This window comes from Aquarana catesbeiana, linkage group LG03 (assembly GCF_042186555.1).
Source record: "Aquarana catesbeiana isolate 2022-GZ linkage group LG03, ASM4218655v1, whole genome shotgun sequence".
In the NCBI taxonomy this organism is placed as follows: Eukaryota; Metazoa; Chordata; class Amphibia; order Anura; family Ranidae; genus Aquarana; species Aquarana catesbeiana.
In genome coordinates, this window is record NC_133326.1 from 325,720,131 (window position 1) to 325,792,219 (window position 72,089).

Consider the following 72,089-nt stretch of genomic DNA (forward strand, 5'->3'; position numbering starts at 1 on the left):
TACGCTTGAGACATATGTTGCAAATAGCAGCGGTGCGATCTGATGCACTCGTCTCAAAAAAGGCCCACACCAAAGAACTTTTTGAATAACGCGCAGAGACTGCAGCGCCCTGCACATGTGGAGCTTTGGGGTGTGATGCAGTCAATGTGCTGCCCTTAGGCTGGCCCCTGGAGGGCATCCTGCCTCGTTGGTGATGTGCTGCCGCCTCCTCCTCCTCCTCCTCCTCCTCTCTCCTATCAGGCACCCACGTTGAGTCAGTGACCTCATCATCCCCTCCCTCCTCATCACTGGAGCAAACCTGGCAGTATGCTGCAGCAGGGGGAGCATGACTGCCAGATTGCTGTCCTTCTTGGGCACCCCCTCTGTCCGCGCTCATGTTACTGCCTTCATCGAGCTCAGTATCGTCATCAGAGCCTTCCAAACGCTGGGCATCCTCCTGGAGCATGTACCCAACACTGTGGTCAAACAGTTCCAGGGAATCCTCATGAGGACATAGTGGAGCTAGGGAAGGAGTCACTGATGACATTGAGCTGAGGGAAGAGGCCGCTGCTTTGCCAGACAAAGCACCCTGGGCATGGGTGAGAGAGGATGAGGAGGATGAGGACGGCTTGGTCATCCACTCGACCAAGTCTTCCGCATGTTGCGGCTCAACACGGCCAGCTGCCGAAAAAAAGGCCAAGCGTGTCCCATGGCCACGTGCTGATTAAGGAAGCACCGTCTCCACGACCAGCACTAGACACAGAGCCTGCTTGCCCTCTCTTATTGGCTTGTGACTGTCTGCCTCTCCTTCTTGGCCTTCCAGACATACTAATGGCCTGTAGCTGCACTAAGCTGGGATAGAACACCTGTAATTTTCTTCAAGTAGCTTTATATACTGTAACCAGACAAGCCTGCCTGTCAGTAGGAAGATAACAGGAACGGATCTAGCTGAACACTGTGAGCAGGACGCACTGTACTAAATGTAAATAGTCTAGCTGCCTGACCGTGGTACTAATAGGATCAAATAGAACACCTGTAATTTTCTTCAGGTAGCTTTATATACTGTAACCAGACAAGCCTGCCTGTCAGTAGGAAGATAACAGGAACGGATCTAGCTGTACACTGTGAGCAGGACGCACTGTACTAAATGTAAATAGTCTAGCTGCCTGACCGTGGTACTAATAGGATCAAATAGAACACCTGTAATTTTCTTCAGGTAGCTTTATATACTGTAACCAGACAAGCCTGCCTGTCAGTAGGAAGATAACAGGAACGGATCTAGCTGAACACTGTGAGCAGGACGCACTGTACTAAATGTAAATAGTCTAGCTGCCTGACCGTGGTACTAATAGGATCAAATAGAACACCTGTAATTTTCTTCAGGTAGCTTTATATACTGTAACCAGACAAGCCTGCCTGTCAGTAGGAATTTAACAGGAACGGATCTAGCTGAACACTGTGAGCAGGACGCACTGCACTAAATGTAAATAGTCTAGAAGATAACAGGAACGGATCTAGCTGAACACTGTGAGCAGGACGCACTGCACTAAATGTAAATAGTCTAGAAGATAACAGGAACGGATCTAGCTGAACACTGTGAGCAGGACGCACTGCACTAAATGTAAATAGTCTAGAAGATAACAGGAACGGATCTAGCTGAACACTGTGAGCAGGACGCACTGCACTAAATGTAAATAGCAGGAACGGATCTAGCTGAACACTGTGAGCAGGACGCACTGCACTAAATGTAAATAGTCTAGAAGATAACAGGAACGGATCTAGCTGAACACTGTGAGCAGGACGCACTGCACTAAATGTAAATAGTCTAGAAGATAACAGGAACGGATCTAGCTGAACACTGTGAGCAGGACGCACTGCACTAAATGTAAATAGCAGGAACGGATCTAGCTGAACACTGTGAGCAGGACGCACTGCACTAAATGTAAATAGTCTAGAAGATAACAGGAACGGATCTAGCTGAACACTGTGAGCAGGACGCACTGCACTAAATGTAAATAGCAGGAACGGCTCTAGCTGAACACTGTGCGCAGGACGCACTGCACTAAATGTAAATAGCAGGAACGGATCTAGCTGAACACTGTGAGCAGGACGCACTGCACTAAATGTAAATAGCAGGAACGGATCTAGCTGAACACTGTGAGCAGGACGCACTGCACTAAATGTAAATAGCAGGAACGGATCTAGCTGAACACTGTGAGCAGGACGCACTGCACTAAATGTAAATAGCAGGAACGGATCTAGCTGAACACTGTGAGCAGGACGCACTGCACTAAATGTAAATAGCAGGAACGGATCTAGCTGAACACTGTGAGCAGGACGCACTGCACTAAATGTAAATAGCAGGAACGGATCTAGCTGAACACTGTGAGCAGGACGCACTGCACTAAATGTAAATTGCAGGAACGGATCTAGCTGAACACTGTGAGCAGGACGCACTGCACTAAATGTAAATAGTCTAGAAGATAACAGGAACGGATCTAGCTGAACACTGTGAGCAGGACGCACTGCACTAAATGTAAATAGCAGGAACGGATCTAGCTGAACACTGTGAGCAGGACGCACTGCATTAAATGTAAATAGTCTAGATAGAAGATAACAGGAACGGATCTAGCTAAACTGAATACAGTGTATATATATATATATGCAACACCTGGGATGCATATATATACACAATACACTGTAAGTGCAGCTAACTGACTGACTGTTCTGCCTAATCTATCTAACTCAAATCAAATGACACTGTCTCTCTCTCTCTCTATCTCTCAGCACACCGGAACACACACTACACAGGGCCGCCGTGCAGGCGGCCTTATATAGTGTGGGGTGTGTACTAAATCCCCTGAGCCATAATTGGCCAAAGCCACCCTGGCTTTGGCCAATTACAGCTCTCTCTACTGACGGCGCTGTGATTGGCCAAGCATGCGGGTCATAGTGCATGCTTGGCCAATCATCAGCCAGCAATGCACTGCGATGCCGCAGTGAATTATGGGCCGTGACGCGCCACACGAATTTAGCGCGAACGGCCCATAACGTTCGCAATTCGGCGAACGATCGAACAGCCGATGTTCGAGTCGAACATGGGTTCGACTCGAACACGAAGCTCATCCCTACTGTTCACACCCTCATCTTCAAACAATTCCACATTCAACTACCACACACCTTTACCATACATTACCTCCGATTCCATACTCACAATACACTCGATCCGACCATGGTCCGAGAAAGGCTCCTGTTGGATGGTAAAGGATTCTGACTGTAAATTTTTTGAAAGAAAACAAAAATCAATCCTAGATTGCACAATACCCCTATCACTAAAATAAGAAAAACCACCACCTTCACCCACATCCCTTAACCCAAACAACCGCAAAATCTCACCCAACTCCTTCCCAGACTTATCAACCTCCCCACCACCACCTCCACCCCCACACCTATCCCCATTACGCAAAATCCAATTAAAATCCCCCAACACAATAATAGGATCCCTCCCCCCAAAAAAAACATCTCAAACAGATCCAATCTCCCCTTTTTATCCATAGGTGCATACACACAAAATAACTTAAAACAAATACCCCCATACTCCAAAGTAACAAATAAACATCGTCCCACCTCCACCTTCCTTAAAATCTTTATTTTATTGTTTTTAATAAGCACTCCCACGCCACTATTCCTGCTCCGACCCAAAGACCACACCGCATCCCCCTGGGTCCATCTTGCAGTATGTAGTTCCTCCCTCATGCTGCAGTCCTGCAAACAAAAGATATCATCAGCATATCCAGCCAAGATTTTAAAAACAGCTGCCCGCCTACATGCCATCCCAATACCTCTGCAATTGAGGGAAGATATCCGTAAGAGCATAAAAAATTAAGAAGGGATCACATTCCCATTTTTTCTTTTTTCCACTTTTATCCCTGGCCCTAGTCCTCGGTCCCACCCCTGACCCAAGGCTCACCCCCCCTGTTTTTTTCTTTGCCTTCCCCTTTGGTACCCTGCAGTACCCTATCACCTCCTGCAGCTCGGACACCTGACTAGTGCTCACATAAGATGGTGCCTGCGAGGAGTCCGAGTCAATCATCACATCCGATGCTTCAGGGTCCGGAGAGTCTGTGAAGGAGTCTATGACCTGGGAGGACTCAGCCATCTTTCTTTTTCGGGAGAGCTGCCCCACCTCCATCTCCTCCTCCTCCTCTGAGCCCTCCGATTCCTCACCACTCCCCTCCGACTCCCCCTCGGCCAAGAGGTGCCCAGGGACACTCTCCTCTGGTACAGGAGAGGCCCCCTCCTCCTTCACGGTGTCAACAGGGGAGGGACCTGGCTCACCCTCCATAGGTGGGCAGACATCAGCCCGCACCACCACTTCCTCAGGCAGCACTATGACCTGCTCTATGGAGTTCACCACGGTAGCTGGAACGGAACCCAGTCTGGCCACATCCGTGAAGGACAACACCTGCTTGCCCACAACCACCTCAGCCTCCACAGCTTCTCCCGCCACAGCTACTGGAGTGGGCTCAGACGCTCTGTTAACCTTTAGGCATTGTTTTGCAAGGTGCGTCCTACTACCGCAGATGTGGCAGCTCTTCTTCTCCGGACACTGACCGGCTCTGTGACCCTGCTTAAAGCAATTGCGGCATGTTAACCCGGCCTCGCACTGGTCTTTGGTGTGTCCGAAAGCAAAACACTGTCTGCAGAAGAGGGGCTGGCCAGGGTACCACAGATAGCCACGGTTCCTTCCAATGGAGAAGGACTGAGGAGGGTGCCTGACGCCAAAAATGCCCTTCTGATCCACCCTAAAAGTCAAAATGTACGCTGCCCGTTAAAGGTACCTAGCACATTCATCAGCTTCACGCATGCTGAAACTGACTCGCAGTACCTAAATAAAAAGTCAGCGATCTCCCCATCCTGTACAAAAGGATTGTACATATGCACAGTGAAAGGGACCCGCACTGTCGTCTCACCCGACAGGAATGTGATCCCTTCCAGCATCTCATCGCCCTCTTTCTCGCTCTTCCGTAGCATACATGTCTGCAGATCTTCCTTTTTCCAGAAAGTAACGTCATACATTCCAGTGGTAGGAAAACACTGCATGCAAAAAATGGTTTCTCTCGGCATCCCAAAAAAGTCTTCAATCAACTGCTTCTGAATGAAGTACAAACCGACATCGTTCCTTCTAGGCTCGGCCACGACCAGCCTCAAAGTGTTTGGTACGCTCGGCGGCCCCACCATACCTACGCCCACCAATCCCACAGCCAACTCATGGATAGTAGGGAAAGGCGATCACTCTCGTACACTCACAATGGCGTCCCCCCAATAGCAGCATGGGATGCACCCGAAGGAAACACCCCAAGGCCGAGAGGGACTGGCACCAGTCGTTACCTAATGACCAGAACAAGGCAGAAACTACACTTGATCTTAGCCAAAAGGCCGAGAATGATCACGCTGATAGCTTGTAAGAACATATTTGGTTCTGGGTGCCGTCACCAGTGCCTTAGGCCCAATTTTTCAGCCCTTGTTTAACAGGGGCGTGTAATTACAATTTTTGGTGCAATACTTTGCAGCAGGGCTCATTCCTGCGTTCCAACTAGAGTATCTGTGAGGGGTTGCAGTGTTGTGGCACCAGTGCCTAAGGCCCAATTTGTCTGCCCCTGTTCAACAGGGACATGTAATTACAATTCTTGATCTAATATTTCACAGCAGGGCCCATTTCTGCACCCACCAAGAGTAACTGTGAGGACATACAGTGTTGTGGCACCAGCATCACCACCACCAAAGGCCCAATTTTTCTGCCCCTGTTCAACCGGTGCATGTAATTACAATTCTTGATCTAATTTTTCACAGCAGGGCCCGTTCCAGTGCCCACCAAGAGTAACTGTGAGGACTTACAGTGTTGTGGCACCAGCACCACCACCACCATCACTAAAGGCCCAATTTTTCTGACCCTGTTCAACAGGGGCATGTAATTACAATTCTTGATCTAATATTTGACAGCAGGGCCCTGTGAGGGCTTACAGTGTTGTGGCAACACCAAAACCTAAGGCCCCAATTTCTGAAGAGTATATAGGGCAGGCCCCTACTTTAAACATCCAACTTACAAATGACTCCTACTTGCAAACGGAAGGAGACAACAGGAAGTGAGATGAAATCTACCCTTAGGAAGGGAAATTCTCTCCTGTAAGAGTTAATATTGGAAAAACATTTCTCCTTTCCACTGATGCTTTATCACCAATCATTGTTTAACTAAAAACCCCAAATTTTCAAAAAACATTTGTCATTGGGACAGAAAGTGAGGTGAAATCTTCTGAAGAGGAGCACAGACAGCAAAACAAATGTCACAGGGGTGATAACCCTTTCCTATGTTTTCCAAAAAGCTTAAAATAGATTTTTTGGCTGGAGCTAAACACTTTAAAAATGTACCAGTTCAAAATTACAAACAGATTCTACTTAACAACAAACCTACAGTCCCTGTCTTGTTTGCACCGCCTGTATACTGCTGTTCAGAGGGCTTGGGGCCCCACGCCTTTCCTCTTTTTAATTTGGGTGTGGGGTTCCCCTTAATATCCATACAAGACCCAAAGGGCCTGGTAATGGACTGGGGGGGTACCCATGCCGTTTGTCTCGCTGATTTTCATCCATATTACCGGGACTCGACATTACAATAAAGCCGTAAGCAGGTTTAAATGACTGTTATTCCTTTTAAAATGTCATTTTATGCAGGGACTGTTCTAAGCACAGGAAACACATGCCGCTTTACAGGCATACTATAGACACCCCACAGGTATGATATTTAAAGGAATACTTCACCTTTTTTTCACTTTAAGCATCATTAAATTCACTGCTCCCGAAAAAATGGCCATTTTTAAAACTTTTTTTGCATTGATACATGTCTCCTGGGGCAGGACCCGGGTCCCCAAACCCTTTTTAGGAAAGTACCATGCAAATTAGCCTTTAAAATGAGCACTTTTGATTTCAAACGTTTGAGTCCCATAGACTTCAATGGGGTTCTAACGTTCGTGCGAAGTTTCGGTCCGTTTGCAGGTTCTGGTGCGAACCGAACTGGGGGGTGTTCAGCTCATCCCTACTTATATGCATGGTATTGTCTTAAAAAAGTGTTTGGGGACCTGGGTCCTGCCCCATAGGACATGTACCAATGCAAAAAAATTGACAACATGGGAAAGCCATAGGGAAGTACCCGTGCGTCAGAGGGGGTGGGGTCACCGGGTGATAGAGGAAGAAGCGGGGGAAGAACAAGAAGAAGGAAGAAAAAGAACACTGAAGGAAGACCAGAAGACGATGGAAGAAGTGGGGAACGAAGAAGACATTAATAAAGGAATTGTCAAAAACCATCTATTGTCTTTTTTTAACATTTTTTACACTTATTTTGTGAAATGGTAGGGATACATTTGTACCCCATTGCCAATTCACAGGAGATGGGGGTCCCTTTGTTAAAGGGGGCTTCCAGATTCCGATAAGCCCCCCGCCCGCAGACCCCCACAACCACCGGCAAGGGTTGTGGGGTTGAGGCCCTTCTCCCCATCAACATGGGGACAAGGTGCTTTGGGGGGCTACCCCAAAGCACCCTCCCAATGTTGAGGGCATGTGGCCTGGTATGGTTCTTTTCCTGCGGCCTGCCAGGTTTCGTGTTCGGGTAAGGGTCTGGTATGGATTTTTGGGGGGACCCCACGCCATTTTTTTTAAGTTTTGGCGTGGGGTTCCCCTTAAAATCCATACCAGATCTGAAGGGCCTGGAAGCCTACTTTAACAAGGGGACCCCCAGATCCTGCCCCCCCTGTGTGAATTGGTAATGGGGTACAAGTACCCCTACCAATTCACAAAAAAGTGTCAAAATGGTAAAAAAGACAATAGCCGGTTTTTGACAATTCCTTTATTAATAATGTCTTCTTCTTTCTCCTGCTTCTTCCTCCATCCTCTTCTGGTCTTCCTTTGGTTTTCTCCTTCTTCCTCCATCTTCTTCTTCCTCCATCTTCCTCTGCTTCTTCGTCTGGTCCTCTGCTTCTTCCTCCGGTTAGGAGGAAGGGAAAAATGTGCCACTTTACAGGCATACTATAGACACCCCCCAGGCACGATATTTAAAGGAAACTTTTATTTTTATTGTTTCACTTTAAGCATTAAAAAAATCACTGCTCCCAAAAAAAGTCAGTTTTTAAAAAAAGTTTGCATTGATACATGTCCCCTGGGGCAGGATCCGGGTCCCCAAACACTTTTTATGACAATAACTTGCATATAAGCCTTTAAAATGAGCATTTTTGATTATTCATGTTCATGTCCCATAGACTTTAATGGTGTTCGTGTGTTCTGCTGAATTTTTTGCCTGTTCGGTATGTTCTGGTGCGAACCAAACCTGGGGGTGTTCGGCCCATCCCTAGAGATGAACACTACACAAGCTATGTGCTTGACAAACAAAGTTAAATGATGACAGTCACGAATGGTTTTATTAGTTTAATAGTTTAATTAGTTTTAATTACCATAAACAATGCAAAGAAGTAGAAACTATTTTTAGAAAGTAATGGCCAATTTTAAGTATGGATATTTTAAGAAACTCAGTACCTAAAGACCCAAGTTTTATCTATAGAAAGGGACCTTCATTTGGTGACAAAATAGTGAAAAAGATATCAGATCCTCCAAGCAAACCCTTAATGTTTTGAGATAGAGCGTGTTTTTATTCCTGTTGTCACGACTATACTCACCGAGGCAAAGATGCCGAGAGCGGCTCGCCCTTACGACCACGCGCACTCGAACCCCTGGAAGTGATACAGGGAGTTGGGGGCACGCGGAGGCACGGGCTTCCGGTAGTATCAGGATTCCTGGAAGGCCTGATGGAAGTTTAATCAAGCAGGCAGAGTAATCCGTGGTACAGGCAGAGGTCAGGGGTATCAGGCAGGCAGAGTAATCCGTGGTACAGGCAGAGGTCAGGGGTATCAGGCAGGCAGAGTAATCCGTGGTACAGGCAGAGGTCAGGGGTATCAGGCAGACAGAGTAATCCGTGGTACAGGCAGAGGTTCAGCACAGGGTTAACAGGATTTTACAGAAATTGCAGAGGTACAGGGGACAGGACACAGCTGACGACAAACCAGCAACCCGACTGGGTGCTGGAGCCGTCAGATGTAGCGCTCCGGCGAGCGTGTCAGCGTGACGCACTACCGGGCACCCGCACGGGCCACGGCGCGCACACGGGGACCGCCGTGCACCCGCGCGCGCCGCACCATCGGGCCACGAACGGGTGTATGGCGTAGCGCGAGTCCACCGCACATGCGCCCTGAAGCCCGGCGGACGGAGGCGACCTGCGCCTCCTGGCACCTGTTGTAGGTGTTTATCGTGTAGGCAGGTGAACACACATGTAAGAGGTTTGACTGAATTTTGCTCAACTGCCCATGGCAAAACATTTTAGAGCTTATTACATGTAACTCGACCCATCTGGTATATGCATTACAGTGCCCGTGTGACCTGATGTATATAGGCCGTACAAAATGCACAGTGGGAAAAAGAGTATCTGAACACATAAATGACATCAGAATAGGTTACAAGGATCATAGTGTGTCAATGCACTTTCACTGCAAACATAATAGAGACCCTTCAGGCCTAAAATTTGGGGGCATAGAAATAACTAGACCTATGTGGAGGGGAGCAAATTATTATTATTATTATTATTATTATACAGGATTTATATAGCGCCGACAGTTTACGCAGCGCTTTACAACATTAGGCCAGACAGTATAAGTACAATACAATTCAATACAGGAGGAATCAGAGGGCCCTGCTCATTAGAGCTTACAATCTAGGAGGGAGGGTCAAGTTATTCAAAGGGTAATAGCTGTGGGGGATGAGCTAATGGAGAAAATAGTGCAGTTGTTAGATGGAGGCAGGATAGGCTTCTCTGAAGAGGAAAGTTTTCAGGGATCGCCTAAAAGTGGATAAAGTTGGAGACAGTCTGACAGATTGGGGTAGGGAATTCCAGAGGATGGGCGAGGCTCGGGAGAAGTCCTGGAGGTGGATATGGGAGGAGGTGATGAGGGAGCTAGAGAGCAGGAGGTCTTGGGAGGAACGGAGATGGCGATTAGGTTGGTATTTTGAGACTAGGTTAGTGATGTAGCTGGGGGCAGAGTTGTGGATGGCTTTGTAACTTATTGTTAGTATTTTGAATTTAATTCATTGGGCGAGTGGTAGCCAATGGAGGGATTGGCAGAGAGGGGTAGCAGACACTGAGTGGTTTGTAAGGTGGATGAGTCTGGCAGCAGCATTCATGATGGACTGAAGGGGGGATAGTCTGTTTAAAGGTAAGACAATGAGGAGTGAGTTGCAGTAGTCAAGGCGAGAGATAACCAGGGAGTGAATCAGGAGCTTTGTGGTTTCATTGGTTAGAAAGGGACGTAGTTTAGAGATGTTGCGGAGGTTGAGGCGGCAAGCTTTGGAAAGTGATTGGATGTGGGGCTGAAAGGAGAGTTCAGAATCCAGGATAACACCTAGTACCCTGACATGTGGGGACGGGTGGATGGTTTTGCCATTGCTCTTGACAGAGAAGTCGGGGGAAGAGGAATGTGAGGGAGGAAATATTATAAGCTCGGTTTTGGACAAGTTGAGTTTGAGGAAGTGGTGTGACACCCATACAGATATGTCGGTTAGTAAGTTAGTGATGCGTGAGGAGACTGATGAAGTGAGTTGAGGGGTGGAGAGATAGATTTGTGTGTCATCAGCATAGAAATGATATTGAAAGCCATGAGAGGCTATCAGCTGACCCAGGGAAGAGTTGTAGATTTAAAATAAAAGAGGTCCAAGAACAGAACCTTGGGGGACCCCGACAGAGAAGGGAAGAGGAGTGGAGGAAGTAGAATTGTAAGTGACACTGAAGGTGCGTTGGGATAGGTAGGATGAGAGCCACTGAAGAGCACAGTCACGGAGACCGAGGGAGTAAAGTTTTTTGAGGAGGAGGGGGTGGTCAACCGTGTCAACGGCAGCTGAAAGATCCAGAAGTAGGAGTACAGAATAGTGTCCGTTGGTTTATGCAGTTAGTAGGTCATTTGTGAGTTTTAAAAGAGCAGTTTCTGTGGAGTGTTGAGGGCGAAATCCAGATTGAAGGGGATCAAGAAGGTTGTTTTTAATGAGGTGGTCACTCAGTTGGTTGTAAACCAGGCATTCAAGGAGTTTAGAGGAAAAGGGGAGCTATAAATGAATACATAATGTGTCCTGAATGTATTCATTTATAGCTCTTTGGATTTAAGTATAGACGATAATTGATTTATTTGTCCATATATAATCTCTAGTGCTATGGGTGGAGGCGCCGATGCTACTTATTCTATAACAAATCTTAGGTATCACAAATTGAATGAATTCGATTGAGGTATCGTCATTAAAAGAACATACACAATGCAATTGACTGATATTGGGAGGGGTGCAATATGTATGGTAATATGAGCCTCGCTCTAAGTAATTTTAAATATGGGCTGAAAATAAGGTTGATGTGTCATTGCGGGCGAGTAACATATTGTCTAGTATAGGGTTAAGATGTACGTTATGGGATATGTACAAGCATAGGTGCCTCCGTAACCTGAGCAATGTATTGTGTTATGTGATGGACGATGGGTAAATTTCCCCCGTCCGTACATATACATATTAGATATGCTCTTTGAGCGATTAATGAATTGTGTCATTTGACGGATGATGGGTTAAATTTCCTCGCCCGTACGTGTATATATTTGATGTGCTGCGCTGTGTGGCCATGCCCTCTGATGAAGTGATGACGAAACATGTCAGGGAGTTACCACGCAGCCATCCAGTCTGTCGATCAGCTGTCAGCTCAACCCGGGTACGCCACCGTGTGAGAGATCTGTCTGGGGGTGAGAGTTGTGACCGATTTTGATATGACTGTCTATGTTTAAATGTTTTTACATTTTATTGTGCTTGTAAGTGCAACTTTATATGGGGGGGGTGGGGATTTAATTAATAAATTTCACCTTGCGGAATTACGCGATGTATATGCATCTTTTTGTCGTGAGTGACATGTAGATGGAAGGACTTGTTTGCTGCTCCCTGAATGGATGATTATACAGGCTTATACCTACTGTTTATCCGGTGAGTTCACTACCATAAGGGTGAGATCTCACAAGGTTTACATTATTATGATACATATCGCATTAGGATACATATCGCATGGAACACATGGACAAACTTTTGTTTGTGTTTTTTTAATACAATCAACATATGTACAAATACATCCCTATCTCCCCAAAGCCAAATAATTTTTTTTTTTTTTATGGACACATTTGTGGTTCACATTGTATAACCATACTGTTGAATAACCTGTACAATTCTACCAGTCATCAGTGAAAACACAAAAGTTATTACATTTGTTTCATTATTTTTCTTTCTATTTGTTCATAACTGGGTCCTTCCTATAGAAAGCTAATTTCTTCACCTTACCAGCTTTCTAAGATTTTTTCAATAACTTCTACAAAAAAATCTAATTTTCAGCTCTTGAACTGATCTTGTATTTTAAGAAGCTTTTCAATTTGTTTGTTTCTTTTACATGTTTGGGATAAAATGTGGAAAAAGCAACAGTGGATTTGTAGTTGTTTTTAACATTTTGTTATTCATTTACCATTTACCTTCCTCCTACAAATAAGAATTCTGAAATTTGACTTCAATAATGTTTAGTAAATTTCAGGTAAGCATCTTTAATGTGCTTGCACCACCCCAAATCTCCATACCAACATCATATTACATATACAATATACCAACATTTAGATTTCATTAATACTGGTGTTAAGTCAGTGTTACCAATGACATTTGACATTACAAGTACCTTGATCTACCAGTTTCCAACAAATAAAAGTTATGGGCAAGAGTAAATGAAATAAAAAATATTTCCTTGGCTTGTTTTATATTTCTTAAGGTGGATGTTACATTACCCATGACCAGTTAAAACTCATTGTATGCAGCATTTGGTGTTTGAAATTCAAAACATAGTTAAGATAGGGAATAAATTAGTAAACGATTGACCATATAACAAAAGCACATCTGTTTCTGTGGCTTCCCAGAATAGACTACATTTTCAGACAAAAAAAAATTGAATTATTCCCTAAGTATGAGAAAAACCTATTTGCTGGTAACTACCGTAATTGCCAGATTTCAGTGTCAGATTTTTATTCTCTTTAGATCTCTTTAGCACCAAAAGTTTGCAGTGATATTACCATTTTAACGCTATTTTCTCTTAATTAGTTAAAGTCATCATACATCTTTTATAAATGATAATCCTTATATCCTTAAGACCTCAAACTAAAAGTTATCTAAATCTCCCCCTTGGCTAATTGAAAGGGTCTTCTAATATCTAAATCATGGCACATATTTTTTGAAAGGCCCTTTAAATCTGATAAATGCTTCACTGCCTGCTTTATATTCTCATCAAAATGATCTCTTATACTGCAAAACAAGGAACTGATAACATTTTATCTATACACATAAAACATATCCTACAAAAATGTGTCCTAAAAAAGAAATGTATATTCAGTTCCTTAGGGCCCGAATAAAAATCATTGCCAAAGCTTCAGACTTTTTATTAGAAGTGGCAATTAGTTCTCAGATGTTTCCACCTTTGAGAGAATTAGTATCCTGTAAGCCCAGTGAATAATATTTTTAACAATCATCATGGATTAAGGCATTATAACATATTTCATGTTGAACACTTGAGAGACTATTACAGACCATGATGCAATCCTGAAATCCCAGTCATAGCTGGATTTTTTCATTAGAAGTGTATTCATACCATTGACTTATGCAGCAGAGTGATCTTCAGGCAGGTTGCTATAGGGATCTAGAATCCATACTCAAGCTTACACTACAATTCATTACCTGATGCTTACAGTTTTTGGGCTTTAAGGGACAGCCATAACAATTTACTATAGGCAAAAAACTGAATACACAAACAAATACATACTGTATAAGGAAGCTGCCGAAGGAACTTTATTTCTGTCCATCCAGTTCTGAGATTTACACATCTCTTCTATGAAGGAGAGTCTTGTCTGCCAGTGAAGTAGACCTGCTGCAGTTAAAGGAGACCTATGGTGACAGCGTACACATTTGTTCATTTTTGAAAGCCGTAGGCTTTATGTACACTAAGCAGTTTTACCGTCCCCAAGCGTTCCACCATTCTACTGTTGGGAGTGGTTGTGGCTAACTAGTGCGGGGTTCAACAGGTTAAAGCGGGCAGGGAGAAGGCAATACAATGCCTCCCCACAGCCTGTAAAATGCTCCCTGAAGATTGATTCAATTCTTCTACTTATCAATCATCTGCCCATCCTCCATTCAGAGTTCCTGTGTCATTCATAGAAGCTGTAGTGCGGCTTCTTTGAATGGCGGATCTGGTAGGAAAGGGAGGGCATAGTCTAGCTCTCTTTATGAGAGCTCCTGACAGTCCTTTAGTTGTATTAACTCCCGCCATAGTAATCTTCCATGGAGGGGTGGGACAGATTAAATTTTCTCCTAAAAAAAGAAAAATCAACAAAAGGGACATATATTAACTATAAGTTTTGTCTTTTGTGCTGATTTTATGCTTTTGATTTTAGCTAAACCTAGGCTTTAATATCAGCATTGTAGTAACAATACAAATAGATATTTTTGACAATCCAATAAAAGCTCACTTGAGAAATTGTGAGTTCTGCCTGTCTGCTGACCATCTCGTTTCACAACTTGCAAATGAGAAGATCTAGTTAACCGCACTCAATGCAATCACCTTTATTGGTATAAAAGATTCTACCTCCATTTGCTGTATGGACTGTCTTTTATACCAATAAAGGTGATTGCATTAAAGTGCGGTTGTCTAGATCTGCTCATTCGCATGTTTACGGCATTAAGAACCAGCACCCTTTCCATGTGCAGGGGTGGTGTAGCTGTAGGATTGCTACCTAAAACGGGATAGCACTTGTCTTCTTTTCACAACTTCATGGGCCCCCAGCATGCTTTGCAGCCTCACCTTTTGCTGTTCACTTTTGATTCTAAGGACTACATATGGTACCTGATTCCTGTGCTAACTCTGTCTCCTGAAACTCCTCCTCTTAGAACCTCTGTAGTTCAGAAAGCAGGCTCTGTGAAATATGTGACACAGCAGTACCTATCAACAGAGCGTAGTGAATACGTGTCACAGAATTCAAGGAAGTAAATGTGTAGGGATCTTCACCAATTAAGTTTCAAACTTCAAGATCATTCACATTAATTGGAGTAAGCTAGAAATGTGGAAATCAATGTATGACTTTACATTTTGACTATAAACTTTAAGTAAAACTTACAGGTCTTGTCCCCTCCCTAGCTTGTGACTTGACAATGGACAGAGAAGCAGTAGTCTGAGGAATTAATCTAACACTCTGCTCTCCTCTTCTACCAGCATGCCTCCAGCATTGCAACACATGTGATTGGCTCCTTGTGCTGCTTCTCCCTCATTCAGTCTAGGCTCTGCTGTACAGTGACTGCAAGAGGCTGAATCCTGTAAAATAAAGGGACTTACTTGGATAGCATTCAAAAAAATGTGTTGAGTGGTGTATGATTACAGAGCTACATTTGTTTGGAGCGTGCCCGCGGTTCGGGCGGACTTGATGTCCACCGGAGACCTGCGATTGCGGTGAGGAGAGGCAGAATTCGGACATTCTGACAGGGGACATGTCAACGATCTACAGTCTAGTGGTCGGGAACAGTGATCTCTGTCATGTCCCAGGCAGCCCATCCCCCCTACAGTTAGAAAACGCTGAGGGAACACAGTTAACCCCTTGATCGCCCCCTAGTGTTAACCCCTTCCCTGTCATAGTCATTTTTACATTGAGCAGTGCATTTTTATAGCACTGATCAATGTAATAATGTCACTCGTCCCCAAAAAGTGTCATTTGGGGTCAGATTTGTCCACTGCAATGTCGCAGTCCCGGTAAAAATCACAGATCACCACTATAATCAGTAGAAAGAATTAAAAAAAAAGTCCCTAAATCAAAAATCTATTTCATAGTTTGTAGACGCAATAACTTTTGTGCAAACCAATCAATATACGCCTATTGCAATTTTTTTTACCAAAAATATGTAGAATATATAGCGGCCTAAACTGATGAATAAATTTGTTTTTTTTTGTTTTTTTGGGATATGTATTATAGCAAAAAGTTTAAAATTTTTTTTTTTTTTCAAAATTGTCGCTCTTTGTTTTTTAGCGCAAAAATGAAAAACCGCAGAGATGATCAAATACCACCAAAAGAAAGCTCTATTTGTGGGAAAAAAAGGATGTAAATTGTGTTTGGGTACAGCATTGCATGAACGTGCAATTGTCAGTTAAAGCGACGCAGTGCCATATCACAAAAAATGGCCTGGTCATTAAGGGGGCAAATCCTTTCCGGTCCTTAAGTGGTTAAACTCATTTTGAGAGGGGAGGCGTGTCCGGATGCAAAGCAGGGAAGACCTGTGTGTGCTGAGCTCTCTGCACTGCCATCCTCCCCCTATCCCACTCCGGTGAACTCTCAAATCACCAGCATACATACCAGGACATCGTATCCTACAGCCACAACTGCTTTTGTAGTTGCAGACTCTGCCTGGTTGTATCCATCCCGGACCGGCTCTTCGATCTCCGGTCTTGAGACCCGCTGCCATCTTGAGGCCTGCGGGCCCTCCACACCTGAACACTGAGATTCGGAGGTTAAATGACCGCTTCATCCCAGCTCACCAACTGTACGCCTATGGAGGACATTAGATAAACATATTGCGGGGGAGAGCTACCTGAGGATCCTTGATCGTGGGCTCTGATACCCCACGGCCTGCCAACAATCTGCGGCCTGCGGCCACCGATTCGGCTCCATCCTCCTCCCGTGGGCACAGTAAGTAACGGATCATCTGCCTATCCCCTACCTAGCTAATACCGCTAGTAGTGACTATCCATCAGCCCATCGGCTGTGATCCGACATCCATTCTCAGTGGGGAACCCTTGGGCCTAACCAAAGTGGATAGGAAAGTCCGCAGCCTCGGCCTACACATGGAAGTCGGCGGCCATCTTGTGACTCCAGGTACACCCAGCTTCATTTTCTTCATTCCACCTGTGGCCCAGCTCCCCATCCACTAAGCTGTGTCCACCACTGGGAATATTAACCCCCCATCACAGCTACTTAAATAATAACCTTCACAATTGGCAGATGTAACTAACAAATGAATGGTGGTCATTCCACCTAATATGGAGTATGCCACTTAAGTGAGCTCAGAGTTCCGCCTGTTCCCCGAGACCTCCAATATGCTACCCTAGCCACTTATAGCTCCGGAGGTAAGCCTGATCGTCTGCCACACTTCTGGGACATCCCATTGGCAAAGTTGGCCAGCAACAGCGATATTATAAACCCTTGTTTGGGCCATGTGAAGGATCAAGCATGGAACGTTTTGTCACTAGATCACAACTTACGACCTCAAATTATTCCACAGATCCTTTTGCAGCAATGGATCCATCCATGGGAGTGGAGAATGCTGTGAACATTTCATCAACTAACGCTCAAGGTCCAGACCCGGCTTCACCCTCTCTACATGGATTCCTCACCCCAGACATATTGGATGCCAAGTTAGATGCTAAGCTTCAGCTCTTATTTCAACAAATCACAAACAACGTCTCAACAGAGGTGAGCAAGCTAGCTGCAGAACTGAAAGGAGAAATAAACCAAATTGGATAACGTACTGACACTCTTGAAAACAAATTTGACGAGATGATAAACTATGTACAGGCTATTGAAGAGGAAAACCCTAACTTGCGTCTTTCAGTCTCCCAACTGCAACTACAGCAGGAGGACTTGGAAAATAGAGAAAGGAGGCAGAATTTATGCTTTAGAGGCATCCCTGAAACGGTCGGTGACCCTGATTTACGTGCTTACCTTCTGGGTCTTTTCAACACCTTGACCCCCACAGTAGTGGACATAGACTGGCGCCTAGTTAGGGCCCACTGGTCTCTGGGTCCAAAACCTCCGGCTGGAGCTAGACCCAGAGATGTTATAGTGAGGTTCCAATTTTTTGAAAGCAAGGAAGCACTCACTTTAGCCACATGTAACAAATCCCAACTTACGTACAAGGGGTCAAAGCTCCAGATTTTTAGTGATCTTTCCCCCATTACCCTTGTTAAATGTCAGAATCTACACCCCCTTCACCTCACATTTGCAACATCATAGGATTCCGTATTATTGGGGATTCCCCTTCCGCCTCATTGTTTCCAAGGATGAAGTACAGCATACCCAGGGTGAGGAATTTTTGAAAAGTCTCGGCCTGCCTCCTCTTCCGGAAGAAGATCTGCTTCCTCTTAACACCCAAGTCCATCCACCACCTAACAAGCCTAGCCGTATCTGGACCCCTGTGAGGGACAAGTCCAAGAAGCGACTCTCTACACCCCAACGTCTACGTACCTCCAAGCAACCTCCTTGATTATTTTGCACTTTTCTCCCTGGTTCCATACACCATTGCTAAGTGCATTTCCGGTTCTCCATAATTTAAGAGAAACGGAAATTGCTGTTCTGGTCTAAAAAAAAAAAATTGCATCTACCCTGTTTCCTGTTCGGGGTAGAGCTATTTTTTCCCCATTCCATGGGGTTCTGTTATTAAAGGTTGTTTTTTTTTTTCTTTTTTTTGTCCTTATGCCTCAGTTAACAGTTTTCCTTGTTTATTTGCTGACACTTTCTTGCTACTGTTAACAGATCTTCTATTGACAGATTTTTTCTAATCGCCACCGAGTTCATAAGGCGAGCAGCCGTTTCTTCCCAGCTCTTTATTCAGAGTCTCCTGATGGAAACCCGTATATGCCCCTACCTGGCCTTGGAATTTGCCCAGGGCCTCCTGAGAGCAGATGCCTCTCAGGCCTTCAAACACTTAAGTTTTTTTTTTTCTATTTTTTTTTTTCATTTGGTTTTTGTTCTCTATTATGTCCATGGATATAGATCAGCTCTGTAGGTCAAAAATGTACTACTCATGTTTTTCTAACCAAACACAGTTTTATTATAGGATATGTTGGTTGATGTCTGAGTACCAGAGGATTGTTTGTAAACAGACAATGTTTGTAAACAGATCTGCACTTTTTTTGTTTTCTATACTTTATTGCTTTCTAAATTTACTGTTCTTACACGAGCTTATTTGAATGGTCTGCACACATGGCTTTAAGGATCATGTCGTATAATGTGAAAGGTCTGGGCTCCATTTACAAGTGCTGGATGGCCCTGAAGGACTTCAGGGCCTCAGGCGCAGATGTGGTGATGATCCAGGAGACTCACTTCAGGGCAGATGGTTCACTTAAATTTGCCTCAAAGTACTTCCCCAACTCCTTCCTTGCCTCGGATTCCACAGGCAGGGCAGGAGTGGCGATTCTGATTAAGAAGTCTTGCCCTACTAAGGTTAAAAAGTCCCATGCTGATCCTCATGGAAGATTTCTCATTTTAGATTGCAAATGTATGACCACCTCCTTTGCCCTTGTCAATCTCTATGCCCCTAATACAGGCCAGATTGATTTTCTCAATAAACTTTTTGACTCTCCTCAATTTCTCATTGGCTTACCTCTACATAGTCTATCACCTCTTCAATCCATTATGAATGCCGCTGCCAGACTCATCCACCTTACCAGTCGCTCTGTGTCTGCCACTCCTCTATGTCAATCCCTCCACTGGCTTCCGCTCGGCCAAAGAATTAAATTCAAAATTCTAACAACTACGTACAAAGCCATCCACAATTTCGCCACCAGCTACATCACTTGCTTAGTCTCTAAATACCAACCTACTCGCTCTCTTCGTTCCTCTCAAGACCTCCTGCTCTCTAGCTCCCTTGTCACCTCCTCCCATGCTCGCCTCCAGGCCTTTTCCAAAGCCTCTCCAATCCTATGGAACTCCTTACCCCAATCTGTCCGCTTATCTCCTACTTTATTAGCTTTCAGAAGATCCCTGAAAACCCTTCTCTTCAGAGAAGCCTATCCTACCCACACCTAACAACTGTACTTTTTTTTTTTTTTTCCATCAGCTCATCCCCCACAGTTATTACCTTTTGTCTCCACTTGACCCTCCCTTCTAGATTGTAAGCTCTGACGAGCAGGGCCCTCTGATCCCTCCTGTATTGATTTGTATTGTAAGTGTACTGTCTGCCCCATGTTGTAAAGCGCTGCGCAAACTGTTGGCGCTATATAAATCCTGTATAATAATAATAATAATAATAATAATAATAATAATAATATCACTCACAACCTTTTATGATCATTGGCGGGGATTTTAATCTGGTTATGTCATCCACTAGAGACAGACAAACCCTCCTTAGTACTACACCTTCTAAAAAGATAGTATCTCTGGTTTCAATATATTTTTTTTTTGTCAAAAGTGAATGAGAAGAATACATCACACGTTACACGTTATAGATACAGTGTGAATCATCAGTCTTGAGGCGACCAACACGGTCACAAGGAGAACATGTTAATCAACGTGGTTGATACAAAACAGATCTGCATAAAATACACACAACCCGACATGTGCCAACTATGGTCCCAGTAGCCCCAGAAAATGAGAGGGGCAGAGGGGCAGAGGGGCGGAGACCCCAGCCACCCCGACTGGGAACATTCTGTGACGGGGTTCCCTGCCCCCCAGCAGCCCCCCATCAAAGCGATTTAAACTGTTGATTTTTCTTGTGGAAAGGGTTGATAAAACTAGTTTTAAAACCGTAAGTGAATAAATTTGTCTAAAGATTCCTGGACAAAGGAGCAGCTTTGAGTCCTGTAAAATAGAGTCCACTAAGTAAAAAAAAAATAAAAAAAGGAAACACTTGTGAGAGCAAATGGTATGTGTGGACAGGACGTAGGTTCACCAAGACGTTTGCAAGAATCTAGGTTATAGTTGGAGTTGAGACCAGTATTAGGGTAACTCCCGACCCCGGCCTTGGTCGTGTCCAGTTGGGCATTGGCCGAAGTCCAAGACTATCTGAAAGATCTGGGTGAGAGAAAAGAATAAATAGGAAGAAAAGGGAGGAAGGACGAGATGTGATAAAAGTTGGAGGAGGTGAGTATGAGTCGACTGGGGGGGAGAGAGCCGGAGGGTGACATCCAGTAGGTAATATTCAAAGATTAACCCCTACAAAGGTTGCCCAGGGCTCCCAAATCCGTTCAAATTTGGCCGAGCGATCCAGGATCACACTTGCCATCTTCTCTTGTTCCATAATCCATTAGATCTTTCTTTTGGCTAGAAGTAATGAAACTGATGTTTTTTTCCAAGCTTTGGCCAGGGTAAGCTTGGCACCTAAGATGATAAAGAATATGAGGCGTTGAGTAATCCTGGAGGCCTCTTTCACTGGAAAGTTAAGGAGCGCTATGAGGGGGGACATTTGGATAGGCATTGTGGTAAGTTTGCTGATCCAAGAGAAGGTCTTGTGCCAAAATTGTCGAACTCTGGGGCAGGTCCACCATATATGGAACATATCGCCCTTAAGACCACATCCCCGAAAACAGAGGGGAGACGCTGATGGGTATATGCGTGCTAGCTTCGAAGGGGCTAGGTACCATCTTGTCAGCACTTTTAAACTAGCTTCCATGAGGCTGGAGTTGAGAATGCCTTTGTAGGATTGGGAAAAGTTCCTGTGCCATGTTTCCAGTGTCCAGTGTTGGGACAAGTCATCTTCCCAAGCCTGCATGTAAGGTGTCTTGGTTTGCGCGGAAGACAGAGCTTTATAGATTACCGAGATGCCCCCCCTCTGCTCACTGGCCTGACCACACCATATTTCATAGGAGGTTATTTGGGGCCCGTTTGGGAGTGTTTTACACCTTTTATGTAAGAAGTTTGAGATTTGAGAGAATCTGAAGAATTCAGAGACAGGCTAGGTTAATAACACAGAATGCTTTGGAGAGCGGGTTGAGAGGTCTAAGGAAGTGTCCTATTCTGTATAGCCCTTTGTCGAGCCACCATTTAAATGCTGATATGTTAAGGCCCAGAGGGAAATCAGGATTTCGGAATAAGCGTTGCAGTGCTCCTGTGGGAGATGTCAGTTGTTGGTTGCATCTCAGACTATCCCAAAGTGCGAAGGAGTGTGAGAGTGTTGGGGAAAGTATGGAGGGTCTGAGTTTCCTAGGGCTCCAAAGGAGGTAGTCTAGAGTGTGGTGGGGGACTGCCTGCCTTTCTATGTTAATCCAGTCAGGTTGTTCCCAACGTGAGTAAACCGCCGATATCTGAGCTAGTTGTGCAGCTTGCAAGTACCAAAGCAGATTTGGAAGTCCCAGTCCCCCTTCAGTTCTAGATCTGAACAGGATTGTTTTGGGAAATCTATGTCCCCCTCTGCCCCAAATGTATTTGACGATTTTGGCTTGGAGTCGTTTTAGGGCAATTTTGTCGACAGGTATCGGGAGGGCTCTAAAATACTACAGGATGCGGGGGAGTAGGGTCATCTTAATCGTGTTAATTCTGCCCAGCCAGGACAGGGACAGCTGGGACCACCGGGAGAGGTCTTCCTCCAGTTTTTTGTAGAGAGGTGGGTAATTGACTTGGTGTAGGAGTTCAATCCTGGGAGTCAGTTCGATCCCCAGGTATGAGATGGTGGAGTCACTCCAGGAGAATCGGAAGCTCTTCCTGATCCTGGCCAGGAGAGAGTCTGGGATGTTAATATTGAGTGCCTGGGATTTATCGTAGTTAACCCTAAGGCCTGAGGCCGCCCCAAATTCATCCAGGAGATGACATACATTGGGGAGTGATGTCAGTGGGGAAGAAACAAATAGTAAGATGTCATCCGCAAATAATGCGCATTTATGACACCTGGAGCCACTTTGAATGCCTTGGATATTCGGATTGTTTCTGATGGCTATTGCCAAGGATTTGATTGCTATGGCAAAGAATAATGGGGAGAGAGGGCAGCCCTGTCTTGTGCCTCTAGATATGGGGAAAGATTCCGAGTAAAATCCCTGCAGACGCACCTGAGCCGAGGGGGATGAATAAAGGGCATGCATGACATTAAGAAATGAATTCCCAAATCCCCACCTTTGAAGAGTGTTGAATATGTAAGGCCATTGGATAGCATCAAAAGCTTTTTGGAGGTCCAGAGAGAGTAAACATCCCCCATCCCAGTTAGAATTGAGGAGGGAAATTATATCAATCACTCGTCTAGTTTGGCCAGGTCCCTGTCTCCCTGGGATGAAACCCACTTGGTCTTTGTTAATGTATAGGCTAATGAAGGAGGCCAGGCGGTCTGCAAGGATTTTAGTCAGAATCTTTAGGTCATTATTAATGAGAGATATTGGTCTATAGTTGCTGACCGAGCTGGCATCTTTATCTGGTTTAGGGGTGACCGTAATGTAGGCCGTGTTAAGTGAGGCATCTAGTGGATTCCCCTGTCTGAGTGCGTTAAAAAATCGGGCCATATAAGGGGTGAGCGTGGAAGAGAACGATTTGTAGTATGGTATGGAGAAACCGTCTGGGCCAGGCGCTGAATGAGATTTCAAATTTTTAATGACTGCACATACTTCATCAGCGGAGATAGGGGCGTCTAGTTTCTGGCGGTGTCTGTCCTCTAATTTGGGGATCTGAATGTTGTCCATGAAGCGATCAATCGCGTCTGGAGAGGGGCTGTTCTCACCACTGTATAGGGATTTGTAAAAGGTCAGGAATTCCCCCATAATATGTTGTGGGTTCTGGGACAGAGTGCCGCCTTGGATTTTGATTTTGGGAAGGGCTGGGGATCTAAATTTTGGGGACAACCTGCCTGCAAGCATAGAGCCGATGTTGTCGCCATGGCAATAGAATCGGGATCTATTCCACCGCAGCCATTTTTCAGCCTTTGTGGTCAGGGCGAGGTTTAATGCCGTGCAAGCTGCATCCAGCTTGTTGGTGGGAACAGCTCTTGGGTCGGCCTTGTGTTTTTTAATTAAGGCTGTATAATCTTTATTTAACTTCTCTATGTCAGCTTTTTTGGCTTTATTGATCTGAGAGGCAATTTGGATCAGATGACCTCTAATTACAGCCTTATGTGCCGCCCAGAGGCATGAGGGGCTAGTATCTGGCATATCGTTAGTGGAGAAGTAATTGCAGTTATTAGTTTTGATTTCTTTTGTTCTGGTCGGATCACTTAGGATAGACTCCAACGCCGGCAGGGTTTATGGCCCATCGGGCGCTGGATGGAAAGGATCACCATTGAGTGGTCCGACCAGACTACATCTTTGATATATGCCCTGTTCGTTAGTGGAATAGAAGCTGAAGCGATGAGGATATGATCGATTCTCGCGAAGGACCTATGGGGATTGGAGAAATGTGTGAAGTCTCGCAGTGTGGGATTTACTTCCCTCCATATATCAACAAGTCCCTGTTGGAAGATTAGCTTGGCTACACGTAGGCTCTGTTTGGTAGGTCTGGTGAGGCGTTTGCCAGGGGGATGTGACTTGTCCAGGCCCTGGTCAAAGGCCGAATTAGAATCGCCCCCAAAGATCACTGTGCCCTCCAGCAGTGGTGTTAGTGTTTTGAACAGGTGTTGAAAGAAGGCTAGTTGGCCTCTGTTGGGGGCATAGTACGAAATTAAAGAATATAGTTGGTTGTCTAATTCTCCCACAGTGAGGATATAGCGCCCATCAGGGTACCTAAGTTCAGATTTGAGGGTAAATTTGCATCTTTTGGATATGAAAATACCCACCCCCTTTGTTTTATCCTCAGCATTGGCTAGTGTGAAAAGGGAAATTTGGAGTGTATAAAAGAGGGACAGAAGCGTTTGGGGAAATGTGTTTCCTGCAGGAGGACCACATCTGCCTTTTGTGAATGTAGGTATTGGAAGACTTTGCACCTTTTTGCTGGGGAGTTCAAGCCTTGAGCATTATGTGATATTATTTTAAGGGGTGTATTTACTGGTGGGTCATTGGCCATCGAGCAGTAGCGGGGGCAAAGCTAGGAAATCTGCAGCACTTACCATCTGATGTCCACGGGTACCAAGACATCCCGTAGAGCAGGCGAAGACCCGTGAGATATCCTGTTGGTGTCCGGTGTCATCCCCCTAGTCGACTCCTACGATGAGATGTAAATTAAAACATTGTTGGAGAAGGAAAAAGGAAAAGCATGAAAGAAAGACGGGGACAAGAGAATCTCCTGTAGAATGGAGGGGACAGAATCCTCCATCAGAAAGTGTGGGTCACACTGAAATCCCTATAGGAGGCAGGGATTGGTCCTGTCCAGGGGAGGGCAAACTACCTGATCCACTAGACAGGAAGGAGTGCATGAACACCACTTCAGCAGAGTGGCCGCTTGAATTGGTTTGTGATTAACAGGATAAAGGCACTGGGCCCGGCATTAACAATGTACCCTCCTACTTAACATTGCCTGCAGGCTAAGTAAAACTTGAAGGTGCATGTGCAACAGTTAACAGTAAATGATTATAGTAGATGAACAGTTAACAGAAAAATAAATGTGGACCTGGATCCATAGGGATAAGCTAGGACTATGGGCAAAGGGTGGGCAGGTGGGGGGAATGGATACGACTAGCGGGGAAGATGTACATCGGATATTGCTCCCCAAAGCAGTGTGGTGTGTATGAAAAGTTCACCGGGGTTAGTCAGGCACTATGGGTTACTCCCCTCATCTCTCCACCAACCCCGCCCATAAGTTACAATGCAGCAACTCAAAGAAACCAGCCCGTTTCAGTGTCCTCCCCGGGTTGTGTGCTCCCTGAGACCACCTCGGCAGAGGCGTGAGGGTATCTAAACATGATACTCGTCTCGTGGATCACAAGTGAGGAGGCTCTGTCTTCTCAGCTGGCAGCTGAGAGGAAAAAGGGGCAAAAGAAGTGAGTCCTGAGGAAGAACAGGTTATGGAAGTCAGGGAGGAATGGTTTCCTTGGACTTCTTGGATCTGGCCTTCTCCCAGACTGGATTCAGGGGACTAGTGGGCAGATGTCTCTTCGCTGAGTTGGGTTGAAGTCCCGACTGACTGGCATTCTGGTCCTGGCTAATGAGGCCCAATTGCAGAAAAAGCCTTTTTCCTTCCTGCAGGGATCCAAAGGTGTACGCTTTGCCTTTGAAGAGTAGTTTAAGTTGGAATGGAAAGAGCCACCAGTATTTGATTTCTCTGTCCATCAGGATTTGAAGTAGTGGCTTTAGGGCTCTCCTTTTTTGGATAGTGGAAAGGGATAAATCAGCAAATATTTGCAGATGATGACCCTGGAACACTATTTTAGACATGGATCTTGATTTCCTCATCACCTCCTCCTTGACAGAGAAGAAGTGCGGTTTCACCCTGACATCACGGAGGAGTCCGTCCGCCCTAGGAGGTCTGAGAGCTCTGTGAGCCCTATCCAGCTCTAGGCTGTGGTGTGTCAGGGAGTAAGTCCTTAATAAAAGATTTTATGGTTTCAGGAATGTCCTTATATGATTCAGGGAGCCCCCTGACTCTAAAGTTTACCTCCGATTTCGGTTTTCGAGGTCATCAATTTTGGCATTGGCAGTCTCTAATTGCTCCTGTAGGATCTGTATACATGCGGTGTTCTGGTTTGTTCTTGAAATGGTGGAATCGAGGTTGGTCTCAATGATGTCCATGCGGGTGCCTATGTTCTGAAGGTCCGCTTTAATGTCACTCGTTATTTTGTGGGCTGTATTCTGAAGGCCTCTATCCAGCAAGTCTACAAACTTGGCGAACAACAGAAGTCGGCTGGAGTAGGCCTGAATCCCTGGGCTGTATTAGCTGGAGAGCCTGGGGGGGCAGCATCCATGGGGGAGAATTCCAGGCCTGCCAGGGATTGTTCTATAAGAGATTCGGTGGATGCCGGAGAAGCTGGGTCCAGGGGAAAGTTGCCTGTTAAGGATTCTTGCTGCAGCAAGGAGGGGGGGGCTGCGTGCTGTGCACTGGGAAGGCATGTAGATGCAGAGCGGTGAGGAGTGGCCGCCATCTTAGCTGTTTCATCGGGGGAGTCCCCGGGGCTTCCAGTGGCTGTGTGGGGTTAATCCAGGCGTCGATCGCCGGTCGAAGTGCCGCTGCGGAGGACCAGTCTGCTGGAGCGGGACGGAGCTCCCGGACTAAGCGTCCATGTTAGGTGCCACCGCGCATGCGCCTCCAAAAGATAGTATCTCAAGCCAATTCATTCCACAAATGTATAAGGTCTCATCAACTTTTCGACTCATGGAGGATCAGACATCCCTCCACTAAGCAGTTTACGTTTTATTCCTCAGCTCATAAAATGTATTCACGTCTTGATCATTTCTTTATTTCAGCCCCACTCATCTCATATGTGGTCGAGTTTGATATATCACCTATTACATGGTCTGATCATGCTCCCATTATGATAGATCTTACACTCTCCCAGGCTTACACTAAATCTTGTCACTGGCACCTAAATGATCACCTCCTGCAATCTGAATTTTCACGTACTATTTTAGCAATAAGTCTGGAAGAACATTTTCCGCTTAACATGGGGTGAGTTTCCAGCTTTTCTATGCCGTGGGAGGCACACAAGCTCTCGGTTGAAGAAAGGTAGAAATGGACTTCTACAGTCCCTTACATCCGCTCTGGTTACTACAGAGCGAAGGCTATTGTGTGGCCCCACGGTGTCGAAACTAAAAAAAAAATTTACAAATATTCGAATAAACCCCATAGAATGTTAGTCAACAAATTACATCCACGCCCATTTAATACATTCCCTGATTTTCTACTACAGGCGGATGGATCTAGAACACACTGTCCCCGTGAAATGTCAAACATCTTTGGCAAATTCTACCATAAATTATAAAACTGTCTGACCCCGGAGAATCATTTTAATTTCACTCAGGAAAAAGACCTTTCTCCAATATAAAACTTCCAAAATTATCTTCAGAGGATCTAGCTAGTTTAAATATAGATATAAAGGCTGAGGAACTCCTGACTATAATTAAGAAACTTCCATTACATAAATCACCCGGCCCTGACGGGTTGCCCTACTTATATTACAAAACCTTCTTTGACATTTTGTCTCCACACATGCTGACCCTCTATGATTCCCTGCTTAAGGATACATCTCCTCATCCACAATTTTCCCACTCCTACATTTCTGTCATCCCAAAACCTGGCAAGGACCCCTCTATTCCAGATAACTACAGGCCCATAGCCCCTTTGAATTCAGATTATAAAATATTTATTAAAATTCTTGCATCCAGACTTATCCCCAAACTGATTCATGGAGATCAGGTGGGCTTTGTTCCTGGCAGGCATGTGGGGGACAATACCCGCCGTACAATAGATCTGATAGACCATTTGGACAGATCCTCTTGTCAGGCATTGTTCTTAAGTCTAGATGCACAAAAGGCCTTTGACAGACTGAGTTGGCCTTATATGTTTACTGTTCTAAAAACATTTGGTTTTACTGGTCCTTTTCTAAAAGCCTTAGAAGCTCTTTATTCGACAGTTACAGCCCAGGTCCAGATGTCATTCTTCCTGTCGCCTGGCTTCCCCATGACAAACGGAACTCGGCAGGGGTCTCCTTTATCACCATTGCTTTTTATTGTGTCCATCATGTCTAGAACCCCTAGCCGAGTCCATCCGCACTCATCCGGATATCCATGGGGTGGTGATGCGACAGGGGGAATATAAATTGTCGCTTTTTGCAGATGACATTCTGCTCACTATTACTAATCCACTGATATCTCTTCCCTCACTACATAAACTACTGGTCTCTTTTGGTGCCATTTCAGGTTATAAGGTCAACTTTTCCAAAACTGAAGCCCTCCCCATACACATCCTGTTACCTGTATTATCGCGGCTTGAAGAATCCTACCCTTACAAATGGTGCAAAACCTCCCTCAAATACCTAGGTGTCCTTCTTACCTCTTCTTACACTTCTCTTTACTCTGCTAACTTTCCACCCTGGTTTCAGCTATCAATAAATCTCTGATGGCTTGGACAAAATATCCCCTATCCCTGTTGGGCAGGATTAATGTTCTAAAAATGTCTATCTTACCCAGATTATTATATCACTTTGAAACACTACCAGTTGCCATGCCCTCCTCCCAACTAAAAGCATTTCAGAGGAGTTTTCTAAAGTTCTTATGGGGAGATGGGGCCCACCGCATAGCGAGTTCTGTGGTTCTTGCTCCAAGATCCAGGGGGGGAATGGGTGCTCCAGACATTTTTAAATATTACTATGCCTCACATTTGAGGGCTATTGCCTCGTGGTCCTCTTTATTCGCACCAAATCAATGGACCGCCATTGAAAAGGGAGTGCTATACCCGGTTCACCCAAGCTCCTTGGTTTGGGGTGCCCCCCCATCCCTGGATCCCATTCTCAAACATCAATGTACTGCTCCAATGACTTTCACCCTAACCATTTGGCGTAAATGCCTCAAGGACTACCACCTTGCCTCGCCCTGCTCTCCTCTTGTAAATGTGTTGTTTAACCCTATCATACCAGATAGTATGTCTCTAGGCAGGGTTTTCCCATGGCTCAACGCTCCTCTTTTTCAACTCCGAGATCTGGTGCATTCTATCACATGAAGACTATATACCTTTGATATTCTACGTGAGAAGTTTGATATACCCTCCCAACTTTTCCATTTTTACCTGCAGGTTAGACATTTTTTTCACTCCAAATCCCCCACTTTATCCCTTGACAAACCAACCACCTTTGAGTATCTATGTGCTAAAGTCCCCATCAATTGCATTTAATATCCTCCATTCACCGTATCCTCCATGAGTCGACACCTCTTACCAAGACCACACACCACTACATGAGGAGATGGTCCCATTTAATAGGTAGACCTATTTCGGTCCAGATGTGGGATAGGATCTGGTCCTCTACTTCCAAGTCTTCTAAATGTGTAACCCAAAGGGAGGCGTCCATTGAGATCCTAATGTTTTGGTACAAAACCCCTGATATAATTCATAAATATGACCCCTCAGTCTCGCCGCGCTGTTGGCTTTGCAGGACTGATACTGGCTCTTTATTTCATATTTTCTGGCAATGCTCTATGATCCAACCTTTTTGGCATGAGGTGAGGCTACTATTACAGAAGGTGGTGGATGTGTCCCTTCCGCTCGATCTCTTAAATTATTTGTTGGGACTCCCTTTTTCTGGTATTACCAAAAAAATTAATCGGCTTCTTTCTTATATTTTGTTACCTGCTAAAAGGCTTATTCCATTATGTTGGCTGCCCAACACACCTCCTCCCTGGTCCAAATTTCTACATCTAGTGGCTGAAATTCGGAGGATGGAGTATCTAACGGCCTCTGTACATGACACTATCCCCCAATTTGATAAAGTTTGGGAACCTTGGGATTGATCGGAATTTGGGACCCCTATGCCGACTATCACACCTTAAATTATACTTACATTGTATTATTTATGGCCATAACACCTCCCTTCACTCCCTTATTCCCATGTATGCCATTTGGCGCCTCTCTGAGTCTCTTACCTTACATCGTATATCCTCCATAAAAAATCTCTGTCTTTTAATATTTGACTGTCCTGTGGTTTTGAACTCATATTACCTACTTATGAGCTGTTTACCTTATATATCTTTGACTTGTTGTGTAGAACACCCCTGTGCTCTGCACTCGTGGACCTTGTTTATTTGTACCTGCTTTTTTTATTGTTTTTCTCTGATATCGCTATGTTTTGGATATCTGTGTATTCTACATTATGTAACAATTCTACATCTGTTTGCTCAAAAAATATAAAAACTCAATAAAAATAAAATTTTTACAAAAAACTCATTTTGAGAAGGGACTAATCTTTTCTCAACTTTCTGCAGTCATGTGAAGGTCCTCAGATATGAAAGACTTTTTTGGAGATTGCCCACAGAAACATTTATCTGCTTTAAAACAGAGCCACATTCCTTTTCTGATTACTCCAACAAAAGTAACATTTTGTGCTGTGAATGTTTCAGGTCATCTTTTCTTTATGCCAAAATATAGAAACACCTCTTTGCTTGATTTAAAACCCCTGGGAAGCAAGCCAGGAGGGTCAATTCGCTAACTCACAAATTATTTCACTTGTATTCATTATTTTTTCACATCACAAGTTTATCAAGGCGTTTGACTCACATAGCGAAATATTGCATGGTTGTTGTATAATTTCACATTCAAATAATTATTTGTTGACTAAAAGCCATTATTTCCTTCAAATTTGCATCTCATGAAATGTTATTGTATCTGCACCCCAGGGAGCTGATTTATTGACTGGCATTATGAGAAGTAGCAGTAAATGACAAACATTGGGTAGTACTGCAAAGTAAACCCTGGATATCTATTGAGCGAATATGGTCCCCCCATCCCCCATGTATATATAAAATACAAATTGTACAATAAAGCAAGGTTTTTTAAAATGTTACCACAGATTGTAAAGATGGTTTACTGATCTGTAATTTACAGACTGATCTGTAAATATACATCTTAAAAACATAGAAATGACTACAATTCTCATTTAACCTAAACCATTAACCGCTTCAGCCTCAAAGGGATTTACCCACTTCCGGACCAGGCCATTTTGTGCAATATGGCACTGCATTGCTTTAACTGACAATTGCGCGGTCGTGCGATGCTGTACCCAAACACAATTGACGTCCTTTTTTTCACACAAATAGAACTTTCTTTTGGTGGTATTTGATCACCTCTGCGTTTTTTATTTTTTGTGCTATAAACAAAAAGAGTGACAATTTTGAAAAAAGAAACTATATTATTTACTTTTTACTATAATAACTATCCCCCCCAAAAAAATTCAGTTTAGGTCAATATGTATTCTTCTACATATTTTTGGTAAACAAAATCACAATAAGTGTATATTGATTGGTTTGCACAAAAGTTATAGCATCTACAAAATTGTCCAAATATTTATGGCATTTTTATTATAATTTTTTTTTTTTTTTTTTTTACTGGTAATGGCAGTGATCAGCGTTTTTTAGCAGGACTGTGACATTGCGGTGGACAGATCGGACACTTTTGACACTTTTTGGAACCATTGACATTTATACAGCGATCAAAGCAAATGATAGCCACTGATTACTGTATAACTCTCACTGGCAGAGAAGGGGTTAACACTAGGGGGCGATCAAGGGGTTAAGTGTGTCCTAGGGAAGTGTTTCTAACTGTGGGGGTTGTGGACTGACTGGGAGTAGAGAGAGATCCCTGTTCCTGATCACTAGGAACAGCAGATCTCTCTCTTCTTCCCTGACAAAACGGAGATCTGTCTGTTTACCTTGACAGATCCCCATTCTGGCTCTCTGAGGAGCGATTGTGGGTCGCTGGCGGACAGCGCAGCCACCAGCCACGCGCATCAGCTCAAGCATCATGCCGCAGCGCCCCTATAGCCCTTAAAGCGGCAGCCTACAGCTATGGCGATTCATGCAGGGGAGCCAACCTGATGCCATATAACGACGACCGCTGGTCGGCAAGCAGTTAAATTATCCTTTAGGACCTAAAGCAAAAATTTTGTTGCAATTACATTTTAAGTTAATTACCCTTCAGATGCCTTGTACTTATTCAGCTCTTTTAAAGCTGAAAATCAGTGTTGTGGTCTATAAATAAGGGCTGTTCCTTATTTCTGTAGTAAATCTGTAGTAGCAATGCAGGGTGGCAGCAGTGGGGGAGGCCATCCCGGAGAGCTGGCTTCAGCATGGCTTGAGGATCTTGCATGGGTAGCATCTTGAGCCACTTAGGTAGCCTTAGGCGGGTCATTAAGGTCGATCTCACCGGAGGGTTCCTCCTCAAAGACAAACTGGAGCAGCGGTGTGTTGCAAAAGTGACAGCGAGCCCAAGGGATCAGTGTAGCCAGGCGCCTCTTACAGGTGGGACAGATGACTCTGAATTCTTCCTGGATGTCGACCCTGAATTACCTGCTTGTGCGCATGCGAGCCGATATAACGTGTTACAGGGGGCATGTTGATGATCAGTGTTTGTCAACACATGGCAGTTTCTTACTCCTAATAAGTTTTTTAAAAAGTAAAAATTTACTACAGTCGCTTATTTATCATCTCCTAATATTTACATGTAGCTCCTAATGATACCCTGAAGTCTTTTTTGTAACACTAAACCTGATACTAACATTTAACTCCTTCACCTAATAATAACATTTTGACATAATAATATAATTTACATGTATTTGCTGTTTTTTTTTTTTCTAAAACAAATCCTCCTCTGCCTTTACTTTTGAAAGTGTCTCCAGGCTGCATTGACACACTCTCTGTTCTACATGTTTCCCCCATGCTATTGGGACCTGTGTAGTCCCATAGGAGTCCCCTCTATGTGTGTGCTCCCACTCTGTACTAGCACTTCACTCACAGGCAGTGCAATATGGACCCACAAGGCAAAAGCCTTCTCCTCCACAGTAGTGATTTAAAATAACTCTGTTCCCCTCTCGTGCTGCTTGTGTGTACAACGCTTGAAATGTTGCACATACAGTTGTAGCACAGAGCAAGTGCACACTTAGAAGGGACTCCTACAAGGCTCTATAGATCCCACTGGAACAGGGGGGACATAAAGAATAAGGAGTGTGTTAGCGGGGAACATCTTCAAGTAAACACAGGGGTATTTTTAGAAAAAACAGCAAATGCATGTAAATTATATTATTATTATCTATTTTATGAAAAATAAATAGAATTTAATGTCACTTTAAGTTCACGTCTTGAAAATGTATTTAAGGAAAAAAGAGGTATGGGACTTTATATGAGGCCAAGACACGGAACGTCAAGTGCCTCCATCCCTATTGGCAATTAGCATAAAGAGAGAATTGGGGACTATGTGAAGCGAACAGCCGAATTGGACAATATGAACAGGGAGTATATGGCGGGTATAAAATAGTAGATAACCTGATTGCATTGCGTTATATCATGTACATAGTAACATAGCATGAACCAATTGCATGATTATATGGTTTTAATACATATGAATCACATAGAAGAAAGATAACATAGTAACATAGTAACATTTGGGTACATGACATTAACAACATGATAAAAGGGAACCGCCAGACTCTAAAATCTATGTTCACATATTATATCAGGTCCATGACAGCTTAGTATAGGCCAATAAAAACAACATAATATTATAAATTAGTTAGATAACACTCTTGAATTAAAAAAAATCATAATGAAGGCATCTATATAGCTTGACGCGTTTCATGGATAACCTCCAATCTTCAGGAGCAGATGCGTAATTCAGTATCTATAAGCATATTGTAAAATTAATTTATATAACTGGCAAAGGAAGGGGGGAGTGAGAGAAAGGTTGGTGCTAGGTGTTATTCTGGATTCTGAACTCTCCTTTTGGCCCCACATCCAATCGCTTCCCAAAGCTTGCCGCCTCAACCTCCGCAACATCTCTAAACTACGTCCCTTTCTAACCAATGAAACCACAAAGCTCCTGATTCACTCCCTGGTTATCTCCTCGCCTCGACTACTGCAACTCCCTCCTCATTGGCTTACTTTTAAATAGACTATCCCCCCTTCAGTCCATCATGAATGCTGCTGCCAGACTCATCCACCTTACAAACCGCTTCAGTGTCTGCTACCCCTCTCTGCCAATCCCTCCACTGGCTACCACTCACCCAACGAATTAAATTCAAAATACTAACAATAAGTTACAAAGCCATCCACAACTCTGCCCCCAGCTACATCACTAGCCTAGTCTCAAAATACCAACCTAATCGCCCTCTCTGTTCCTCCCAAGACCTCCTGCTCTCTAGCTCCCTCATCACCTCCTCCCATATCCGCCTCCAGGACTTCTCCCAAGCCTCACCAATCCTCTGGAATTCCCTACTCCAATCTGTCAGACTGTCTCCAAATTTATCCACTTTTAGGCGATCCCTGAAAACTTTCCTCTTCAGAGAAGCCTATCATGCCTCCATCTAACAACTGCACTATTTTCTCCATTAGCTCATCCCCCACAGCTATTACCCTTTTGTATAACTTGACCCTCCCTCCTAGATTGTAAGCTCTAATGAGCAGGGCCCTCTGATTCCTCCTGTATTGAATTGTATTGTACTTGTACTGTCCGCCCTAATGTTGTAAAGCGCTGCGTAAACTGTTGGCGCTATATAAATCCTGTATAATAATAATAATAATAATTGATATAGATAATTAGGGTGATAACCATGAATCACCCATAGGTAAATTACAGATTAACTGTGAGTGTAGGTGACAGCGCCATGGGCTGGGACTGACTGGGCGAAAAAGATATTAACATTCCCGGGAGCTGAGGCGGTGAACCCCAGGGGCAAGATGGTGGAGAGCCAGCAAAGAACAGACATTTCTGGGGAGCAGTACCCCATGTGACCTAAAATGTGACAATCATAAAAACAAGTAACTAAGAAAAATAGGATGTGTATGTGATAAGAAGTAAAAAAGATTACATGGTATTACATAAATGCAAAATATGTACTATTAACGACATAGGTAGAAGTGTTGTGTAAAAAGGTGAACTTCTGATAGATATGAGAGGTAAGTAAAGAAAGTGACAGTGTGGCCCAATAAAGAAGAGTATGTGAAAAAAGGCTGCATCCGAGCCGCCAAAATAAGTTGTGTAGGGAACAAACCAAGCAAATAAACCACAATGTTATCTAAGTGTCCCATGTCATCCCATATGGTCCAGCATGTGCATAATTGCCACTGACATAACGCTCGACAGGGGAAGTCTGATCAGCTAAGAGTATAAATACTCCAATGTAGCCAATGGGTAACCGCCAACATCATGCAGATGGCTGATTAGAGGGAAGGCGTCGCCACCTGAGCGGAAGTAACTGCTCGGCAGTTGGCACCACGATTCCCTCATGAAAGCCACCTATACACAGCATAGGCGCAATGATGCCAAGGTTGACATCATACGCTCAGGGCTGGGGGCGTGGCGTCGATGCGCAATGTGAAGTCCATCTGAGCCCCCATGTCACAAGGGCAGGGAGGAAAGGGGAGGGCCCGCAGTGTGCATCACAGCTCCCGGGACTGAGATCCCCAGCCAATACCCATAACCCAAACCACCCACACCCAATCCCACAGATAACTGAAAGGGACGTAACTAATTGATGGACATGTAAGGGTAAACTAAGCCATTCCCCTAAAACACGTCTAAGGAAAAAAAAAACATTGGGCCAGGAACTACAAGAGAGATATAAAGTATTAACAATACTAGTTTCATTGTTAGTGGAAAATACCAAAGAAAAGGTAAATATGGTAGTCAGAAATGCATGCTTCCATCCCTATTTGGTTATTTAAGGAAAAAAGAGGTATGGGACTTTATATGAGGCTATTATATGATAAAGAGAGAATTGGAGACTTTATGTGAAGCAAAAGGCCGAATTGGACAATACGAACAGGGAGTGTATGGCGGGTATAAATTAGTAGATAACCTGACAGCATCGTGTTATATCTTGTACATAGTAACATAGCATGAACCAATTGCATGATTATATGGTTTTATTACATATGAATCATATAGTAGAAAGATAACATAGTAACATTTATGTAACACCATGTGATCTTCTTACTTCTTATCACATACACAGCCTATTTTTCTTAGTTAATTGTTTTTATGATTGTCACATTTTAGGTCACATGGGGTACCTTTGGAGGGAGTTGAAAGTCCGTGTTACCCAGCGACAGCCCCAAAACATCACTGCTGTAGAGGAGATCTGCATGGAGGAAAGGGCCAACATACCAGCAACATTGTGTGACACAAGTCCTTGTGAAGACTTACAGAAAATGTTTGACCTCTGTCATTGCCAACAAAGGATATATAACAAAGTATTGAGATGAACTTTTGACCAAATACTAATTTTCCACCATAAATTGCAAATAAATTCTTTCAAAAGTGGATTTGTTTCCACATTTTGTCTCTCATAGTTGAGGTATACCTATGATGACAATTACAGGCCTCTCTCATCTTTTTAAGTGGGAGAACTTGCACAATTGGTGGCTGACTAAATACTCTTTTGCCCCACTGTACATGATATAACATGATGCAATCAGGTTATCTACTATTTTATACCCGCCATACACTCCCTGTTCATATTGTCCATTTCGGCCTCTTGCTTCACAGAAAGTCCCCAATTCTCTCTTTATGCTTCTTGAAAATGTAATCACCCCTAAAAGAAAATTACATTACAAATTAATTTTAATCCCTCCAGGCTAGCTCCACTCCGTAGCCCCCTCAATATAATTATATGTGTTCTTCATCACCCCCACTCCTGCAGATCAATACTTACCTACACCAAGGTTGTAGCCTTAGTTGCTTTCTATATAAAAGTCTAGTGTCTGTTTACTAAACTCACAGACTTGAATGTGATTAAAGACTTCAGCATACATGTTCCACAGGACTTGTCTAAAATCTATGCCTTGAACTTTCCAACACTATTTCAACAAATTTAAAAAGATTTGGAAAACTGGATTTCAGGCACATTCTCCTGTTTGGGTAGGTTTACATAGGCACTTATCTGGGGAGGGGGCAAACTGCTGCTGAATTATATCCTCAAAGCAACGGGTGTAAATAGAACAGACAGTAACTCTAATGCCATATTTGAACTTTGCATGGTTCTTTAAAACCACCCCTGCAATCCTAAATTCCCACGCAATGGTAGGACCAACCATCTCGATACTCTGTAGGATTGCTACTGTATCCCATGTCTCTCCTGCCCCTTGCTGCTATATCCATTATCTGATCTTGGTTTCCAATCCCAGCACAAAATGGTTGGACAAGGGTAGTGCACTTTGGCACTGCACCTAAGTGGCCTTCCCTGATGGACATGACAAAAAAACCCTTTATTTCCATCCCTGGGCTTTTCGAGGATCCTACAACGATGTTGCCACTTCCTAATCTTTTGAAACCAATCGCATGGTTTAAGGTCTGATCAGACATACATTTTCTGCAATTTATTCACTGCCTACTCACAACAGAGATGAGTCTCAGCCCTTAAAATTATTACAGAAATGGGCAAAGGAGCTACAGTTAACGACTATGCGAAAGTTTACAGACTTTGATGTTCCCTATGACCCTGCCTTCTACATATTCACAACACAATATCATGGAAAACAAATGTTCTATTACTAGCAACCTGGAGAATGCTGACAGATCCTACATCCTGGTACTGTGGCGCAAGCAAGAAGCCCACCATGCCACAATGGTTCACACTAATGAGGATAAACTCATGGAGGAGATTTTCTTTTCAATTAAAGGGACTGGAAAAGTTTTTCCCCAGAAATGTTTCTACCTGAATAATGTACTTATAGATACAGAGCAGAATACACCAGGGTCCTTGCCTCTGGTAAGTTAGAAATTACAGACTGAATTTGGCCTACCTAGACATCAAGATTCCTGGCCCATTGATTTATTTTCCTAACTCTCATTTTCCCTTCACTTTACCTTCTTCCCTCCCCCGCAATTTTTAATCCACTTCTAAAAACCTTTATTTGTACATATAAGGTAAATGAAAGGTGTCCCTTACTAACATGTTTCAGCCAATCCTCTACTCGATCATAGCCCATCTATTCCCATCAACACTCTCCTAAATAAATAGAAGAGCATTAGGAAGAGACCAGCTGGAGCATCAATGCTTGAGAATCACACTTATCAACATACATTATGCATAGACAAAATAAAACCATAATACACAATGCATACTAATATAATTATGTTAAAATTATTAAAATAGGTTTCTAGCATCTCTTTTGGACTTTCAAATTTTGCTCACGGTTTTTATTAGATATACTAGGCTCTGCGATCTGTTATTGTTTAGTTTAATACTATGCATTTTGTATTATGGTCTTATTTTGTGTATGTATATCATATATTGATATGTGTTTATGTTTCCCAGATATTGATGCCCTGGTCTGTCTCCTCATGATGCCTTTCCATTAATTTGGGATGGTATTTTAGGGAGTAGATGGACTGGACACCTTTTGCTTTGTCCAAGGCGAAGATTGACCTAAATGCGTTAGCAGGGGACACCTTCCTTTCATCTGATATGTGCCAATAAAGGTTTTTAGAAGAGGTCTTAAGTGCTGGCTTTTTGAATTTTATTGTGCTACATTGTGTAAGTACATCTTAAGAGTGCTTCCAAGCCCCATCTGTGGGGGCAATCGAGGCTGCCAGAGGAGATGATCATGTGTTGTTTCCTGGGAATACAGATAGCAATGAGTATCTCAGAGAGGTTTGAACTCTTCACCATGCTTTAAAAAACAAAAAAGGTTTTGGCTTAGCAAAGCATGTAAATGTATTTATTTACTTTTAAATGAAGGTACACATTTTTGTGTAAAAAAAAAAAAAAAAATAAGACAGACACAATGGATGACATTCTTTCTCTGGACTGAGAAAAGTTTCCCAAATTCACTTATTTTAAGTTTTAATATCTTCACATAGAAGTAATTGGATATTAAGATTTAATCAGTACAATATTGTGAGAAATTAAACAACTCTTATTTTTAGAATGAGAAAGTGGATTTTTTTGAGATGTCCCTAAATATCCACACTTTATTTTCAATTTCCTAGAATGTATGCTAGAATGTATCATATTATACAGAATAAAAGAAATCTATATTGAAAAGGTGCCTGTACTGAACGCACGTAAAAAATTCAATGTTTCAATAAAGTATTATTAGGTTATGGATGCAGTTTGCCATGATGTCCTGTCAGTCACACAGCTATATTGCCGATAGGTTAGTGTTTCTACCAGTGTGACTGCAATTATCTTGTGATGATACCAACAATACAGTAATGAAATATAGCACTATCATCATTATTATACCTCTAGGATTGTTTCCTATATAGTGTTGACAGTCTTACAGGCAGGCATGTGTGCTATTTTTAAATGCAGTTATTAAGTGCAGCACAGATTACAAATGTTTTTAGAAACTGGGATTGTGGCAAACTTGACCCCTGCTCTTAAAGTTAAATTTCAAACAGGTACTATGTAATTTAGCTCTGTGCTTATTAAAATTCATTAAACATATTTTACATAGAACAATTAAATATCCTTGGATCTTTCTTGATATTAGCATAGTCTAATCCTCTGGGAATAGGAGGGGGCAACACTGAGCCAATCAAAGCTCTACCAAAGTGCACAATGGCATCAGTCTAATGCCCCGCACACACAATCAGATTTTCCGACAACAAATGTTGGATGTGAGCTTGTTGGCTGAAAGTCCGACCGTGTGTATGCTCCATCGAACATTTGTTGGCAGACTTTCCGCCAACAAATGTTGGCTAGCAGGTTTTCAGATTTTCAGCCAACAAAATTTTGTTGTCGGAATTTCCAATCATGTGTACACAAGTCCGACGAACAAAATTTCACACATGCTCGGAATCAAGTAGAAGGAGCCGCACTGGCTATTGAACTTCCTTTTTCTCAGCTTGTCGTAAGTCTTGTACGTCACCACGTTCCCAAGTTCATAATTGTTGGCCAACATTTGTGTGACAGTGTGAATGCAAGACAAGTTGGAGCCAACTACATTCAAACAAAATGCCACGGTATTGTTGTCGGAAAGTCCGATCATGTGTACAGGGCATTACACTGAACTTGCTTAGAAGAGGGAATTTGCTGGGGGACCAGAGGTAAAAAAAGGAAGAAGACCCTCAGCACCCATTACATGATTTAACCACCAATACGATGATCACAGATACAGAAAGGTGTTAAATTATGCAAGTGAAGGATGCTTGGACATATGGAGCATATGACCACGATCCTGGAGGTACGATTTTATTGGACTAACAGCTATCAATTCTAATCCTGCAACTGGTCATGTATTATAACAGCTGGCATAGGTCCCTAGGATCTTTTCATTTAAAACTGATCACCCTTTGACCCAACATGCTCATCGACTGAAAAGTGTTTTCGGGCAATCCACCATTGCTGTTCATAAAACAATATGTTACTTTCCTGGATTATCCCTGATGAACTGTGTTTTACAGAATAAGCTTTTATCCAGTGGCGGCCCCTGTATTGTGGGTACACGGGCGCCACCCCCTATAACACCTCCGCCACCCTCCCTATCCATGTGCCTGGCCCCTTTCAGGACGCCGGGCACATGAATTCCTATGGTGGGTGGGGGTGTGTTTTTTGAAGCACCTGATTAGAACCAAAGGCTCTAATAGGCTTCAAAATAGGGTGGGCTTGGGGCGCAGAGAGTGCACCCCGATCCCACCCATATCAGGACCTGCTTCCTTGCTTGAGTCACCTTCTGGTGGCACTGCTGTTTTAAAAGCCAAAGGGTGTAGTTCTGACGGCCACCAGTGGATGTGTCGCAGCAGATGGACTATACAGGTTGTTATGCTGTACCTGATAGGACTGCTGGGGTTATATAAGCCCGCCTAGCAGTTTGGACCAGTGCTTTAGTATTCCCCCTGCAAGACTTGTCCCTGCCTGACCCTGACCTGTCCCTGCCTCAGGTCCTGAACCCAGTATCCTGAATCCTGACCCAGAGACCTTTCCCCTGGTACCTGCTTCCTTCTCCCATTACTTACTACTCCCAGTACCTGGCTTCCTGTTCCCCTTTTCTCTTGTCCCTGTCTTGTTTGTTTATGTGTGTTCCCTTAACTTGTATATAGCTAGTTAGATAGTTAGTTGGGAGTTATTTGGGGTTTGCTGTGTTCATTTATTTAGTTTTCAGTTTTATTTACTTGTTTAATGGTTACTGGTGTTGGTTCTCACATGTGTCATTATCTTTAATAAATATACATTTTCACTCACTCATCTGGTCCTGATTCCTTTAAGTGCAGCCAACTGATCTGATCACCCCTGCTGGAAGCCTGCATTAGGGATCCCTGACATAATACTGAAGCCATACAATCAGATCGGCTGCACCTGGGAATTAGGTCTGAGAATTTGCTCAATTGCTGCAAGATGTATTTTGAGGAGGTTTTGCATTTCTCACTACTAGTAACAGAAGACCGGGATTATTGCTGCCAAACTTTGAAAGAGCAGACTAGGGAGCAGTTGTTTGAATGCATCCGTCTGGCTCCTGCTTTTGTTGATCAAGACAGATTTTTGTTTGGGGAGATTCAGCCACTCACTCAAATGTGTGCAGAGTTGGCTCTGTCTAGTGTCCCTAGTGGTGGTGATGATTATTCTCCTCCTTTTAGTGTGGCTCAGGTGGAATCCTTGGTTTGGTTATTGAAGGACAACTCAGCCTTTTTCTAGGAACACTACTCAGCATGTCCCCAACAGGTGCTAGTAGAAGGTATTAATTCAGTGCAATCTCTGGCCAGACAGGCAGTGTGTAAATTAGATTTTGTGCAACCATTATTACAGGCATGGTCAAATTTGTTGCAGTCAGCCTCTGTCAGCTTCCAACCACCCATTCCTGTGGCTAGACACCTGCCTGCTTAAATGTCTTTCTCGCCTTCACCCACAGTTGCCGCCCAATATACCCTGCTACCAACTAAGTACCAGTACCCTGTTTCCACCTGCTGCACCTATTCCGCTTTTAACCCTTTTACTTCTTCTCTGCTGCCTTCAACAATTCCACAAAAATCCCCCTCAGCAACCGTTCCCTCTGTTTTACCATCCTCCCGCTCTTTGCTTCCATCAGCTGCACCCACTACCTACAGCCCTGTATCAAACTACAGAACTTCAGTGGCTAAACCTAAAAGGAAACTGAAGTTTTTCCCAACCCGTACAATCCTGCCACTATCCAACCATGCCTCCACACCTGCCACGTTGGTTCAGCCTATGAAAAGGGGACCTTCTGCTACTGACATGCCTGCTGCTATTCCACCTGACAGTATTGGTTCTCTGCCCACAATCCAGTTTGATCCTATGGACTCTTTGCTGGCTAATCAAATTGACCTCACTGATTCTGTTCCAAAAGACCTGTCTGGTGGTCCCGTTCCTGAAGCTCTGTCTGGTGGTCCCATTTCTGATGCCCTGTCTGGTGGTTTCCTTCCTGATGCCCTGCCTGGTGGTTCCATTCCCTCTGCCCAGCCTGATGTGCCTCTGCCTGCTGCCCATCTTGATGTGCCTCTGCTCGCTATCAAGCCTGATGTGCCTCTGCGCACTGCCCAGCTTGATGTGCCTCTGCCTGCTTCCCAGCTTGATGTGCCTCTGCCCGCTGCCCAGCTTGATGTGCCTCTGCCCGCTGCCCAGCTTGATGTGCCTCTGCCCGCTGCCCAGCTTGATGTGCCTCTGCCCACTGCCCAGCTTGATGTGCCTCTGCCCAGCTTGATGTTCCTCTGCCCGCTGCCCAGCCTGATGACCCAGTGCCTGCTGCCCAGCCTGATGATCCGGTGCACGTTATTCAGCCTGCTGATCTGGTGCCCGTTACCCAGCCAGCTGATATGGTGCCTGCTAAATCGGTTGCCCAGCTTATCGCTGCTGCCTTCCTGTCTGATGCCCAGCTTGCCACTGATGCTTTCCAGCCTGATGCTCAGCTTGCCGCTGATTCTCCCCTGCTTGATGTTCATCCTGACTTTAATGCCCCTGTGTTGTCTGCCTACAATGGGTTCATGCCCGCTGCCCAACTAGCTTTTGTTACCAGATCCAAACTTCCAGACCCTAGTGGTGGGGCGTATGTTCCATTACCAGACTCAGTGTCAGGTCACCTTGAGGCTAGGTGACAGATGCACTCTGTAGGAGTCAGAAGTGCACTGCTAGGTAGTGGACCCTAGGACTGACTGCTGCAAATTGAACCCTGGGAGGTTCAGGAAGTAGGTCTACTGGATCACTGACACAGATCCCACTGGGAGCTAGAGCAATGATTCCCCAGGGCACGGAATCTAAGAGCCAGCAGGTGTTCACCATTGCCTCTAGTGGTGAGGATGGACTGCGCTGCAGTCTGGCTCCAGGTCGTGGCCCCCAGGGTCTCACAGCTCATGCTCATGGTAGACTACAGGAGAAGAGGAAAGAGGCAGCAGGCTGAAACAACAAGTAAAGTAAGGGACAAGCCAAGGTCGGGCCACAAGCAGACAAGGACAACAGAGTTCACGCTAAGGTTCAGGGACACAGGCAAACAGGGATGGTCGGGGACACGCCAAAGGTCAGGGTCATGAGCAGACAGGAATAGTTAAGAACAGGCCAAAGTCAGTAACTGGAATCAGACGTAGGAAACACAGCAAGTACACACGAAAGCTAACACACAATGGTTGATCAGCACTGCTGGCTTGCAGTGCACAGGTTAATATAGGGTTCTCTGATAGGGCCTGGGGTGGGGCCATGCTTAGAGGAGAGGTTATAAAACCAGTCAGGTGAGAGGCAGCTGGTCTTTAGAGATGAACACATGGAGACAGGTAAGCTGGCAGAGAAAACTCTATTGCATAACCATGACAGTACCCTCCCTCTTATGAGGCCTCCCCCTCCCCCCCCCCGGGCCCTGGCTTAAAGGGAAACTCCAGATGAAACCTCCTCAACAGATGAGGCGCAAAGGTCTCAGATGCAGTGATCCAAGACCTCTCCTCAGGACCAAACCCTTCCCAATGTAAAAGGTACTGAAGAATGCCTCTACGGCGTCAGGAATCGAGAACTTGACTAACCTCGTACTTAAGATTATCCTCAGAGACCGAAACCGAGGTAGGGAGAGGACGAGAGGACTTATTGAGGGCTGAAGGCTTCTTATGAATGGGTAAAGGCATAAGAAGACCATCAGGAGTCTGAGCAGGGTCCCCCAGACCCTTAAAGATGAGCTGGACATGCAACACAGGATCATCAGACTGGGCAGAAGTCAGTGGATCCCTGAGACCAGGTTGGTTAGAAAGTGATGTGTCACAGAAGTCAAGCTGGATAGCTTCACTGGGCATAGGCTGAATTGGTACAGAGGCCGACTGAACAGCATTGCCAAGTGCAGCGACCACCAGAATCGCATCACAGGGTGTAGCGACTGTGGAACTGGTAGATGAGTCAGCCTGGGTGTGCGTCCAAGGGGGTCCAGGAACAGGCAAAAGTAAATGACCATGCAAACTGGAGTGAATGATCGGCTCAAGTTCACAGGTGGGCTCCTCATCCAGAGTGCCACATGACCCAGAGAGTGCCTCAGCCCGACTATTGCAGGAGACATTTCAGAAATCGCTATATGCAGCAGGAAGAGCAGAAGATACTGGAATGGTGGCAACAGGAAGTTTCTCTTTTGGGGTAACCTTGAGTAGGCAGGAAGAGGAACAGGAGGAACCCCAAGCCAGGATCCGTCCAGCAGTCCAGTCAATGTGTGAAGAATAGAACCTTAACCAAGGAAGACCTAATATGATAGGAGATGAAGCTTTAGGTAAGACAAGGAAGGATATCCACTCCTGGTGGAGTGTCCCTACCGACATCTTAACAGGAAGGGTCTAGAAGCGGATAGGACCCCCTGGGAGAACAGTGCCATCAATCGCCAAGACCACCAATGGCGTTGAAATGGGCAAAAGGGTAAGTCTCATGGAAGATGCAGTTTCCCAATCCATGAAATTGCCAGCGGCTCCGGAATCCAGATGTGCCGAGACCAAACGAGAGGAAGCGCCGACATGAAGGAACACAGAAAGAAGAAGACGAGAAGGTGAAGGTGATACTTCAGGGTCTAATACCCCTCCTTCCAGATGTGTTATCCCCGATCGTTTTTCTGGACGAAGAGAACAAGTGTCACAAAAATGACCTTTGGCCCCACAATAGAGGCACAGGCCCAGAGTTCTGCGCCTAGCGCGTTCTTCAGGAGACAACTTGTTCCAGCCCAGCTGCATAGGTTCCTCAGCGGGCAGGGGGTGCTCCTCGGATCGAAGAGAAGAGACTGGGAGCTCAAGCTGCCTAAGGAAGGGGGAATGCTGGCGTCTTTTTTCCAGGGCCCTCTCCTGAAAGCGAATATCGATCTGGTTACACAAGGTGATGACACTGTCCAGATCAGCAGGAAGATATCTTCCTGCTAATTCATCCTTCACTCTAACAGAGAGGCCATGTAAAAAGGTTGCAACTAGGGCCTCATTATTCCAGCTCAATTCAGCTGTGAGGATACGGAACTGAAGAACATACTGTCCCACAGAAACGGACGTAAAAGAGCCCTAGCTGCTGAGGAGACACGACCCGGTTCCTCGAAGATATTCCGAAAAAGTTTCAAGAAATCAGACAGGCTAGAAACCACGGGATCATTCAGTTCCCACAGAGGGGCATCCCAAGCTAGCGCCTCGCCGGACAGGAGGGATATAATATAGGCTATTTTCGCCCGATCGGACAGGAAGTTTTGGGGCTGAAGTTCAAAATGAATCGTGCACTAGCTAAGGAACCCCCTGCAATCCTTGGAGTCCCCAGAGAAATGGGCCGGGGCTGGCAGTTGTAATGAATGTATGGCTGCGACTGGTGCGATAGGTGCAGCAGCAGATAGCGGTTGAGGTTGTTGAACCGGGGGTCCTAATGAGGCCTGAACCTGTTCAAAACAGGATGCCAAATCCTGAAGGAATCGAATTACTTGGGTCTGATGCTATTCCTGGGTCTCAAGTCTGCGAACTAAGCCCTGCAATGGATCATCTGCGGGTAGCGGCACATCAGCCGGGTCCATGGCTGATCAAACTGTCAGGTCACCTTTAGGCTAGGTGACAGATGCACTCTGTAGGAGTCAGAAGTGTACTGCTAGGTAGTGGACCCTAGGACTGACTGCTGCGGATTGAACCCTAGGAGGTTCAGGAAGCAGGTCTACTGGATCACTGACACAGATCCCACTGAGAGCTAGAGCATAGAGTCCCCAGGACGCGGAGTCTAAGAGCCAGCAGGTGTTCACCAGAGCCTCTAGTGGTGAGGATGGACTGCGCTGCAGTCTGGCTCCAGGTCGCAGCCCCCAGGGTCTCACAGCTCACGCTCACGGTAGACTACAGGAGAAGAGGAAGGAGGCAGCAGGCTGGAACAACAAGGAAAGTAAGGGACAAGCCAAGGTCGGGGCCACAAGCAGACAAGGACAACAGAGTTCACGCCAAGTTCAGGGTCACAGGCAAACAGGGATGGCCGGGGACACGCCAAAGATCGGGGTCACGAGCAGACAGGAATAGTTAAGAACAGGCCAAAGTCGGTAACTGGAATCAGATGCAGGAAACACAGCAAGTACACATGAAAGCTAACATGTTTGATCAGCACTGCTGGCTTGCAGTGCACAGGTTAATATAGGGTTCCCTGATAGGGCCTGGGGTGGGGCCATGCTTTGAGGAGAGGTTATAAAACCAGTCAGGTGAGAGGCAGCTGGTCTTTAGAGATGAACACATGGAGACAGGTAAGCTGACAGAGAAAACTCTATTGCATAACCATGACACCCAGTGGGTTAAAGGATGGGGAGGGGGAACTTTATTGGATTTTTTTCTGCACCCACATGGACTGTCTGGTTTACGGCATAATGGAGCGCCCAGAGGCTGCTCCTTAAGGGGGGGGGGACTGTCAGGACCTTGCTTGAGTCACCTGCTGTGGCACTGTTGTGTTAAAAGACAAAGGGTGTAGTTCTGGTGGCTACCAGCGGGTGTCTCCTAGCAGATAGACTATACAGATTGTTAGGCTGCACCTGATAGGACTGCTGGGGTTATATAAGCCCGCTTAGCAGTTTGGACCAGTGCTTCAGTATCTCCCCTGCAAGCCTTGTCCTTGCCTGAGCCTGACCTGTTCCTGCTTTGTGTCCTGAACCCAGTATCCTGAATCCTGTTCCAGAGACCTGTCCCCTGGTACCATTACATATTACTCCCAGTATCTGGCTTCCTGTTCCCCTTTTCTCTTGCCCCTGTCTTGTTTTCTTATGTGTGATCCCTTCACTTGTACATAGCTAGTTAGATAGTTAGTTAGGTGTTATTTGGGGTTTGCTGTGTTCATTAACGTTTCATTTACAGTATCTCACAAAAGTGAGTACACCCCTCACATTTATGTGAATATTTTATTATATCTTTTCATGTGACAACATTTGACACTTGGCACTTAGCTACAATGTAAAGTAGTGAGTGTGCAGCTTGTATAACAGTGTAAATGTGCTGTCCCCTCAAAATAACTTAACACACAGCCATTAATGTCTAAACCACTGGCAACAAAAGTGAGTACACCCCTAAGTGAAAATGTCCAAATTGGGCCTTAACCCTCTTGGGCATGGAGTTCACCAGAGTTTCACAGGTTGCCATTGGAGTCCTCTTCCACTTCTCCATAATGACATCACAGAGCTGGTGGATTTTAGAGACCTTGCGCTACTCCTTCCGTTTGAGGATGTCCCACAGATACTCAGTAGGGTTTAGGTCTGGAGACATGCGTGGCCAGTCCATTACCTTTACCCTCAGTTTCTTTAGCAAGCCAGTGGTCATCTTGGAGGTCTGTTTGGGTTGTTACCATGTTGGAATACTGCCCTGAGGCCCAGTCTCCGAAGGGAGGAGATCATGCTTGGCTTCAGTATGATCTCCTCAATGAACTGTAGCTCCCCAGTGTTGGCAGCACTCATGCAGCTCCAGACCATGACACTCCCACCACCATGCTTGACTGTAGGCAAGACACACTTGTCTTTGTACTCCTCACCTGGTTGCCGCCACACATGTTTGACACCATCTGAACCAAATAAGTTTATATTGGTCTCATCAGATCACAGGACATGGTTCCAGTAATCCATGTCCTTAGTCTGCTTGTCTTCAAACTGTCTGCGGACTTTTTTGTGCATTATCTTTAGAAGAGGCTTCCTTCTGGGATGACAGCCTTGCAGACCAATTTGATGCAGTGTGTGGTGTATGGTCTGAGCACTGACAGGCTGACCCCCCACCCCTTCAACCTCTGCAGAAATGCTGGCAGCACACTTACATCTATTTCCCAAAGACAACCTCTGCATATGACGCTGAGCACGTGCACTCAACTTCTTTGGTCGACCATGGTGAGGCCTGTTCTGAGTGGAACCTGTCCTGTTAAATCACTGTATGGTCTTGGCCACCTTGCTGCAGCTCAGTTTCAGGGTCTTGGCAATCTTCTTATAGCCTAGGCCATCTTTATGTAGAGCAACATCTCTTTTTTTCAGATCCTTATGCCCTGTACACACGACCGGTTTTCCCGTCGGAATAAACTCTGAAGGTTTTTCCAACGGAGTTCCGATGGAGTTCAGACGGAATTCCTCTCAAGCTGTCTTGCATACACACGGTCACACCAAATTCCAACCGTCCAGAACGCGGTGACGTACAACACGTAGGACAGGACTAAAAAACAGAATTTCAATACCCAGTAGCCAATAGCTTCCGTCTCGTACTTGCTTCAGAGCATGCGTCGTTTTTGGTACGTCGCAACAGCATACAGAAGATCGGTTTTCCCGATAGGAATTGGTTCTGTCAGGAAAATTTAGAACATGTTCTCTTTCTAGGTCCGTTAGAATTTTTGTAGTAAAAAGTCAGATGGGGCGTACACACGATCGGAATATACGATGAAAAGCTCCCGTGGGACTTTTTATGTCGGACATTCCGCTCGTGTGTACACGGCATTAGAGAGTTCTTTGCCATGCAGTGCCATGTTGAACTTCCAGTGACTAGTATGAGAGAGTGAGAGGGATTGCACAAAATTTAACACACCTGCTCCACTTTCACACCTGAGACCTTGTAACACTAATGAGTCACATGACACCGGGGAGGGAAAATGGCAAAATGGGCCCAATTTGGACCTTTTCACTTAGGGGGAAAATTCACTTTTGTTGCCGGTGGTTTAGGCATTAATAGCTGTGTGTTGAGTTATTTTGAGGGGACAGAAAATTTACACTGTTATACAAGCTGTACAATCACTACTACATTGTAGCAAAGTATAATTTCTTCAGTGTTGTCACATGAAAAAATATAATAAAATATTTACAAAAATGTGAGGGTTGTGGGGGTTGTACTCACTTTTGTGAGATACTGTACTTGTTTTATGGTTACTGGTTTGGTTCTCACGTCATTATCTTTAATAAATATACATTTTCACTCACTCATCTGGCCCTGATCCTTTAAGTGCAGCCAACTCATCTGATCACCCCTGCTGGATGCCTGCATGTGGTTTCCTTGACAACCCAATTGTGTGACCATAGCAAATTAATTTTCACTATTTTCACACTGCAGTTATTCCCCGCCAATCAGAAGGCAGGTCAGTGAGACCTGTTTCCCGATTGGCCAAAGGACCAGGCAATCCTATTGGATGCCTAGTGCTGTGGAAGAGTAGACACGCTGGAGCCGGACCCACCACTGCTGCTGCCCGTAGGACACAGCAGGAGAGGAGAGGAGAGGAGGACACAGCCTGCCGCATAGTAAGTGCCAGACCTCCAGGAGGGGGGAGGTGCTGGCTGACAGTGCCATGGTGCAGGGGGGGGGAGTGCATCAGTGCTGCGCCACACGCAGGGGGGGGGAATAGTGCTTGTTGTTTGCTGCCTCCCCAGAAGAAAAGCCCACCAGCTGCCACTGCTTTTATCTCCTAACATGCTATGACTTCTTGCACTTGTTCTATTGGATGTGGGTGAATATCGTAACTCTATTGGGATTCTAACTAATATGATTTAATTGCAAATCAACAAGTAGTCTTTAAATTTACAATACATCTACCTTAGACTCAAACATTTTTTCCAATAAATTCTCCACTCTTTTACTTATGTCATCAGGATCAAACTTAACCACTTGAGCACTCAAAGATTTTACCCCCTTCATGACCAGGCCATTTTTTGCTATTTGGCACTATGTTACTTTAACTGGTAATTGCACGTTATGCAATGCTGTACCCATATGCAATTTATATTAAAAAAACAATTCACACAAATAGAGCTTTATTTTGGTGGTATTTGATCACCACAGTTTTTTATTTTTTTTTGCGATATAAATGAAAATGAAGAAAATTCTGGAAGAAAAACAATATTTTTTATACTTTGCCATAAAGCATATCCAATAAAAAAATGTAAAACTCCCATTTCATCATACATTTTGGCCAAAATGTATTTTAAATGTATTTTACTACTTTTTTTGATAAAAAAATCCCAATAAGTGTTTATTGATTGGTTTACGTGAAAGGTATAGAGCCCACAAACTATGGTACAGTATATATACTGGATTTTTTTAGTTTATTATTTTTTTATACTACTAATGGTGGCAATCAGCAACTTTTAATGGGACTGCGATACTGTGGAGGTCAATCTGGCACTTACTGATGCTGGAGTGAGCTAACTAACTTCCACTGACATAATACAGTGATCAGTGATAATACTATACACCAGGGATATGCAATTAGCGGACCTCCAGCTGTTGCAGAACTACAAGTCCCATGAGGCATAGCAAGACTCTGACAGCCACAAGCATGACACCCAGAGGCAGAGGCATGATGGGACTTGTAGTTTTGCAACAGCTGGAGGTCCACTAATTGCTTATCCCTGCTATACACTGTCATTGTGCTAATGACACTGGCTGGGAAGGGGTTAACATCTAGGTCAATCAAGCGGATAAAAGTGGCCTAACTACAATGCATCTGGAAAGTATTCACTTTTTCACATTTTGTTATGTTACAGCCTTTTTTCCAAATGGATTAAATTAATTATTTTCTTCAAAATTCTACAAACAATACCGCATAAAGAAGAAGAAATCTTTGCAAATTTATTAAAAATAAAAAATGAAAAAATCACATGTACGTAAGTATTCACACCCCTTGCTTAATACTTTGTTGAAGCACCTTTATCACCAATTACAGTCTCAAGTTTTTTGAGTATGATGCTACAAGCTTGTCACACCTATTTTTGGGCAGTTTCTCCCATTCTTCTTTGCAGGACCTCTCAACTCCATTGGGTTGGATGGGGAGCTTCGGTGCACAGATCTCTCCAGAGATGTTCAATCAGGTTCAAGTCTGAGCTCTGGCTGGGCCACATAAGGACATTCACAGAGTTGTCCCGTAGCCACTCCTTTGTTATCTTGGCTGTGTGTTTAGGATCATTGTCCTATTGGAAGATGAAACTTCGCCCTGTGTGAGGTCCAGAGCGCTCTGAAGCAGGTTTTCATCAGAGATGTCTCTGTACATTGCTGTATTCCCCTTCCCCTCGATCCTGATTAGTCTCCCAGTTCCTGCCGCTGAAAAACATCCCCACAGCATGATGCTGCCACCACCATGCTACACCATAGGGATGGTATTGGTCAGGTGATGAGCGGTGCCTGGTTTCCTCCAGACATGACTCTTGCCATTAAGGCCAACAGTGACATCTTCTTTCTCTCAAGAAATGAGGAATCTCATATCTAAGGTCTCCGTATTAAAAATCCATGTGCAAATACACTGAACTCTCCTTATGCAGAAGGACTTTGCAGACGTACCAGGGAAAGGTTAAAGAACAACCCCATTCACAAACTGTATGGTAAAAGTGAAACAATCAGGAAACAAAAGCAGTCGGTGTTTGAAATCTTAACATCATTGGACCCTACAAGCATCAACCAAATTAACAATGAAATGAAAACTTTACAAAGACAACTGCAAAAACTTGCCATGAGCAGGAATCAAAAAAACTCCAGCAGCTACACCAAGACCTTTTGGATACAACCTAAACAACGTAAAACAAACACAACATCTATAACTCCTGCTGCTATCAGCGACTTGGAACCCGATCCAAAAATCCCAAGGTATCCCTTGTGTAAATTCTGACCTGACTGAAAATGTGGATATAACAGAGGAACTTGAATCATTAATTTGTCAAATCATAAACTTTCCACACCAGAAACACCAGTCCTCTCCAAAGGCCTCACATTCTGCCCAACCACCAAATTGGATAATTTACAGGTATGGTCAGATATGGAGGGATTCTTCAGGAGAATGAGGCTCAAAGAATATTTTCACAGTAATGAAAGGAATCTGGATTATGATCCAACCCAGGATTTTACTAATAAATGAAAAGGTCTCATTAAAACAATACTACCCCACCTACATTCAGAACCTATTAATGCGATTCCAGATAACCCAGAAATTGGAGACTTCTACATGCTGCCCAAGATTCACAAGCCAGGAAATCCAGGCAGACCCATCATAACAGGTATGAATACACTCACCGAACATATCTCAGGCCTTGTAGAAAATATGTTAAAACCGTTAGTCATGAATACTGCGAGTTTCCTGCGAGACACAACTGATTTTCTGAACAAGCTCAACAATACACAATATGAACAATTACCACCAAATACACTTCTAGTCACTATGGATGTAGAATCTCTGTACAGTAGCATCCCTCACAAGGTTGGGTTGGCTGCATGTCACAGATTCTTATCATCCTCACCAAACCACAAATACACTGCTGAGGATGTTACACAGCTCATCAAATTCATAGATACACACAACTACTTCACTTTCACCAATAACATCTGTCTCCAGTGTATGGGTATTCCTATGGGAAGTAAAATGGCACCCCAATATGCAAACTTATTTATGGCTGACCTGGAGGACAAATTCCTGAACAGCATACAGCAAAAGCCATACAGATATTATCACTATATCTATGATATCTTCATCATATGGACAGGAGATTAAAGAAAATCTAAAACAGTTTTACTCATTGAACAACACTTTTCACCCATCTATCAAACTAAAAATGAATTATTCTAACACACATGTCAACTTCCTAGACACTACAGTATACATCAGGGATGACAAGCTTCACACTTCGATATACAGAAAACCGACTGACCATTACAGCTATCTCCATAGTTTCAGTTTTTACCCCTAACACACTAAAAGAGCCATCATACACAGCCAGGCCATCAGATACCACCGAATATGTTCAGACCCAGAAGACAGAGATAAACATCTCAAAACACTAGCAGACGCCTTCCATAAGAAAGGTTACAAAGACAAAACCATCAACAACATTATAAATATGCCTTGAAAACCCGAAGAGAAAATCTCCAATACAAAGAGAAAAAAACAAATAACTGTGTACCTCTAGTCACCACTTACAATCCAGCAATAGAATGGATAAAAAAGATTTACAACCCATTATAACATTATATATAAATATTCCAACAACCCCCAATATTGGCTTTCAGACAACCACCCAACCTCAGACATAAACTAATCAGCAGGAAATTTCACACTGATTATGAAGTCACAAATAATGGAGGCAAACCCTGCAATAAAAAACGCTGCAAACTGTGCAACCAGATCAATATATCTAAAAGTGTCACACACACAAATAGTACGTTCAATATCACAAGATCAAACAGCTGTATCTCTAGTAATGTTGTGTACCTCATCCAATGCAAAAAGTGTAGCAAATGATCTTATGTTGTTGAAACAGGACAGAAGTTGCAAGTGAGGATGAATTTGCACAGACATACCATCAAGGAACATATAAAAGATAGTTTCTGCACACCTGTGGGACATTACTTCTCACAACCGGACCACACTATAGAAAACCTCAATGTTTTAGTTCTTAAAGGGAATTTCAGAACTATCCAGGAAAGGAAACGTTTAGAACTAAGAATAATACTTCTTTTTGACACAAAAAATAACGCCCTAAAATTAGATATTGGTTTCCTTACCCATTATCCTACAGTTTTATGACCCCCTCTGTGAATGTCATCACTCTGTCTAATCTCACTAACTATGCTTGTTTTATTACCATTACAATGTACATTTGTTTGTATGTGTTTGTTTTTCTTGTTTTCCTTTCCCTCAGAGATTGTGTTTTTTTTTTTTTTAACATTCTGCTAAAACTTTCGTGAATCAGTACTGCTGGGACCTTGGAGAAGGGGACATATCCTGAAAGCTTGTCCTGAAAAATTGTATGTTAGTGCAAATAAAAAAAGCATTATGGACAGTACTCAACTGTCTCTATTGCAAGTGCACTAATACAGCTACAATCACCTCAAGCAGGCCAAAAAATTTAATCTTTGTTTCATCAGACCAGAGAATTTTGTTTCTCATGGTCTGAGAGTTCTTCAGGTGCCTTGTGGCAAACTCCAGGTGGGCTGTTGTGTGCATTTTATTGAGGAGTGGCTTCCATCTGGCCACTCTACCACTCTACCATACCGGCCTGATTAGTGGAGTGCTGAAGAGATGGTTGCTCTTTTGGAAGGCTATCCTCTCTCTACAGGGAAACACTGGGGCTCTGTCAGAGTGACCGTTGGGTTTTTGGTCACACCCCTGGCTAAGGCCCTTCTCCCCTGATCAGTTTGGCTGGGCGGCCTGCTCTAGGAAGAGTCCTGGTGGTTCCAAACTTCTTCCATTAATGGATGATGGAGGCCACTGTGCTCATTGGAACCTTCAATGCTCCATAAATGTTTCTGTACCCTTTCCCAGATCTGTGTCTCAATACAATCCTGTCTCGGAGGTCTACAGACAAATCTTTGGACTTCATGGCTTGGTTTGTGTGACATGCACTGGTAACTGTGGGACCTTATATAGACAGGTGTGTGTCTTTCCAAATCATGTCCAGTCAACTGAATGTGCAACAGTTGGACTCCAATCAAGTTGCAGAAACATCTCAAGGATGATGAGTGGAAACAGGATGCACCTGAGCTAAATTTTTTTGAGTGTCATGGCAACGGCTGTGAATATTTATGTAAATGTGGATTTTTAAATTTTTAATAAATTTGCAAAGATTTCAAACAAACTTCTTTCATGTTGTCATAATGGGTATTGTTTGTAGAATTTTGAGGAAAATAATGAATTTAACCGATTTTGGAATAATGCTGTAACATAACAAAATGTGGAAAAAGTGAAGCGCTGGGAATACTTTATTGATGCACTGTATGTGTAATATGTATACAATGTGCTGTTTTTCACTAAGGATCTCTCCCTAGTTTCTCATCCCTGCTTTGCTTTTGAAGAGCTGAACACCCCCCTGTTCAGTTCGCACCAGAACATGCGAACAGGCAAAAAAATTGTACGAACAAGCGATCGTTAAAGTCTATGGGACACGAACATGAAAAATCAAAAGTGCTCATTTTAAAGGCTTATATGCAAGTTATTGCCATAAAAAGTGTTTGGGAACCGGGGTCCTGCCCCAGGGGACATGTGTCAATGCAAAAAAAGTTTTTAAAACTGCAGTTTTTTCAGGAGAAGTGATTTTAATAATGCTTAAAGTTAAACAATAAAAATAAAATATTCCTTTAAATATGGTGCCTGGGGGGTGTCCTTAGTATGCCTGTAAAGTAGCACATCTTTCCTGTGTTTAGAACAATACCACAGCAAAACAACATTTCTAAAGGAAAAAAAAAATCATTTAAAACTGCTCGCGGCTGTAATGAATTGTTGGATCCCGGCAATATAGATAAAAATCAATGAAAAAAACGGCATGGGAAACTGGATCCTGCCCCAGGGGACATGTATCAATGCAAAAAAAGTCTTAAAAATGGCTGTTTTTTCAGGAGCACTGATTTTAACCACTTCAATACCAGGTACTTACCCCCCTTCCGGCACAAGCCAATTTTTAGCTTTCAGCACTGTTGCTGTTTAAATGACAATTACGCGGTCATGCTACACTGTACCCAAATAGAATTTTTATCATTTTGTTCCCACAAATAGAGATTTCTTTTGGTGGTATTTGATCACCTCTGAAGTGTTTATTTTTTGCTAAACAAATAAAGAAAAAATGAAAATTTTGAAAATAAAAAGTTTTTCTTTTGTTTCTGTTATAAAATTTTACAATAAGTACATTTTCTCCTTCACTGTTGGGCACTGATAAGGCAGCACTGACGGGCACTGATAAAGTGGCACCTGTGAGGTGGCACCAATGAGGTGGCACTGCTGGGCACTGATAGGCGGCACTGCTGGGCACTGATAGGCGGCACTGATTGGTGGCACTGATATGCAGCACTGATGAGCATTGATAGGCAGCACGTATGGCCACTCATGGGTGGCACTGGTGGGCACTGATGGGCGCTGATAGGCGACACTGATGGGCACTGAAAGGCTGCACTGATGGGTACTTATGGGTGGCACTGATAAGCGGCACTGATGGACACTGATACGCAGCACTGATAGATGCCACTGATTGGCATCACTGATGGCACTGGCAGGCATTGCTGATGGGCACTTATTGCCATCTGCCTGGGCACTGATTGCCATTTCCCTGGTGGTCCAGGGTGGCATACCTTTTGGGGTACCTTTGTGGGCATTCCTGGTGGTCTGGCGGCATCCCTGGTGGTCCTGGGTGGGCATCCATGGGGGGGCTGCGCTGATAAACAATCAGCACAGACCCCCCTGTCAGGAGAGCCGCTGAGTATGACGCCCAGCCAGGATAACTGAACCACCACTTTTTTTAGTGAATGTGTAGGGATACAATGTACCCAATACCCATTCACATGGGGGGGTGGGATCTGGGGGTCCCCTTGTTAAAGGGGGCTTCCAGATTCCGATAAGACCCCTGCCCACAGACCTCCACAACTACCAAGCAATGGTTGTGGGAATGAGGCCCTTGTCCCCATCAACATGGGGACAAAGTGCTTTGGGGGGCACCCCAAAGCATCCTCCCCATGTTGAGGGCATGTGGCCTGGTATGGTTCAGGAGGGGGGGTGCTCTCTCATCCCCCCCTTTACCTGCAGCCTGCCATGCTGCGTGCTCGGATAAGGGTCTGGTGTGGATTTTGGAGGGGACCCCTACGCACTTTTAAAAAAATTTTGGTGTGGGTTCCCCTTAATATTCATACCAGACCCAAAGGGCCTGGTAATGGACTGGGGGGAACCCATGCCGTTTTTTTTCAATGATTTTTATCTATATTGCCGGGATCTGACAATTGATTACAGCTGCAAGCAGTTTTAAATTATTTTTTTTCCTTTAAAAATGTAATTTTGCTGTGGTAAAAATGTGCTACTTTACAGGCACACTAAGGACACCCCCCAGGCACGATATTTAAAGGAATATTTCATTTTTATTGTTTCAACTTTAAGCATTATTAAAATCTCTGCTCTTAAAAAACATCAGTTTTTAAAACTTTTTTTGCATTGATACATATCCCCTGGGGCAGGATTCAGGTCCCCATGCTGTTTTTTTCAATGATTTTTATCTATATTGCCGGGACCCGACAATTCATTATCGCCACAAGCAGTTTTAAACAAGATTTTTTCCTTTAGAAATGTCATTTTGTTGTGGTATTGTTCTAAACATGGGAAAGATGTGCTACTTTACAGGCATACTAAGGACACTCCCCAGGCACGATATTTAAAGAAATATTTCATTTCTATTGTTTCACTTTAAGCATTATTAAAATCACTGCTCCTGAAAAAACTGGCCACTTTAAAAACTTTTTTTGCATTGATATATGTGCCCTTGGGCAGGACCCGGGTCCCCATACACTTTTTATGGCAATAACTTGCATAAAAGCCTTTAAAATGAGCACTTTTGGTTTTCCATGTTAGTGTCCTGTAGACTTTAATGGTGTTCCACGGCTTTCGAATTTGCAGTGAACACCGCATAATGTTCGCTGTTTGGCGAACACCTGATTTTCGAGTTGAACTTACGTTCGACACGATCATTGGGCTCATCCCTATTTGTCAACACAAGAGTTCTGGGCTGTGATTGTACACAGCTGATCAGCAGGTCCCGGCCATGAGTCATTGGCCGGAACTTGCTGACAGGCTCCTGCTGTGTACAATCACAGCATGTACCAGAGGGGGCGCACATGCACATGCCCTTAACCCGGAAGTAGGCAACAACGTGCAGGTACGTCACTTTTCCTACAGCTGCTGCTCGTCCGCAGTATATTGGTTAATATTCGGCACAGTAATCAAACATTTATAGGGAACAACACAACTATCATTTCTGTTTAGTGCATGTTTAATTGTAAATGCATATAACTATAAAGATTTCATATGTTCTTTGCACATACAAACGTAAGTCCTTGTGTATTTGTTCTGGTTTCAAGTTCTCATTCTAATAATGTGTACACTGAACAGCAGTAATGGTGTGGGCTTTCTTTTTAGATTTCTGCTTACATTTAATGAGTCATGTCTGTATCCCCTCATTGCATTAACCCCTTAAGGACCGAGCCTCTTTCTGGGATTTGTTGTTAAAAACAGTTTTTTTTTGCTAGAAAATTACTTAGAACCCCAAAACATTATACATGTTTTTTCTAACACCCTAGAGAATAAAATGGCGGTCATTGCAATACTTTCTGTCACACCGTATTTGCGCAGCGGTCTTACAAGCGCACGTTTTTTGAAAAAAAAATACACTTTTTTGAATTAAAAAATAAGACAACAGTAAAGTCTTTTTTTATATTGTCAAAGATAATGGATACCCAACATGTCATGCTTCAAAATTGCGCCCGCTCATGGAATGGCGACAAACCTTACCCTTAAAAATCTCCATAGGCGACATTCAAAAAATTCATGTCGCCTGCCACCAGCAGAGTCCATCCTTGCATCAGGTGCCACCAGCAGAGTCTGTCCACGTATCAGGTGCCCCCGGCAGAGTCCCTCCTTGCATCAGGTGCCCCCAGCAGAGTCAGTATAGACCTCCTCAGTGCAGACCCCCATCCATCAGTGCAGACCCCCCTCATCAGTGCAAACCCCCTCAGAGCAGACCCCCCTCCATCAGTGCAGACCCCCTCAGAGCAGACCCCCGTCCATCAGTGCAGACCCCCTCAGCAGACCCCCCTCCATCAGTGCAGACCCCCCTCCATCAGTGCAGACCCCCTCAGAGCAGACCCCCCTCCATCAGTGCAGACCCCCTCAGAGCAGACCCCCTCCATCAGTGCAAACCCCCTCAGAGCAGACCCCCTCCATCAGTGCAGATGCCCTCAGCAGACCCCCCTCCATCAGTACAGACCCCCTCAGAGCAGACCCCCCTCCATCAGTGCAGATGCCCTCAGCAGACCCCCTTCCATCAGTGCAGACGCCCTCAGCAGACCCCCTTTCATCAGTGCAGATCCCCTCAGAGCAGAACCCCCTCAGTGCAGACCCCCCTCCATCAGTGCAGACCCCCTCAGAGCAGAACCCCCGCAGTGCAGACCCCCTCAGCAGACCCCCCCATCAGTGCAGATGCCCTCAGAGCAGAACCCCATCAGTGCAGACCCCCTCAGCAGAACCCCCTCCATCAGTGCAGACCCCCCTCCATCAGTGCAGATGCCCTCAGAGCAGAATCCCATCAGTGCAGACCCCCTCAGCAGAACCACCTCCATCAGTGCAGACGCCCTCAGCAGACCCTCCCCTCCCATAATGCCCCCCAGGCCCCAGCCGTGAGCACATAGATAGAGTGGCCGCCGGTGTAGCGTCCGGCGCCGTGTGTTCAGTGGAGAGGGGAGGGGCTGATCCGTGCGAGAGGAGAAGCCGATTCATTGGCTGCACAGATCGAGCCCCCTTTCCCTCTCTACTGAACACAAGGGGGAGTGATCAAGCGGCGGCGGCGGGACCAGCCGCCATTTTACTGAAGCCCGCTTCCCAAAAATGCAAATTGCAAACATTCCCGATTTTCCCTGGGCAAATCCCGATTCGGGACAGCCTCCGATCGGGACGAGGGTCCCAAAATCGGGATTGTCCCGGGAAATTCGGGACTGTTGGCAACTATGGTAATAAAACCTGGAAGCTGATTGGTCTCTATGCAGAGTTGCACCATGCAGGTTTAGAACCCCCCTTATGTATTATCTGTATGAAGTTATTGCCCACATTAAGCTACTGTCTAGAGATGAAGAATATTCTGTGCAAAAAATATGTGACTGATGGAGGTGTTAGGGTTAATACAACAAGGCCAAAGTACCTCTTGATTTCAATGATGTAATTCCAGACTTGCAAAACACAACTTATGTGAACAAAGGAAAATAGTAACAATAACATTATGAAAGGAACAATTACTGTATGTCTTAATTATATTATAGTACACAGAGTCAACAACTTATAACCCAACTATTAATGTCACGGGATGCAAACAGTACATCAAAGAAATTCTTGATGATGCACTGCATATGTTAGCTCCATAGGAATGATCATAAAATTGAATGTTAGTGTAGGTGAGAAAAATGATGAGTTCTGGACTACTCAGGAGGAATATTATCATAAGACAGAAGATTTGTGCTTGAATTTGCTGAGTAATATTAGAAGAGTACAAATAGATTTAGGTATTATTTGCATATATATTATACTGAAAGTGAAAAGAGTGACTGATACCTCCCAGAGAAAGAGAGTAGATGGAGAATGAAGGAACTTGCAATGTTATTTATTTATGCCAAATATTCTGCTAAGCCAACACCAATTTACTGTGAGACTATTTATTAGAGGGCAAAGTCTTCTGTTTAAACCAGTTTCCAACCAGACATAAAATAACTTCAGTGAGTTCTATGTATCAGAATAGGTTTGCTTTGGACGAAGGGGATGTGATTGGTCACTTCTGATCGGATTTATTGATCCAATAGTTAATGAATTTTTTTCATACTACCCATAATTTCCCCAAAGAGTGATGTACAGGGATTTATTCCAATGAAAAGTCAGTATATATTGTGTTCACATGCAACAATCTTTTTTTTTGTTATTCACAAAATGAGTTACTGTATATAAACAATTTTGGTGCAAATATATGACAGTCTCAGTGTGTAGGGGTTTTCCACACTCAAAACATATGATTGCATAGTCTGGCAAAATAACATTTTTCACATTTGCTATTGTTCCTTGCTGATTCAGCAGGTATGAATTGAAATCAAGCATTTCTTACTTACTGCTTATAAATCCCTTTCACACTGGGGCCGTGGCCACCGTTAGCTCTAGAGCGCTGCTAGTTTTAGCGGCGCTTTAGTGCTGTTTAAGGGGTGCTTTTCGGCCACTAGTGGGGTGCTTTTAACCCCAAAGAAGGGATTCAAAACGCACGTATTGCGACGCTTCCGAAACGCTTTTCAGTTGCTTTGGAAGCGCTGCCCATTCATTTCAATGGACAGGGGTGTTTTGGGAGCACTGAGACTCTAATTGGCTTGAAAAAGGTTGGGCTCGGGGCACAGTGCCCACCCACTTGTGACAATAGTGAATCAATATTCGCTATTGTATTCCGGCTTTTTCCTCCCAGCCAATCAGGACAGGAGGTGGATCGGGTTGGCTGGGAGGAGAAGCCGAGGAAGCCGCGGAGGGACCGTGCCATAGAGGGGTGAGTGCAGGGGACCGCGCCATGCAGCGGTGAGTGCGGACCTGGGGGGGTTTGTTTGCTGCCCCCCCAAAAAAAGTTTAGCACCAGCTGCCACTGCATTCTTGGGCGATTACGAAAGAACAGTGGGTTCCTGCAGTAAGAATTAGCAGAATCCTGTGGTAGGAATTATATAGCTAGGTGAACAGCTACGGTCAAGAAGCCTGTACAAATGACAGACAAGCTGAAAGCCGGCTTTAGCTGTCCACATGTAATTGCATATGGAATGCTAACCTATGGTAAGGGAAAGAAGATCGACCCTGCATGCAATCTTTCTGCATCCAGGGCTGATCATCTGTCCCTAACTGCAGGTAATCGCTCCTTGTGCTATTGCATGCAGACAGCAGCGCCCCCTGTCAGACTGTCATTCATTTGTAAAGGGTCTCCCATCTGCAGCTGTTTTCTTTATAGACCTGTGATTCTTGTCACAAGAATCTACTGTTCATTCATAATCACCCATGTGAGCATAGCCTAAGACTGGCCATACATTATAGAATTTTCTCAACTTTCCTTTAGATTTATCAAAACCATATAATATGAGATCAAACCTAAACACTTTCAATTTTTATGCAATCAGGCGGGCCCTTGCACTACATGCACTTAAAGGTAAATCTAAAGAAAATTGAATAAGAAAATGGTATAATGCAGTGGTGTATTTAGGTTTTGTGCTGCCCTAGGCCTGACTAAACTCATGCACCCCCTAATTTAAATACGACCCACCCTTCCTGTCAAGGCCACACCCCTTCCTATTTAAGACATGCCCTATCAGGCGTCCAATCATACCAGAGGACGAGAAGTGAGGACGGGAGAAGACATCGAGGAGCTGTCACACGGAGACAGGTAAGTGCAGACGGTGGGCACAGTGGCAGCATTTGATATGGTACAGTGGCTGCGTTTGATGGCACAGTGGCTGCATTTGATGGCACAGTGGCTGCATTTGATTGGCACAGTGTCTGCGTTTGATGGGCACAGTGGTTGCGTTTGATGGGCACAGTGGCTGCGTTTGATGGGCACAGTGGCTGCGTTTGATGGCACAGTGGCTGCGTTTGATTGGCACAGTGTCTGCATTTGATGGGCACAGTGGTTGCGTTTGATGGCACAGTGGCTGCGTTTGATGGCACAGTGGCTGCGTTTGATGGGCACAGTGGCTGCGTTTGATGGGCACAGTGGCTGCGTTTGATGGCACAGTGGCTGCGTTTGATGGCACAGTGGCGACAATCGATGGACACAGTGGCAGCGTTACAAAAGCTGCCTGGGTAACTGTATACAAGTTTTTTAAATTGGTCCTAAAAAAATGAATAAAAACGGGGGGCGTGGCCAACCGGAGCTGGAGATGGACGCTTAACTGCATAGCTCAGCAGCCAGGGGACACAATCCAGCGTAATCGGCCCACACCACGACTCCATCCGCACCCATCCTCGCTCCAGGCACCCAGGAGACAAAGATGCAGCCATCCAGGAAAAGATTTACGGAGCACAAGCCCCAAAAACTAACAGAATTCGCCTACAAGCCGGCGGGCTGGGACTCCCAAGATGGCGCCGACCAGGCCGCGCCGTCCGAATCATACACGGACCTCCCGGATGATCTCCAGGACGCACAGCACTCCACAGGTACGATTCCTGACAAGTACCAAGCCCCAGAGAGTGACCCTCTCCCCAGCAGCCCAGCAAAAGCTCGGATGAGGCTAGATACACTGACGCTGCACACACAGCGCCAGCTAATTGAGGCCCAGGCTCCCATCCCCTTCTCCATAGACCAGGCCCTGCATTCCTCCATGGCCTCCTTCCCCACATCAGGGCAGCCAGTCATGGACACAACTCTGAAGGACATGCTTCTGTCCCTTCAATCCTCCCTCATGAATGATCTTTCATCCATGTTCCACAGAGTCACCGCTGACATTCACAAGCTAGATGACAGAATGACTAATGCTGAGAGGGGTATACAGGCCTGTACTTCCACAGTAAATGAAGTGATTGATTCTTATGACAATATCAAGGAGGAACAGGCATGGATGCGCGCCAAAATGGCGGATTTAGAAGACAGGTCACGCAGGAACAACATTAAGCTGAGGGGAGTCCCGGAGTCCATACTCCCGGTGGACCTACCACACTACGCGAAAGAATTAATACATCTAGTGATACCTGAAGCTTCCCCCAGAGACGCCATTATTGACAGAATACACAGAATTGCCAAACCGTCCCACCTGGCAGCCTCGGTCCCTAGAGATGTACTAATGAGGGTCCACTTCTACCAAACCAAAGAAAAGCTCCTTATGGGCCTTAGAGCAAAATCTCCACTACCCAGCCCCTATACTGGGATACAACTTTTCCCTGACCTGTCCAAGTACACCCTCCAACTGCGTCGGCAACTGAACCCGATAACCAAAGGTCTGCAGAACCACAAAGTACCATACAAATGGCGCCACCCAGCTACCATCCTTGTTATCCGCAATGGTCAGACGCATGCAATAGGAGACCTAGATAAAGGCCTAAAGCTCCTCCACTCCTGGAGCATAATCCCTGATATGGCTGCCCCTACCGCACTAACCAACGGTGCCTTACCTCCTCGTAGACAACAAAACCATCTTCTCACCTGAGGATGTTCGCATCTACACAACAATGGCCGACAACTCATCCCACAGATCCCCTGAGCTCTGACAGTCCGACACCTTAACTCCTTCCCTCCGGTGATACTGACTCTGTTTACCCCCACGTAGAGGATTTAACGGTGTCAAACACCCCCTCTAATATTCGCGCTAGCTGAATAATACAGCAATATCATATCCAACAACTGCGAACCAAAAACCCAAGTTCCTTTTCCACTAGTTTCCACTCTTTATACCAGTACTCTGTCAATGCATTTCTCTACTGGTTACTGACGTATTGCTCTATCCGCAGCACTCTAGTCCACCTCTATTTCAGACCCTTGGATTGCCACTGGAACACCACTGCGCTCTAGCTCCTAGACTCACCTGCAAACAGAAGCATCAACATCCCTATACCAGTGCCTCAACACATCTACACTTGGACTTCCGCCTCAGGATCAAAGCAACCGACCCCACCTGCCATCGGACTCATCCTCCAGCAACGAACCGTAAGTGTTGCACTCAACACCCAACACCCCCACGGACACAAAATGTCATTCACTATACTGTCATTAAATACCAACGGCCTCAATCATCCTGCCAAGAGACACTCACTATGGAGATCCGCTACAGATCTTCACAGCGACATCCTTTGTGCCCAGGAAACACATCTGCTCACCAATGATACACCCCTATGCAAGAACAACCGCTTTCCCCAGATGTTCCACGCCACCCATTCAACTAAAACCAGAGGGGTCATGATTGCAATCAGAGACTCACTGGACTTCCTACTTTTAGATATCGAAAAAGACCCCGAAGGCCGTTATATCATAATTGCTTGCAAAGTCAACAAAGTGACCTATACCATAATTAACCTTTATGCCCCGAACTCTGGCCAAACTAAATTCCTCCACAAGGTCCTGCGCAAAGCCAAGCACATCCAAAAAGGTCACCTGATATTATGTGGAGACTTTAATCTCGTCCCTGAAATATCCATCGACTCAACATCATCGGCAACCAGAAGAGTCTCACCTCTGAAAAGATTCATCTCCTCTCAAGACCTCTACGACGTTTGGCGCTGTCACCACGGCTCCGAACGGGACTATACTTTTTTTTCTTCCAGGCATCGCTCCTATTCAAGAATAGACCTGTTCTTAACCGATAAGTTTATTCTACAAAATGTATCTGCCTCCACAATCCACACCACGACATGGTCGGACCATGCCCCAATCTCTATCACGATCCAAGACTCTAACTTACAAAAAACTACATTTCTATGGCGAGTAAACAACCACATCATTCAACACAATCAATATGCGCCATCTATTGCAGAACAAATAACTGATTTCTTTTCACTAAACAAAGGCTCGGTGCCCGACCCTGCCGTGGTGTGGAGTGCACACAAAGCATACATGAGAGGCATGTTAATTAAATTAAGTTCCCACCATAAGAAAAAGAGGACGCAACGTATAAACGACCTGACAACCCAAATAGCAACCCTAGAATCGAGACACAAATCTGACACCCGAGACCACCTGACAAATCACCTATTGACCCTTAGACAGGAACTTAGAACACTACTCCTTCACTCTTACGAATTCCTCCAGAAAAAATTTAAGGCTACATCGTATTCTACCTCTAACAAAGCAGGAAAGAAACTAGCACAAAGACTAAAAGGCAGACGAACCAAAGCCAAAATATCTCAACTTATCCACCCTCATACCAAAGCCCCGCTGAGCAACCCCCAAGACATAGCTAATGCCTTCAGCGCCTACTATGAAGACTTATATAATCTAAAACAAGACCCGCTCACACCCCAGCCCACCCCAGACGACATTGACCACTTTCTCAGGAAAGTCAAGCTACCCACACTGACGATAGACCAACTGAATACATTAAATGCCCCCTTCACAGAAATAGAAATAAAGAAGACTATTACCTCACTACCTAGCGGCAAAGCCCCAGGCCCTGACGGCTTAACTGGGGAATACTATAAGCAATTCTCACCCCACTTGACCCCGTACTTAACGGAATTATATAACCACGTTGCCTCCTCTTCTGCTTTCTCTAAAGAATACTTGAACGCGTTGGTAATAACATTGCCAAAGCCAGGGAAACAGTCGAATATACCTCAAAATTTCCGCCCAATCTCTCTACTTAATCTCGACCTTAAAATTTACGCAAAAACCATAGCAACAAGATTGATCAAAATTATGCCCACCCTTATACACCATGACCAGACGGGGTTCACAAAAGGTAGACAATCATCTGACGCCACCAGACGGATGATAAACCTGATCCACCATGCTGAATCCACCGGAACGCCTTCTCTGCTCCTATCCTTGGATGCAGAGAAGGCGTTCGATAGGGTGCACTGGACCTATCTAGAAAAGGTACTCCAAAAGTTTGGATTCCAGGGTCTGATTCTTAGAGCCATCATGGCACTATACTCCAACCCTGAAGCTCAGGTTTACACAGAGGGCATGCTCTCCTGCCCATTCCCCATAACCAATGGCACCCGTCAAGGCTGCCCTCTATCTCCCCTCATATTTAATATGCTCATGGAGCCCCTGGCAGAAAGTATCCGTTCTCATCCCAACATCTCGGGCTTACACATTGGAACTACGCACCATAAGATCAGCTTATTTGCGGATGACATCATCCTTATCCTATCCGACCCGACTGTTTCCCTGGCTGAGGTACACCATATGCTCCAATGGTTTAGTTCGATCTCCTACTACAAGGTGAACACATCCAAATCCTGCATCCTAGACATAAATATAAACGCCACCATAAAAAATCTTCTACAACTACAATATCCTTTTGTATGGGCAGACACTGATATTGCCTACCTGGGCATCAAACTCCCAAGGAACACTAAAAACCTCTATTCAAGTAATTTTCCCTCATTACTTCAGACTATACAGCAAACGACACAACAAATAGCAAAACAAGAGCTGTCTTGGACAGGAAGGCTTGCGGCCTTTAAAATGGTCTGCCTACCCCAAATACTTTATTATTTCAGAACCCTACCAATTCCACTACCTGCTACATTTTTTAGATCCCTACGCACAATGTACAACAAACTCCTGTGGAACGGTAAACGTCCCAGGTGTGCACATCAACAACTGACTAAACATAAGCAAGTGGGGGGCACGAGCTCTATAGATTTTGAAGACTACCATATAGCAGCCATTCTGGCCCAACTACCCTGCTGGTTCCATCCAACTCCAACTACCCTATGGGGGCAAATCGAATGCTCCTCAATTACAAGAACAGACCTGAAAACCTGGCTACTGAGCACCCCACTGGGCTCATTGATCCCAAAGTCCCTATCTCCAACTATTAAAGCATCAGCGCAAGCCTGGAAAAAATTATCCATCTCAATGAACCAGACCCCCCATGAACCACAAACACACATCCCTCTGGCCTCCTTGAAACATATAGCACCTGAACTACCAGTAACCTCATGGACACACATGGGCGTAGGGCCCCTACAACATCTACTGCAAGACAACTCCCTCAAACCATTCTCCCAATTGCAATCTGAATATACAATACCCACATCTGAATATTTCACCTACCTCCGTATACAACATTGCCTCAAAACGGTCCCCCTTCCTCTGTACAACATCCACCCCAAGACTTGGGATTATCTCACCAACCCTAACACAAATCTCAGAGGAATCTCATACTTCTACAACTCCCTACACCAAAAACATACCTTCACCAAACTAAAGCCTCACAAGAAATGGGAAATAGATCTGAATCACGAATTCACAGACAATCAATGGCATCAAGCATTCAAATCCACGTACAAGGCCACGAAATGCGCGGCCCTTTGGGAACTGGCGCAAAAAATCTCTCTGCGTTGGTACATGACCCCAGCCAGAATCACGTCTATTAATCCTCAAGTCCCCAATATCTGCTGGAGATGCAACTCATCCCCAGGAGATCTTCTCCATATCTTCTGGTCATGCCACCTTCTTAAAACGTACTGGGATAGTATTTTCCAGCTAATCTCAAACATTACACACATCAAAACTCCCCCCTCCCCAGCACTTGCGATCCTGAATCTTACTATTGAGGACCTTCCTCACCCCTTTAGAATAGTGACCACCCACATCCTGATGGCAGCTAAACTTAACATAGCTAGACACTGGAAGTCAGACACATCCTTAACCCTAACCCAAGTCGTAGATTTGGTATCATTACACTACAGTTATGAGCACACATCTGCTTCTGACACAAACCATTATAAAAAAATACAATCCAGCTGGCAACCATGGACCACCTGGACTAGAGGCTGCGCAATTCACGTCTAAGTTACTGCATTAAAACCCCTTCCTCTTGACCGAGCAATACTATGAATAGAGTATGTTTACATGTATATTTTCAACTAACAACCTTCCAGAACATTTTCTTTCTTCTTTCTTTGGAATGCACTAACACAGATGGTCCACTTCACTCCTGTGACTCTAGTGATCCCACTTGGGGTGTCACACTAGTGAAGTGGATCAGCAACGACTACAGTATACCGTTACTAGAGATACTGGTTATTATGTACTCAATGCATTAATTCATTGTGTATGGACAAAGTTTTACTCTACCCAATGTGGAGCTGTTTTCAATGCATTGTCCACTTTTACGTCATGCACGACGTACAATGTTCAATTGTACAATGTATACTATGTAAAATTAATAAAAATTATTGATTAAAAAAAAAAAAAAAAAAAAATGAATAAAAACCAAGCGCTGATGTGGATAGATATGTGTGATATAAATAAATTGTGCTTAAAAATATATATATATACCAATATAGTTAGTGCTATGATAAAATCAGTAAATTAAAGCTGCTATCAATATAGGGTGATCAGATAACCAAACAAATAGTACTAAGTATAAAATTGATGCACTTTAAATAAATAGTGCACAATATGCTGCTGCGACTAACCTTAAGTCCAGGAATAAAAAATGCATACATGTGAATAAAATAGACAAATAATTATGGTGCTAATACATGTGTTAAAATTTCCAAAATAAATCTTCAAATTGGTGATGTGAGGGTAAATATAAATAAAATAATAATGACACTCTGAGTACAATGTCCAGGCAGAGATAAATAGTGGGGGAAAGTAAAAATAATTAAACAGTTCCTTCCCTTAATCCAGATTGATTGACTCACTGGGTTAGATCGTTTGTATCAGGATATTTAGTTTTTCTTGCATCCCACTTTAGCCATAATACTGCTGGTGATTCGGCTCTCAGGATAAAGGTTTTATGCAAAGCAAGCAAAGAAGAAATAGATCATTGTGCAGTGAACTTAATAGATAGTGCACAAGCAAAACAGGGACAAGAGATACACTCACAAACTCCCGGTCTATTAGAAGCATTCAATTATGCAGATTGCAGTCAGCCGCTGTGGACGAGGTTTCCCATAGAGAAACAACTGCTGTTAACCTTCAGGTGTATTGCAGCACTGAACGTCCTAAGCTCCTCCCACGCGTTGCATCACTGACACGTGACTTTTTCAAGGCACAACTCCGATCCGCAACCACGGCTCTTTAACCATGTGATCGGCTGTGTCCAATCACAGCTGGTCACATGTAAACACGGAGATGTCGGTAATCGCCGCTCCTCGCATCACACTGACAGAGCAGCATCTTCTCGCAGAGGATATCTAGGTATGTAATCAGAGCACTGATCATCAGTGCCCTGATAACAATAAATCCCCCACAGTGTCAGAAAGGAGTGCCCACCATTGCCAGCAATGAGTGTCCACCACTGCCCACCAATGCCAGCAATCAGTGCCCACAAGTGCCAGCAATATGTGCCCGTGATGCCAATCAGTGACGGCTATCAGTGCTGCCCATCAATGCCCATCACTGCTGCCCATAAATGCCCATGACTGCTGCCCATCAATGCCACCCATTAATGCCCATCAGTGCCCATCAGTGCCAACCATCAGTGCCGCCTATCCGTGATGGCTATCAGTGCCCACCAGTGCTGCCTATCTGTTCCCATTAGTGCAACCTATCAGTGCCCACCAGTGCCACCCATCAGTTCCCACCAGTCCCACCCATCAGTGCTCATCAGTTGCACATATCAGTGCCACCTATCAGTGCCTATAAGTGCGGCATATTCCTGCCTCCTCATCAGTGCCACCTAATCAGTGCCCATAAGTGCCACCTCATCTGTGCCCATAAGTGCCACCTCATCAGTGCCCATCAGTGAAGTGAAGGAGAAAAATTACTTATTTACAAAATTTACTGACATAAACTTTTTTCTCCAAAATGTTCTGTCTTTTTTATTTTTAAGAAAAAATAAAAAACTCAGAAATGATTAAATACCACCAAAAGAAAGGTCTATTTGTGTTAAGAAAATGATAAAAATTTCATATGGTTACAGTGTAGCATGACCACGCAATTGTCATTCAAAGTGTGAAAGCAGAAACATGGCCTGGACAGGAAGGGGGTGAAAGTGCCCTGTATTGAGGTGGTTAACCACTTCAACCCTGGAAGAATTTACCCCCTTTCTGATCAGGCCATTTTTTGCGACATGGCACTGCGTCACTTTAACTGACAATTGAGCTGTCATGCGACGTTGTACCAAAACAGATTTCCGTCCTTTTTTTCCCACAAATAGAGATTTCTTTTGGTGGTATTTGTTCACCTCTGCGGTTTTTATTTTTTGCTCTATAAAAGAGCGACAATTTTGAAAAAACACACAATATTTTTTACTTTTTGCTATAATAAATATCCCAATTTAAAAAAGAAAACAACAAATTTATTCATCAGTTTAGGCCAATGTGTATTCTTCCACATATATTTGGTAAAAAAAAAAATCACATTAAGCATATATTAATTGGTTTGCGCAAAAGTCATAATAGGGGACTGATTTATGGCGTTTTTATTATTTTTATTTTACTAATAATGGATCAGCGATTTTTATCGGGACTGCTACATTGCGGCGGACAGACTGGACACTTATGACACTTTTTTGGGACCACTGACATTTATACAGTGATCAGAGCTAAAAATAGCCACTGATTACTGTATAAATGTCACTGGCAGGGAAGGGGTTAACACTAGGGGGCGATCAAGGGGTTAAGTGTGTTCCCTAGGTGTGTTTCTAACTGTGAGGGGATGTGACTGACTAGAGGAGGAGCCAGATCATTGTTCCTACTTAGTAGGAACAGACGATCTGTTTCTCCTCCCCTGTCAGAACAGGGATTTGTGTGTTTACACAAATTCTCGTTCTGACTCGTTCTGGCTCTTGTGTCGATCGCAGCTGACGCTGCCTTATATATATGGCAATTCGCGCAGGAGAGCCATCTTGCCACCGTATATGTACAGGAGCCGGTCGGGAAGCGGTTAACATTGGTGTCTATAGGAAATCGTGGTCAGCTTGATATGGCACTGCTCCCAGTTTTTAACATTTAACATTGGCGTTTATGGGAAACCTTGTCATCTTGACATGGTACTGCTCCTGAACCATAAGTGACAGGGACACCAAACTTGGGGAGCACCTAGAAGGGCCCAGGAATACAGCATATCTGGGTCTGCCAGCTTGCCTTGGTAATCAATTATGCCTGTAAATGACTATTGCAATACAGTACATGCATTGAGAAGTGAA